A 72089-nucleotide genomic window follows, 5' to 3' on the forward strand; every position below is an offset into this window, starting at 1 on the left:
TGACGTCACGGGCTGATTAGGTAATACAGATATGACGGCCTCTCTCTCAGCTTGAAATTTGGTATGGAAACCTCACTACATGAATACAGTACATATAAGGTAATGGTACTGCCAGGTACTGGCAGCTCCATTATTTAGCCTACTGAATGTTATTGACTTTAAAAATACATACAGTAAGTTAGGCCTCCAGCTGTTTCAAACACAGCAGTCTCGCATAGACAGAGACGCGGCCATCTTTCCACAGACTGACAGGCAGACAGAGATGCCGTGATCTCTTGATATACAGACAGACATGCACCGAGTATCACTGCCGTATCTCGTTGGCTCATTTTTGACAGTTTTTAAGTTAAAAATAATAAAAATACTGTAGCTTTAAAAAAAAAATCCATTGTTCTCACTTGTGACAAGGCCCAAAATGATCCCTGTAAGTGGAGTATTGATCACTATGAGTGAATTATTTAAACAGCATTTGTATCAGAATGATTCACTGTAAGCGGATTCCACTGTATTTATTGTTATTGTTTTGGTGGAATGCCACTGTAGAAAATGGAATGTTGTGGAATGTTTAAAGGCATTTTTCCCACGTTTTACTTTTAGACACCCAACAGATGAAAATAGTCATAGCTTTTGATCTAAGAGAGCTATCTCAGTTATTCAAAATGTTTAGGGGCACGGTGGCGCAATGGTAAGCGCTGTCGCCTCACATCTAGAAGGTCCTGAGTTCAATTCCCACCTGGGACGCTGTGAGTGCTGAAGGAGTGCGTGCCCATCCGAATGTCCTCCAGTGCCCATCGCCCGGGTGGGGTCGTCAAAAGGGCCTTTCTGTGTGGAGTTTGTATGTTGTCCCCATGCCCCCTGGGGGTTTCCTTCATATAGGAACCCCTCACCAAAACATGCAATATCCTGGTGGCAATATGTGGTGCCTCCTCTGGTCAATAGGGATGCCTGTTCAGAGGGAGAGGAACTCGTTGGAATAGCGTGATCCTCCCACGTGCTATGTCCTACCGGTGAAGCTTCCCCTGTCAGGTGAAAGGAAGCGGCTGGCTAACTGCCCCTGTCTCGGAGGAAGCATGGAGCCAGTTTCGGCTCTCCCCAGATCGGCAGAGGGTGGAGCAGCAACCAGGATAAATAAATTAAAATGAGCACTAATGGGCGATAAAAATGGGATAAAAAAGGGTGGTGGGGGGGGGGGGGGTTATACATAGGGGGAGGGAGAGTTTCTAATTTATGGAAACTCTCCCTCCCCACTGTATATATATAAAAAATTTAAATGTTGAATTTTCACCATGTGAATGATTTTTCAAAGGCCACCAGACATCCTACAACTCTAATTGGAGAGCTGTATGCGTGTATGTAAGCAGGAAACTTCCAGGACACCATAATAGTTAATACTTTAGCCAGCATAATACTGTAAAATAAGGAATTGAGTTACTGCAGGAAGTAGTACAGTCAACATTGTCTGTTACATTATCTTACATGATATAAAATATATACCTGATCATTTAGACTGTGGTACAGGCGTGCACAAACAGCAGCAACAAACAGAGACGTGCTTGCTTGGTATAATTCCAGTGATCCTTGCTTTCGTCAATTTTAATGTAGCACTATTTTTTTTAAACCAGGGCATATGATGTATAACGCTGCTGAATGCACACTGTGTGTATAAACCAGGCAGAATAGCTGAATATCCTCGTTGTGGTGAACATGTGGATAGACATAGATAGACTAGTATATGAGGCGTTGAAATGATGGTTGATCAGAGAACGACGTCAGATAAACTTTCATATCAGCCTATCAGATCGAACGTTGAGTCGAATGTGATCAATGTCGAAATGTTTGCCTCTAGTCTCTACTTTACACTGCTACTGCCCACGCAGCAGGCGGAGCTGTTTTGACGTTGAGTGCGCGACAACAACATGCGGCGTTGCCAAGCCAAAACAAAGCAAAGTTGGCTTCATATTATCGGCAAAGATTTAATTATCGGAATAAAAAACAATAAGGTAAAATGTCCCATATCTGCTGATAATTTATCGGGTCCATATCGTACAGTACATCCCTATTCCTAATTAAATGTATTAAATGCAGTCAAACATCACTTGGTAGATACCTTAGTTGGAGCATAGATCACTGCACCATCCTGAACCTGCACGCGTCCTGCAGTCACCATCATGTCCCATCACAGCCAGGTACCTTTAAACAGACGAGCCAGTGTCAGTGTCAGTGGATCTCCCACATCACAAACACTGCGCCCAGCCCGGCGATTTCATGAACGGGCCCGAACAAAATTATTTTCGCTTGTGAAACAAATGTTCAGTGTCAAAATCATAGGCAGCGTGAGGGCATCACGCATGGGACAAAAGCACATAAACAGCTCGACTTGCACTATTATGAGATAAGAAAGGCCACATCTGGCCATGAAATAAAACAATACATTATGATGCATAATATGCTCAAAATCACTGGTATGGCCAAATTGAGATACTTTTCCATTCCTTCTTCACAAAGAAGCAATGCTCACCTCTATTCGATTAAGGCAGCCGTGCAAGTCTCCATGCACTGCACATTCCACAACAAAAGAACATCGCCAGCTCAGATTGTTCATTTGTTTTGTTTTCTCCAGATAGTCCCGTATTCTGGTTTAACACGCTTTCTCTAAATTGGCCCAGTTGGCGTTGTGGGCGCTAGGGGTGGGACAAAATATCGATACTCACGGTATCGCGATATTTCCACTTGCGATACGTTATCGATACACTGGCACCAAGTATCGATATGTTTATTATTATTATTATTATTTTTTTTTTTAATAAACAGGCTAAAATATTATGCTGTGTGTGGTAGTTGAAACATAGTTTCAAGTTGACGTTTATTTATGTTTGTAGTTGAAACAAAAACATAAATACTGTAGGCTACATGAATGGAAATGTTTGCTCATTAATATCTACTTTTAGAAATTATATAGGTAGGTAGGTTATATAGGTTTTCTTGTTTTAATAATAATAATAAAAAGACTTAATGTGTAACTTTTCCTCCGTGGTATCGAAAATGTTATGAGTGAGTGAGTGAACTCTGAGAGAGTTCATGTCAATTCTGCTAATAAATACATAATACCTGCTTCTTGCCTTTTAGGGGTATTTTTTTCTCTTCAGTTACACAGGTATCGTGATGTATCGTCTTCCAATATATCGATTATCGCAGAATCGCTGTATCGTGATAATATCGTTATCGAGGGCCAAGTATCGTGACCATATCGTATCGTGAGCTTCTCAGCGATTCCCACCCCTAGTGGGCGCTGGTAGATGCGTTCCATAACACACAGTCAGAATGTAGGTTATTCTGTTGCACACTGAATGTATTCTGTTACACACTGTTAAAGGATGGCTTTACCGTGGGGAATATGAATATATATTAACTCTCATGCCCCCAAGGTTTTCGAATCCGTTGAAATTTTTTAAATTGGTGGTTAACTCGCAGAGATATCAACAGAAATCCACTCTGTGTGTGGGGGGGGGGGGTGGTGGAGGGGAGGGGCGGGTGCGGGGACTCGAAATACTACATTTCCCACAATGCACTGGGCTCGCGTGGCCTTCATTTCCATGCCCACCCCTCAGGCATTTGGCTGATATCAAACTCCAGTAGGTGGCGGTAATGCACATATATGTTTGCCAACCGCCATAAAACTCAAAGAAGAGGAAGAAGAAGGCTTCGACAATAAAACATATGGAGAAGAAGAAAAAATCGAAAATAAATCGGAAAAAAAAATCCCTCCAAATTGCACCAAATTTAAACGGTAGTATATATGTCTGGAGATGTCTTCATAAAAAAAAATTCATGCATTTTAAGGCATTTTCGTAGGAGTTTGATGTTGTAACTATTTCATGTAAAAATGTGTAAAATCGGGTACATTGCTCAGCGTTGATTTCGTTACTTCAACGCACCTACTACTAGATGTAAAATTTGACGAGCTTTCCAATGCCGCCAGTCCCGTGTCTGGAGGTGCTTCCGTTCCCGAGATATGGTCTCTTGGCAAGGAGCTATGGGAAGCTAATATTAGCTACCATAGGCTAGGCGGTTGAACAAGATGGCTGCCTTTTGCTTTTCTTCGAGACCTCTGAAGGGGCGTGGAGGAGCTCTAGAGGCGGGACCATGGCCAACAACAGTTGTAGTTCATAGGTGCACGACTTCCGCAAGGCGGGGCATGACGCCCCGACGCGTTTTGCGTCAGAGGGTCATGCAAATAATGTGAGAGATGCTTGATAGGTCAGGCAGTGAAGCTCCAATTTCAAAAATTTCAACGGATTCGAAAACCTTAGGGGCGTGAGATTTAATATATATTCATATTCCCCACGGTAAAGCCGTCCTTCAATGCGTTAATTGTAGCAATATAAGTTCATATCAGCTTGTAGCGTACGAATCGGGGGCTGTAACAGAGATCAAAGCGGCTGGATCAGGTGAGCTGGCGCTGCCCAATTACGCACAGGGGGGAGACCACGGCTTCAATGCACAGATGAAATATCATCAAAGTTGCCAATTGATTTGTACTGCCGCCACCCACGGCTCAACGGGCATTTCTGCACTCCTCCAGTTTGCCCATGACATTATTCAGGTGTTTGTTGTTTTTCTTCCTTGGGAAGAACCGTGGTGGGTTCCATAATAACGCATCGCAGTAGCACTCTTCTTCATGCTGTCGTAAATAATAACGCACAAAACACCCCTTGGAGAAGTGTGGGAACGCCGTTCCCCCGCGTTACATTAGCTACACCTATGCCTCTCACCTCTAGACGAGGGGACAGGGAGAGAGCTCTCAACCAGCTAGAGAGTAGATGGATTGGACTCCAGGCCTGAATGACACCATAGATATGGGGCCCTATTCTCCCACAGGCCTTCGGCGCTAAAACGGGCCTTAAACGCAAAAAAACGTGCCTTGCGCCTGTTTTGGGACTATATCAATATGGCTTTACGCTGCCAAATGCGTTTTAGGCCGAATGGGCGTGGCGCAGTCCCAGAATGGGCCAGAGTGGGCGTGTCGGCCTTAAATCTCGGCGTACTGCTATCTTCCCACCTGGCGTAAATTTAGCGCTTTGCGCTTTTGAAAACCAGGCCTATTCAGAGTGCGCCAGTTGCGCGGAGCGCTCCCCTCTGGCTCTCTCCCTCCCCTCTGGCTCTCTCCTCTGTCACCCTTCTCTGTGTCACTCTCTCCCTCTCTCCTCAGTCTGACAGGCACAATACCGACTGTCTCTCCCTGACTCCCTCGCACAGACAGACACAACACACGTCCTATAGGAAATAGCAGTTGTAAGTTTACTGCCTGTGAATGTCCCAGCATGCAATTGGGTACTCCATTTCGCTACTAAATAGCAACCAAATGAGGCGAAATAGATATAAAAGGTCGATCTAAATTAATGTGTAAAGGTAACACAACCTGCAATTGTACACATTTCAATATTGGACCAAATGAAACATCGAAATTAAAACACCACCCTATGTGAAACCTGCAGCAGGGGAGAGAAAACGATATCGTTCTGGACAAACTTTCACCAATATAAAATTAATCTCATCATATAGGGATAGGCTATATTTTTCTAGCTGATGCCTTTAGAACATTCTTTTCACTTCGATCTTGCTATAGTGTAGCGTATTTACATGCTTGCAGTATTTAAACTGCAGTTAGATTGGTTTGAGAAGCATAATAATATGGAATAATAGCCTATAATGGAGACAGACAGACTGGATGAAGGGAGGGAGGGGGGGGGAGGGCAGAGCGCTTGGCTTTCGTCAGGTTTTGCGGGACCACTGGAATTGGAGCTAAAAAGGCAAGCGTGCGATTCGTTTATTGCACTTATCCAATGAGCATGACGGTGCATAATTTTACACTTAAAAGGCGTGGTTGTAATTCTGTAGGCTGCGTCTAGCGCCAAGACCAAGATATCAAGTGCGCTGGTCCACGCCCACTGCGCCAGGCGCTCGGCGTAGAAACTAGGCCGATGCAACGATAGGGGCCATGGTCTCTTTCTTATAGTTAGTCTTTGCCATGTTTATGTTAGTCTTGGAAGACCTTGTATTTCTCATATTGTTTATTGTTCTTGTTACTTATTGTTAATTATGTTTTTCTGTCTTTCTTCCTATGTATTTATACTACCTGCTAGATACTGACCTCTACTGGATTCTTTATATTCAAGTTATACTATAATGCAACATTGTCTAGGTTGAATGTATGCAGTTGCTCAGATCTTCATCTCATCATATTGGTTCAAAGCCATAGCCAATAATCATCATTCCAACTGCTTTATTGTGAAGGGATCAATCTGACCAGGTTAGATGTAAGAGGTAATGAGTTGTTGAAAAGGCCTTACCATCAGACTTGACTAGCTGCCTTGCTGCCCACAGCTTGTAGCGTCCACTCTGCAAAAGAAATCAACACTTAAGTCAAAGTGCCAAAGAAATGAGGTTGACAATTGAGGCTTATGTTTGATCAGGGCTTTGGTGACCAAGTGCCATGTGATAATTAGTCATCCAGGAATATAATGGGTGTTTATATTTCATTTCATCCTCTCAAATGACAAGCCATCACAAACACCTTTCCCTTACTTTCAACATGGTGGGCAATCAGACATTAAAAATGGGCTGAAGTAATTTGTGATAAGGACTGGTGTTTTTGGTAACAAGTATGTGCTGCTCATGGGCCGCGGAGCCTATAGGGCCGGTAGGGCTTGAGCCCGACCTACTTTTAGAGGTGCTAGTGATTTTACGTAGCGAGTGAGTGGTGGAGCGAGAGAGAGCGAGTGGGCGTGTGCGTGCGTCGGTCAATGTCAGTCAGTCAAGAACGAAGGCTGTGAATGAATGAACGGAGAAGTCTAATGTTAGCAAAGTTAGCACGTATAATAATAACTGTAGCCTACTGTAGCCTACAGAAGAAGTCGGTGGCCGTGTAATAAATGCAACATCATCTCAAGGCTACAGGTGTGTCGCGGTGTGCTACTGTTTCTCCCGTCTGCTGTGTATTGTGGGTGGTTGGTCCCGAAGCTAAAAGTAAACTACTTCGGCCCTGGAGGAGAGGAAACCTCCCCTGTGCTTCTCGACTACGGTCTGGGAGCAGAAGCAGGAAAGATCTTCCAACACGTATCATCTGTTGTGTCAGCAATGAACAATAGCCTACACCTGTGGCAAAAACACTCCTGCCAGATGTACACAAACTGTTAAAGTTGTTTTATACAATCCCCGTGTCGTCTGCCAGCGCCGAGAGGTCTTTCTCGTCCCTCCGTCGTTTAAAGACATATGCGATCAACAATGACACAAAAAAGACTTAGGGCCCTATTCTCCCACAAGCCTTCGGCGCTAAAACGGGCCTTAAACGCAAAAAAACGTGCCTTGCGCCTGTTTTGGGACGATATCAATATGGCTTTACGCTGCCAAATGCGCTTTAGGCCGAATGGGCGTGGCGCAGTCCCAGAATTGGCCAAAGTAGGCGTGTCGGCCTTAAATCTCGGCGTACTGATATCTTCGCACCTGCCGTAAATTTAGCGCTTTGCGCCTTTGAAAACCAGGCCTATTCAGTGCGCCAGTGCACTTCTGCCTCTCCCCTGTCACCCTTCTCTGTCTCTCTCTGAAACCAGGCCTATTCAGTGCGCCAGTGCTCTTCTGCCTCTTCTCTGTCACCCTTCTCTCTCTCTCTCTGACTCCCTCGCTTAGACAGGCACAACACACTTCCCATATAGGAAAAATAAGTTGTAAATTGTCTGGCCTGTCCCAGCATGCATTGTGCTTCTCCATTTCGCTACTAAATAGCAACCAAATGAGGCGAAATAGATATAAAAGGTCGATCTAAATTAATGTGTAATGGTAACACAACCTGCAATTGTACACATTTCAATATTGGACCAAATGAAACATCGAAATGAATACACCACCCTATGTGAAACATATATGTCCTCCTGGGCCTATATATATCTGTTGTCATTTTAACGTGATTTAGATAAGTGACAGCGGAACGCGCTGCGGAACGCTTTCTACTGTCATGTGCTATACTGTGATGTCCGCTCCAATAACTTGGCCCTACTTCACATTTAGTTTTACAATAAAAACACATTTATGCAATGACTTTACATAATGTAGGGTATATTTATGTGCATCATTCTACCTGCAGCAGGGGAGAGAAAACGATATCGTTCTGGACAAACTTTCACCAATATAAAATTAATCTCATCATATAGGGATAGGCTATATTTTTCTATCCGATGCATTTAGAACATTCTTTTCACTTTGATCTTGCTATAGTGTAGCGTATTTAAACTGCAGTTATTGGTTTGAGAAGCATAATAATATGGAATAATAGCCTATAATGGAGACAGACAGACTGGATGAAGGGAGGGGGGGGGGGCAGGTTTGGCTTTCATCTGGTTTTGCGGGACCACTGGAATTGGAGCTAAAAAGGCAAGCGTGCGATTTGTTTATTGCAGTTATCCAATGAGCATGATGGTGCATAATTTTACGCTTAAAAGGCGTGGTTGTAATGCTTTAGGCTGCGTGTAGCGCCAGCACGACGATATCAAGTGCGCTGGTCCACGCCCACTGATTTGCGCTGCGCCAGGCGCTCGGCCTAGAAACAGCGCCGATGCAACGATAGGGGCCTTAATAGCCTGATGTGCTGCCATACACACAAGGACTATTTGGACAAAGTGGATGTTTCGGTGATTGCAAGGGAGTTCGTCCAGAGCAACGACAAGAGGACGCAGTTCTTCGGCAGAATGTAAAGAGATGGCCCCTATCGTTGCATCGGCGCAGTTTCTAGGCCGAGCGGCAGGCGCAGATCAAAGCAGTGGGCGTGGAAAGGCGCACTTGATATCGTCGTGCTGGCGCTAGATGCAGCCCAAAGCATTACAACCACGCCTTTTAGGCGTAAAATTATGCACCGTCATGCTCATTGGATAAGTGCAATAAACGAATCGCACGCTTGCCTTTTTAGCTCCAATTCCAGTGATCCCGCAAAACCAAACGAAAGCCAAACGCTCTGCCCCCCCCCCCTCCCTTCATCCAGCCTGTCTGTCTGCATTATAGGCTATTATTCCATATTATTATGCTTCTCAAACCAATCTAACTGCAGTTTCAATACTGCAAGCATGTAAATACGCTACACTATAGCAAGATCAAAGTGAAAATAATGTTCTATGCATCAGCTAGAAAAATATAGCCTATTAGATTGGTGAAAGTTTGTCCAGAAAGATATCATTTTCTCTCGCCTGCTGCAGGAAGGATGATGCACATAAATATACCCTACATTATGTCAAGTCATTGCATAAATGTGTTTTTATTGTAAAACTAAATGTGAAATAGGGCCAAGTTATTGGAGGGACATCACAGTATAGCAGATGCCATTAGAAGCGCGTTCCGAAGCGCGTTCCGCTGTTACTTCTCTAAATCACGTTAACTCGACAAGGGGTATATATAGGCCGAGGAGGACATATATGTTTCACATAGGGTGGTGTTTTCATTTCGAGGTTTTATTTGGTCCAATATTGAAATGTTGACAATGGCAGGCTGTGTTACCATTACACATTAATTTAGAACTACCTTTTATATCTATTTTGGCTCATTTGGTGGCTATTTAGTAGCGAAATGAAGAAACACAATGCATGCTGGGAACTCAGAGAGAGAGAGAGAGAAGGGTGACAGAGAAGAAGCAGTGAAGGCACAGAATAGGCCTGCTTTACAAAAGCGCAAAGCGCTAAATGTAGGCCAGGTCCCAAGATATCACTAGGCTGGTATTTAGCGCCGACACGCCCACTTTGGGACTGCGCCACGCCCATTCGGCCTAAAGCGCATTTGGCAGCCTAAAGCCTATTGCTATCTTGCCGAAACAGGCGCAAGGCACGTTTTTTTGCGGTTAAGGCCCGTAATAGCGCCGATGGCCTGTGGGAGAATAGAGCCCAGAGAGAGAGAGAAAGATATGGTGACTCTGACATTAACAATCTCTTAAAGTTTGCATTTGGCGTGTGTGTGGAGGAGGAGGGAGGGGAGAAAGTATGTGTGTTGACGAGGTGCAGCATCAGCTGGTGCTTTTTTGTGTTTCACTAGTTTGATGTGTATTATTCTATCCCTCCTGTTCGCAAAGTAGTAGTAGCACTATTTAAACCACGAGGCTGAATCAAAGTGATGCTTGATTAATTCATTGATTGATATCGGAATCGGATTGATATAGGCTATAAAAACCACAACTCCGCTCCATTTTAGTACCAGGGACAGCGCCGCACGGTCCTATGCAAATAGCCTAAACTCACCTGTCTCCGATAATAAGCTTCATTTAACTAATGGAGTAAACTTCAAAAACGTTTCATATTGTTGTCTGATGTAGTCTAGTCTAATTTTTGCGGTTGAGCCCGACCTACTTGAACAGCCTTCCGCGGCCCCTGGTGCTGCTTATTATTAACTAGCTGTATTTACTGTCATCCACTTTTGTATCTGCTTGTTCGCCTGCATGCATGAAGCCTAACCTTGTGCTGTGCTGTGATGTGCTTGTGCTTTTATTATGTACTGCTTATTTTTTAATTGCTTGTCTTTTGTTGTGGTTGTTGTTTTTTACTGTTTTTATCCGGCAATCAACACCTTGCACAGGGGAAGGGGACTGCAGTTGAAAATTAGCTACCCAGCTAAAACTGGCACATTTGCAGCAATGTTGATTGATGTGCATTGTCCCTGTACAACTAAACTAATAAACTACTTGTCTATTGTCTTTTTTGTTGCTGATCCGAAAAATCCGTGATCCGTGGCTCAAAATCCGTCACGTGATCCGAACCGTGGGTTTTCTGATCCGTGCCAGCCCTAATTAAAATGATCTTGAATCTTCTTGACCCTCTAACTTTTGTATCATCTTGGATTAAAGCCGGCCATCCACCCTCAACATCCTGGGTTACAGGACGGAAAGCAAAGACACAAGACCCTAGGCCCCTCTGGTCGCTTCTGATTCAAGATAAAAATCAGAGAATTACTTGTTTGAGCTGTGTGTTTGTGAGCACTGGCCCTAGTAGTCAGGGATCCACAGGCCCAAAAGCTCAAGAAAATGGGTTGAACCTGACATGGCATGCTATACTTTTTTTGTGTGTTTTATCTATTCATTTGGACATTAAGGTCCACTGAATGAGAGGTCTGCTCTGCCGGAAACCTCGCGAAAAAAAGTTGTGGCCATTTTTGGATATGAAGCCTTTATTTTTTGACCGAAAAATGTGAAAGAGTTTTTTTTCCTCAAAGTCCTCAGTGGGTTGCGTAGGCTGTCAATAAATTCATCCCAGGTACACAGAACATGTGTGTTGACAACACCAAGTTAAGAAATACACTTACAAAACCTTTGCAAATGATTTATAGCCATTTTCTATTACAAAAAAGCACTCGTTTTTTGAATTTTCTCCATTATTTTCATCTTTACTTTGTTAATAAGCAATTATATCCTGAAATATGACATCAGCCAATGTGTCATTCTTTTCAGCAGATATTATAGTCATTCCACACTAAAGATGATTAAAATCAACCCAAAATCAATGGATCTGTGGTGATTTTATTACCTTTATGCTCGAAATTCCTCGAGACATGTTTTTAGTTTTAACAAAACCCTGTACCCCAAAGACAATACTTGTAACACAAGAATTTCAAAACAACAAAATGATTTTAATCACAAAATGTACACTGCATGACAAGCCAAGAAAACAATTATTGTTATACAGCTTTGGATAGATTGTGACCAGTATCTAGAAAACATAAACATTAGCTGAACAAAATTATTGAACACAACACATTAAAAAAAGAAAGAAAAAAGACTGGCAACAAGGTCTATAATATAACAAAATTAACTTTGCAATGAACAAAATAACTCAATCACTGTCACTGTCTTCAAGTGTGAGAAATAACTCAATCACTGTCACTGTCTTCAAGTGTGAGTTCAATCCTTTTGTTGGGGTCCCCAGTGCAGAGACATGCGATGACACACTTGACATTGGCTCTCACACAAGAGCATCCTTGGGCACACATGCTTTTCTTGCAGTGACAGTATTTGGTGTGTTTGAATTCTGCAGGTTTTGCCTCCTTCAGCATCATGGTTGCCATCAGCTTACCACTGACAAGCTCTCTGCCGAAGTCAGTGGCAACAGGGTAGGTTGGTTGAGACATGTGTGCTCGCTTGCATACAGCCAACTGATGCAGGGCTCGGCGAAGGTGTAACTGGAACGAAGGCATCTTCGGTAGGTGGAAGGCAACACATGTCTCCTTTGATATTGCCTAAGAGATGGGCTCGCAGTGCATCCAAATTACCACTGAAGTCACTCCTCTCATACAGTGACACCATGTACCGCCTAGCCGCTGTCACAACATCTTCTTTAACATCCAGGCTTTCCCCAGGGTTACCGTATCTGCACAGGGGCAGAAGGTCTTCCAGGTGATCAACGTCAGTTTTGTAGGCGTGCTTTTTTCCTCTTCTGTAGAGCTAGCTGTAGAGATAGCTCACTGTGTCACAGCACAAGCTCAAGGTCCTGGGACTAAACACAGCAATGTGTGACTGGATCCTGGACTTTCTGACAGACCGCCGCCAGGTGGTGAGAGTGGGCAACCTCACCTCCTCCCCACTGACCATCAGCATAGGAGTGCCCCAGGGATGCGTCTTTTTCTCTCACTCTCTCTCTCTCTACCTCGCCCCGCTTGCGCTGTGTCAATTTCTCCCCCCTCATCAGGCAAATACGCAAAGACAGAAATACAAAAATAAAACATTTTCAATTGCTTCGGAGTGCTTTTAGACTTGTGCAGAATCGTTTTATTTTGAAAATCCAACTGGAACTCGTATCGGTCTTTATTGCTAGTCGAACACAGGACTGTCTGCAGCCAGCCATTCACCCAGGCTCACTGCCCCCGACTCGGAGTCACAAACAGATGGAAATCATGGAATTAAAATGTGTCAGCAATGGTTTTGTATGCGGGAGACAAAGCTACGGCTTCAGCAGATATGAGTTCTGGCTAGCGTTAGTTGGCTGGCGTGACAATGACATCTTAGTGTCTAATGTTATCATCGCTAACGTTAGCATCTCGCTAACTATAACTATCAAGCAAATTCTGGGAATAATAACGTAACCCAACATGTAATTCAAGATCGCTAAATGTGTTGTTGACAATATGGTTATGTTGTCTGTCAGTAGGGCTGGGTTAAAAAAATTGATTCTCCGATTTGTAATCGATTTTTATTTTAATCGTTTGATATCAATTCATATGTCCAGAGATCGATTTTTTTTTTTTTTTTTTTAATAAACATAGGCTATAATATCATAGGCTGTGTGTGGTAGTTGAAACCTAGTTTCAAGTTGACATTTATTTATGTTTGTAGTTGAAACAAAAACATAAATACTGTAGGCTACATAAATGGAAATGTTTGATCATTAATATCTACTTTTAGAAATTATATAGGCTGAAATCAAATCACTGTGCATAATTGTGAAAGTGTCTTTATTGACAGATGAAAAGGCTGTTATTTACCCTTTGTCACCACCTGGTGAGTAAATATATGTGTAACTAAAACCATTAAAATTGACAACCGGTCCGCAACTTTTTTTCCCATGCATCTACCGGTCCTTGGCGCAAAAAAGGTTGGGAACCCCTGTGTTACATAACTGGACAATCATGTAATTCAGGTTACAGCTCAAAAAACATGTTTTAGTAATACTAACCAAATCGATTGAAATTAATCGAATCGGAATCAAATCAAATTAAATCGGGATTAATCGATTCGGAACCTTGTGAATCGGAATCTAATCGATTCTTGAAATTTGAACCAATACCCAGCCCTATCTGTCAGACCATCTAAGAGCAGCTACTGTATCTACTACGGTTTGGCTATGGAAAGCAATGTTAGGTGATAGCCTCTGCAGTGTTTTTCACTGTCTGCAGTACTAGATTATAATTTCACAATCACACTGTGGGATATGTCACTACTACGCTAATCACAGTAACGTGAACGTTCACAATCACGACCACCAATGCACATAATGTAAGACTCTCCACTTGTAAGCGTACTGAGAGCGTGTGGACGTAGCGCTAGCGCTCTGGATCGTGTGCACCACGCTCATGGGCAACCCTTGAGCTAACAGGTGTTCCCGTTCAGGGACCAAACCACCAACTTCCATCCGGAAGGGGCGGGGTGGAGTATGTCGCCCTTCGCTTGCGACAGGAGGTCCTTCTGGCACGGCAGCGGCCACGGCGGCCCTACCGACAGCGAGATGAGGTCCGCAAACCATATCTGCTGCGGCCACTGGACAGACTGGAGATTGACGCGGGTGCGGCCAAATCTGTCCCAAATCTGCTCCACCACTTGGCGGTGTAGCTGCCACCCCGTCTGCCGGGGGTTGCCCCGCGACAGCAAGTCCGCCCCGAAGTTCAGTCGGCCGGGCAAGTGCGCCGCTGACAAGGAGCGCAGGCGGGAGTGTTCCCAGAGGTGTATCTCCGCCGCTACTTGGTTCAAGGTTCCTGACCGTACACCACCCTGCTTGTTCAAGTAGGCGATGGCGGCTATGTTGTCCGAGCGAATCAAGACGTGGTGCCCACATATCCGATGCCGGAAGTGGCGTAGAGCCAGGCGAACAGCTTCCAGCTCTAGCACATTTATATGTGAAGCTCCTGGGCTTCCCTCCGGCAGTTTGCCAAGAGGCCATCGCACACCGAGCCCCAACCCCACAGGGAGGCGTCGGTGCGAATGACACCGTTGGATCAGGGAGGCACTAGAGATCCGGAAGCGTGCCCACACGACTGTAAACCGGGACGAGGGGGCCTACATGCTCTCGCATACCTGGGATGCAGTCCTCCATAAAATACCGGCCAGCGGGGGACATGGTCATCCCACCTATGTAGGTGGGATGGCCAAACCCACATAAACCATCCATATATACGTCACAGCAACATCACGTGACGTCTCTGAAGAAGACTGCAGGAAGCAAAGCAGTCGAAACTGTCAGGTATGACAAAAACAAAATAACGTATTTTCATATGAAATATCTAATACTGAAAACCTGAGGTATTTCCTGTGCCTCTCCACCACGGACACGTGAAATAAGGCATCCTTCAGATCTACTGAGGTGAAGTGGTCCCCCGCCCGCAAAGCATTGAAGAGGCGGGGCAGGGTAAGCATTAGGGGTGGAAATCACCAGATGCCCACGATACAATACTAAAACGATACTTGAGTCACGATACGATAGTATTGCGATATTGCGATATGCTAGTATTGCGATATATTGAATATTGCGATATTTCGATATATTGCGATTTCTTACTTTTTCAACTGCAAATGATGTCCCCAAAGGAAAACTTTGTCAACATCTGGTTTATATGAGATCAATTTTCCAGTCTGTTCATCTGACTTCAACCATTTTATTGCAGCAACATTGTCAAGTAGACAGACCAACAACTTTCATAAAGTCATGTCATAGTTGCATGCACCTGACAAACTGAACTGTTTGTTACAGTCTACTTACAGTCCACCTTAACTGGATGTGTGTGTGGACTACTGTACTTAGGTAGTTTTTGAACAATGCAACTTCACTTCACTTGTACAAAACATCTTGTGCAGCCCATTCAGTAACTAGGGAATTTGTAAATTACTGTTATGACAAAACTGTTACTGTTAAAACAACAAAATGAAAATATGCTACCGTTTGTTTACTGCTGGCCTTGGAACTAAAGTTTATAGCAGCAAAATTGTCAACTTGACAGATACTACTAGACACTAGACTCAAGACAGACTGACAAACCCTGTCATAAAATCCTGTCAGTTGCATGCACCTGACAAACTTCAGTCCAATGTAAGACTTAACTGAATGCAACCATGTGTGACTACTGACTACTAGTGAAGTAGGCTAGCCAGTAGGACTGTGAATCTTCACTGGCTTCACGATTCGATTCGATTACGATTCAAAGGGCTACGATTCGATTTGATTACGATTATCGATTCGATTACGATGCATCTTAAATCGATGCATCACTTTTTTCCGCAATACATGATTTATTTTTTCTCACTTTCTTTTGTCTCACTGTGTGGCTACTTTTAAAATAAAAGTGCATTTGGAATTGCATTGTATTATGATCCATAATTAAAATAAACAACTGCATGTACTTCCATTATATTTTATTTGATTATTCTTTTTTTTTCTTTTTTTTTTAATAATCGATTTTTGACATTTGTGAATCGATGCAGAATCGTGCACGTCCGCATCGCGATGCATCTTATAATCGATAATTTTTGACACCCCTACTAGGCAGGCTACTATTATGTATTTTAAACAATGCAACATCACTTCTACAAAAAAATGTTAGTCCCTTCAGCAACTGGGGAATTAGTGAAAATAAAATAAAAGTGTACTTTGGAAATAAATCAAATGTGCTAATGTGCAAATGTAGACATAGTTGAAAGTGTCAGTTGCATGCACCTCCTGACAAACTGAACAACTTAACTGAATGCAAACATGTGTGGACTACTGTAGGCTATTATTAGGTATTTTGAACAATGCAACTTCACTTGTACACAAATACAATTGTAGTGAAAATAAAATAAATTGTACTCTTAACTCATTGAGTGCCAGCCACTTTTGGAGAACGGACGCTCCCAGTGCCAGAGTTTCAGAGCTTTTTTCAGTGATTTCTCGAGGCCCACAGAATATTGTGTGATATTACTATGTAAACAATGAACACGCAAAAAGAACGATGAGACTCTTTTCTATCATCAGCAAAAACAGGTTTATTGATATCATTTTCCGTTCTTTAGTTATCAGCCGGAGAAGATAGCTTGATTTAACAAAAAAGAGCAGTTTTTTTCTAGAACCTATGATAATGGCCCTTTTGTGAAATTAAACATTTCAAACACATCACTGACTCTGAAGCTAATTTTCTGATGTAGTCACACCTCAAAAATAATTTCCTTCAATAAAACAGTGAAAGCCAGGGAATTTTGTTTGGCAGAATAATATTTTTAGCTGCAACCAGCAGCGCTGGCCCCTGCGTGCGCTGCTGGTTGCAGCTTCTTGCTGATCTTGATTTGCTGCTGGTGGGCATTGGATATTCTGGCTTGCGTTTGCCAACCCTGTCCTGCTGCCTGGGTCTGTCTGGGTCAGTGTTGTGTGCTGCTCTGCGTGCCCCCCCCCCCCCCCCCCCCCCCCCGCCCCGCCCCGCCTCAACTGCACACTCCTCCTGTATGGGAGGTGACTCTCTGCTGAGTTTGCTCTGCACTGTGAAGGGTGCGCGACATCCAGCTTTTTCCGCGTGTGTTTGTCACCGGCTACTACTGTATGCTCAGTTGAGAATAATAACGGCTGATCATGCGAATGGGCTGTCGCAGGGGACATGGAGGAGCTCAATTGTGGGAGCAGATTGGCTGCTGCCTGCTGCAGGCACATCTAACGTTAAAACGCTTCATGCATATCGATGCATACGGATGCGATGCGATTTCCGTTTCCCCAACGACTTATTCTCTGTTTTTCTCTGCCTTTCTGTTAACCTGGAGAGCACTGTCGCCACCTAAGGGTTCTGTAAAATAGGTTATAGACCTCCAATAGCTACAATAGTTGTACAGGAGCTGCGGAAGGCTTTGATCGACGTCCCACCGTCAAAAAACGCATTGGACGTCGAAAGACGTCCGTGGCACTCTACGTCACTATTTAATTGGACGTCGAAAGACGTCCATGGCACTCAATGAGTTAAGATAAATAACATTTGCGACTATTTGCTGCTGGCCTTGGAAGTAAAAGAAAATGTTCAAAAACATTTGGACAGTGACGGAATGTCAGCTTTCTTGCTCAGAAAGGTGAGCTGATCAACGTGCTCTGAGGTCAGAGTGCTCCTTTGTGCTGTGACGATGTCTCCAGCTGTTGAGAAGACTCTTTCAGCTGAGACACTAGTACCTGGGATACAAAGGTCTCTTTTTGCTAGCTTGGCCAGGAAAGGAAAGCCATGCTCATGTGATCTCCACCAGCATAGTGGGTCTTCTGCGAGTGCCAGTGGTGCGCCATCCTGGTATCTTCACACCTCCTCCTCAGCGATGGCAGCCAACGATTTTGGTGGGGCTGGTGCTCCATCTCCTCCAGCATCACTATAAGACTGGCCAAGCAAGTCTGCTAGTGTTTTCCCACATGATGTCTTCTTGGCGGGTGGGGGTCCAGGATCCTCCTCCTCCTCAGTGTCACCAGCTTCCTCTTCCTCCTCCTGATGTTCCTGGACGTCGTCTTCTGGCTCAGAGTGTGTCTCCTCCCTCATTTCTTCCTGTATAACACCCACACAGATGGAGAGGGAGAGGGACAGAGAGGGAGAGAATGAAATAAGTTGCTTATCTTTGGTAAAGCAAGGCGGTGGTAGCTAACTAATAATATAGTGAATTTGTCTTTACATTTTAAATAAATCTTTGCCAACAGGTCTACAATATTAGTAGAGCCATGCCATTTAAGTGTGTTAGAATACATTCTACTATTATTATTAGTTTACCTGAAGGGTGACAGCCTCAGCAACAACTCTGGCATATGTTTCCTGTCTCTCCCATGCTGACAGGAACGGCAGGGCTTTGAACCGGGGGTCAAGGCTGGATGCTGTGTAGAGGGGCCTCTTCTCTGCTGCAGTGGCATATCTCTTCTGCAGATCTTCTCTGATGCTGTGTAGAGGGGCCTCTTCTCTGCTGCAGTGGCATATCTCTTCTGCAGATCTTCTCTGATGCTGTGTAGAGGGGCCTCTTCTCTGCTGCAGTGGCATATCTCTTCTGCAGATCTTCTCTGATGCTGTGTAGAGGGGCCTCTTCTCTGCTGCAGTGGCATATCTCTTCTGCAGATCTTCTCCGATGCTGTGTAGAGGGGCCTCTTCTCTGCTGCAGTGGCATATCTCTTCTGCAGATCTTCTCCGATGCTGTGTAGAGGGGCCTCTTCTCTGCTGCAGTGGCATATCTCTTCTGCAGATCTTCTCCGATGCTGTGTAGAGGGGCCTCTTCTCTGCTGCAGTGGCATATCTCTTCTGCAGATCTTCTCTGATGCTGTGTAGAGGGGCCTCTTCTCTGCTGCAGTGGCATATCTCTTCTGCAGATCTTCAATGATGCTGTGTAGAGGGGCCTCTTCTCTGCTGCAGTGGCATATCTCTTCTGCAGATCTTCTCTGATGCTGTGTAGAGGGGCCTCTTCTCTGCTGCAGTGGCATATCTCTTCTGCAGATCTTCTCTGATGCTGTGTAGAGGGGCCTCTTCTCTGCTGCAGTGGCATATCTCTTCTGCAGATCTTCACTGATGCTCTTTTTGATGTCTCTGACCATCGCTGTGTCGCCAACCTTGTCCTGTGTCTCATCCAACAGCTGTGCGAGCAGGGGTGCTACGAGTGACAGACATCACTTTGGTCACCACTTGCATCGACTTCAAGGCCCGGACAATTTATTCTGCATTCCCAACATCCGTCTCATTCAGGGTGAAGATATCTGTGTTGCTCTTTCTCACTAGGGGAGACAACAGGGCTGCACAAATAGCATGCTGTTGTTCAAGGAACCGCAGGAGCATTTCGTAAGCACTATTCCACCTTGTGCTGACATCAGTCTTCAGCTTGTGGCTGGGGAGCTGTAGCATTTTCTGTTTTTGTTGCAGAGTGTGGTTTGCCAGCGTGCTTCTGTTGAAAAAGCCAGTTATGCGCCTAACTCTTCCCATGAGCCTGGCTACTTTTGGCAGAGCTAGCGCACATTGTGAGCTGAGCGCGTGAGCGAAACACTTCACATGCAAGTATCCCGCTAACGCGATCGCAACGCTCATGTTGGAAGTGTTGCCGGTGACAACCACCAGGTTTTTGTTGGCAATCTCCCACATTTGTGCTGCATGTTGCAGGAGCTCTGCAATGTTTGGGCCATTGTGACTTTGGTGTAATGCTCTGGTTTGGAGAACGAAAGACAGCAGTTGGCAGTCCTCGTCGAGATAGTGAGCTGTTATAGTCGCATATGAATCCACTGCACGCGACGTCCACGCGTCACAAGTTAAGGCAACCCGTTCTGCTGTACTCAGAGATTCCTGCACTTTCATCTTCACTTCTCTGTTGAGATTGGGTACGGCTGTGTCTGTGAAAAAACAACGCGACGGAGTCACATACCGGGGATCCAGGGTCTTGAGCATGTAAGAAAAGCCCTTGTTTTCCACAACGCTATAGGGCCGCTGGTCTTTGCATATGAAGTAGGTGATGGCCTGTGTTATTTTCTTGGCTCGTTTTGAATTAGCAGGTAGCTTTGTCAAGTGAAGTGAATCCAGTCTTGGCTGGTCTTTCGGTGGCACTGGTGGTTTCCCGTCACCGGCTAATTCCTGGTGGTAGCGTGTCAGGTGAGCCCTCATGTTCGTCGTATTCCCAGAGTACTTTATCTTCATACGACACTCTTTGCAAACGGCATGTGACATATCAATTTCGCTCGTCTTTCCATCCTTGAGGAAAAATCCAAAATGATTCCATATTTGAGATCTAAACGCGGACGGTGCCTTTTTAATTTGTTTCTCCGACGACTCCATCTTGTTTTGACCAACTTCCCGTTGCACGCTCTCGTCTCGCGATGGCGCTGAACGTGACCATGCACATGACACTGCTGACCTCAAACACTCAGCACCATCTAGTGGGCTGAAAAAGCAATTGATTCTATTATTCTAGTACTGTAATAGCAAACAGTTTATTTGCACATTATATAATAAAATATCGATACTTGGCGTCCAAATATCGATACAATGTCGTCACGCAAAATATCGCGATACTATGGTGTATCGATTTTTCCCCCCCACCCCTAGTAAGCATGTGGAAATTAAGCTTCCTCAGCGTCTTGTTCAGAATCCGGAGGTCCAATATGGGCCGCATGGAGCCGTCCTTCTTGGGCATGGCGAAATATCTGTTGTAATACCCATTTCCACATTTCCCCGCCTCCGGTACCAGGCGTATCGCTCCCTTGGCCAGGAGGGTAGAGACCTCCTCCTGAAGCATGGCCGTGGACGTGGAGCCCTCGTCCCTGTTGGGCACAGGGATCCCATCGAAGGCGGGTGGGGGCCCCGCGAACTGCAGCGCATAGCCTCTCCGAATGGTGCGAAGCAACCACGGGGTAAGGGCGCATAGCCGCTTCCAAGTAGAGATCCTGCTGGATAACGACGGTCTCGCGTAGGACGATGGGCGTGGCATTTGTGCTAGGGCCATTGGCTAGGTCCAAGGAGATCGCCGGGGCGTGACCCGGTGTTGGGGCGGGGGGTGGGGTGGGTGGTGGAGAACATGGTGGGAGCGGAGTGGGCAGAGCGAAGCTTGCACGCTGCGCGACCCGGGCTGTAACAGACACGGGCCATAGCGGGGCATACGCTACCTGAGAGCTCCAGACTCGCGTCGGGCAAAAAGTACAGACTGCGGTGTAGGGATGGGAATTTCTTGCATTTTCCTTAACCGTTAGTTGCGCACCTTAACAATCAGTTAATCGGTTAATTGTTAACCCGAAAAAAAAATCACGTCTCGTCTTTCTCTCAGTTCAAGTTCTATTTAACCTCACAGTCACACAATAGCTGCATATTATTCATGTGACATTCATGGCATGAATCACAAACGAAAATTATAGCTGCTGCGCAGCAATGGGTCGTGGCCGGGCAGGTCTCAAGTCTTTTAGCTATAGTCCAAATCGCGTCTCAAGTCTTTAGTCACAAGTCCAAGTCAAGTCTCTTATGGATGAGTTTTCTGTCATCTGCTGCATGCAATCCAATCTGCTTAGATTAGAACACTGCCATTCATGACAGGGCTGGGGCAGAAGGCAGCAGGTTAAGTACACGGCAGTTGAACACATCACCCACCCAGTCCTACTCAGCCAGGAAGGGTCGTGGCCGGGCAAGTCTCAAGGCTTTGATGATAGACCATACGGTTCAGAAGTTATGGACCAGAATGTAAAGAGGGCTGTTATAGCTCCACCATCTGCTCAATTTGTGTAATTCTTTCGTGTAGAATAAAAGGCCCCTCTGTGCACCTCCCTACCAAGTTTCGTAGCTGTAGCTGTTATGGTTTCTGAATTACAGCTAATTTACTGCAAGATTTTTCGAAACCCCATGCAAGTCAATGGGGAAAAAAAATATTATGACATCACAATTGCTCGAGTGACATCAGTGATGGCATCACAATTGCTTGACTGACTGATGACATCACAAATACAACCTAATTGCCAAATGTAACAAGATTTTTCGAAACCCCATGCAAGTCAATGGGGGAAAAAAATATTATGACATCACAATTGCTCGAGTGACATTAGTGATGGCATCACAATTGCTTGACTGACTGATGACATCACAAATACAACCTAATTGCCAAAGGTAATTAAGGTAATTAGGCTATACACGGGGCCAGAATTCAACGTTTTGATGCACTGTGGGCTCAATTTTTGACCGATCGAAAATCTGGTTTGATACTTTTGTGTAGAACAGTCTAACGATGCAGATACTGAAGTTTGGTGTCGTTTGAAGAAAAAATGTGGGAGGAGTAGGGTTTAATCGTTTTTGCAGTTTTTGCAGTTTTGCGGTCTTTAAACTTCATAATTGGCCATAGGTTGCATTGTACAAAAGTTTCCCCTCATTTAGGCGCACATTTCGGTGAAAGTTGCAAAGCCGTAGCACGTATGCCTGATTTTTTATGAATTTTTTAAGTTTTAAACTTTAGACGGTCGCTGTAGTGCCACCGTTAGGACTATTGGCCCCAAATTTGTGTCAAAGACGTTTGGCATGGGACTGGACCTTTGTGCAAAGTTTGGTTAGTTTTCATCCATGGGAAGTCGAACTTCCCGGGAGGATGAAGAATACAGGCAAATACAAGAAGTGGCCTGGCGCTTCGCTGGCCCGGCCACTAATAATAATAAAACAATAATTAGTCTAAAAACAATAAGGCTCACCTCCTTTGAACAGCCGCCTGTCCTTAATAGTCATTTCAACAAAGGGGGACCTGATCGCCTGGTTCAATGAACTTGATGAAATCCCTCTCCGTCCACCACGCTTCTTTTCCACCATGAAGCAAGGCTTCTGTGTTATTGTCTCTGCACGCACGATAGACCAGAACTGCGTTCTGGTCTTCAAGCGCCCAGCTCCAAGGCCGCGCCCCTTTTTAGGGGAAACCCACCATAGTAAACGACGGTACAAGAAGCCGAAACCACTTCAAACAAACTATTTAAAACGGTTTAATTTGATAGAGATATGCCGAAGAGTTGCTGTGTTGTTATAGTTTCACTAACAATAAAAAAAACAAAAAACTGGTCCGCGATAGGGTAGGCGTGACACCGTCAATGTGGACGATGCATGTAACCTGGTGGAAACTGGATACAGCGTTCATATAAGGCAAGTACCTCGTGTCGATGTATCTTGCGCATTCTATGGCCGGCCGAGTTGAAATATATTGTCATGTCATGGTGTCTTTGGGTCATTTATAAAGGAAATGCATTCTGGTATTTTTCTATAGATGTTTTGGGTACTGCTATTTTACATTGAAGTCAACGCGAGTGGCTTGTGTTATCCCCTAAAAAGGGGCGCGGCCTTCAAGTTTTGCAAATTACCCGGATGTGCTGTTCTGGTCTATGCCTGCTCCAATCGCCTAGTATTCATATTTAGCTATAACTTTTATGACTGACAGCGTCCACAATCAGCATCCAGCGATAATGGAACGTAACGTGACGTTCAGCGATGCTCGTCGGGGAATCTCTGGAGTTGAATTTTGAGAACGGCGTCGCAGTATTTACACATTTACTTTTAGAGTGTAAACCTTCTATGCTGTTGCTAGCGCGAGCTTGCGGCTAATTTTAGCATCTGTTTTGTTTTCATGTTGTTTGCTCAATTCACTTCCTACTTCCTCATGCATGCGTGACGACCTTCTCACGTGACCACTCCTGTTGCGCTAGCTGAGTGAGGTATGCCCTCTGGTGGACTGGTATAATTAACACACTGTGAGCTATGAAGACTGAATTAACAATGTTGTCTGTCAAAGTTAATTAATTTTAATCGGTCACGTTTTTTAATCGGTTAATCATTAACACCCCTACTGCGGTGAGCGCGCCCCCTAGCTAGCCGGGCGGCTTTCACCGGCCGGGGGTACTTCCCCCCCTCCCACAAGGGAGGCAGGCTAAGTGCGGCCTGCAGAGTCCTGCACGGGTCCAATTTTGCAAACCCGTGCCCCCCCAGACCCGTCAATATAAGAACCGTGCCCGCCCCGTTACCCGTAATCAATGAATCACACAGCCTAGAAACACAGTAGCTCACTTTGAACCAAACTGCCACCATTTCACACAGGAGGCTAATAATTAGCAGTCTCTAGCTGAGGGTGTATTCACACCTATCTCGTTTGGAGCAGTTGTTCCGAAACAGAGAGCATTTTCCCCCTTGGTGCGGTTCGTTTGGGGGAGTGTGAACACAGCAATCGCACTCGGATGCGGGACAAAACAAGCGGACCGAGATCGCCAAGAAAGGGTGGTCTCGGTCCGCTTTAAACAAACTCTGTTGTGGTTCGTTTGTGGTGAGAACGTGATCCGACCTCGATCCGACACAACTGCAGTAAACACTGCACATTTTTGGATAAACCAGCTGCCGTAGTCAACTGCGCTGTGCGTAATGGCCTGAAGAACGAGCATTTTTATCGTTTAAAAACAAGATCCTGTTTTGGCGATTGTGAAACTAGCGTTTGTGTTAGCAGAGTGGGTTAATGCAGCAGATCAACTTATCTGGTCTCCATATATAAATAAAAACAAGTCGTGGTAATCAGAGCCAGCCTTCTTTGTGATAAGATTGTCTGGTTCAATCAGACAATCAATGATTGCATGTCTCCCTCGAAATGTATGTAGGCTATTATTAAATTATTTATTAATATTTTATTCCTGACAGGACAGATGTTCATATGCGTAATCGTCTGAAGTCTCCGTGATAGTAATAGCAGACGTTGCGAGGGTCTTTGATCTTCTATCTCCAAATTCCCGATAGATAGGCTACCCTAAATAGGCAATCTCCCGATCCCTCCCTCTTTCTTTGTCTCTCTCCTCGCATGGCGCACGCCCGACATAGCCTAATGTAGGTCTAACAAAACCCATTCTTATAATCATTATAGAAAATCTCTGGGAATTATTTTTTCCATCCTGGGAGGCTATTAGCCTATCAGAGTGTCTGCTGGCCAATCCAGGAAGTTTGGCAATACTATTTGGACCGTTTGATTTGTGTGGATAATAAAATAGAATAAAATAAGTGAATTTAGCCTGTACTCTGTGGTACCCCGTAATTAGCCTAATTACAGATTTTATTACCCTGTAGTTACAGTCTAAATTCACTCCTTGTACCCCGTAGTTACACTATAAGTACAGTGTGGTACCCAGTAATTAGCCAATAAGTACAGATCTTGTTACGCTGTAGTTACAGGCTAAATTCACTTCTTGTACCCCGTAGTTACACTATAAGTATAGGGGTTGTACCCTGTACTTTTCCTGTAGTACAGAATTGGTCCCCTGCTTTAGAATACAGCCTGCGCACCTGTAGTTACACTCTGGTTACTATGTAAGTGCGGGGGTATTGACACAGCTTCAGAATACAGCCCGCACCCCTGTAGTTACACTGTAGTTACTATGTAAGTGTGGGTGAATTGACACAGCTTCAGAATACAGCCCGCGACCCCGTAGTTACCCTGTAAGTACAGGTGTGGTACCCCGTAATTATCCTATAAGTACAGATCTTGTTACCCTGTAGTTACAGGCTAAATTCACTTCTTGTACCCCGTAGTTACACTATAAGTATAGGGGTTGTACCCTGTACTTTTCCTGTAGTACAGAATTGGTCCCCTGCTTTAGAATACAGCCCGCACCCCTGTAGTTACACTGTAGTTACTATGTAAGTGTGGGTGAATTGACACAGCTTCAGAATACAGCCCGCGACCCCGTAGTTACCCTGTAAGTACAGGTGTGGTACCCCGTAATTATCCTATAAGTACAGATCTTGTTACCCTGTAGTTACAGTCTAAATTCACTTCCCCGTAGTTACACTACCCTGTAGTTACAGGCTAAATTCAATCAATCAATCAATCAATTTTTATTTAAAGTGCAAAATCACCATGAAGCATGGTCCCAGTACACTTTACACTTAACAAAGAGCATAGGACAAAGTACAACAAACAAATAATGCTCTAAGAAATTAATGTTAAAAGGATGTTTACAAACAAAACAAACACAAGTGAGGGCCACATTAAAAAAAATCAAGTTAAAAGGGGTGTTTGAATACAAATAAAGTAAATAAATGAATAAAAACTAGTAAAACAGTAAAACAGCCACATTAAAAAAAAACATCCCAAACAAAAGGGGTGTTTTAAAATGTGACAAACCAACCATAGTTCTAGGGAAGGCCGTAGTGCAGAGAAAAAAGGTGTGTTTTCAGTCTTGATTTAAAAATGTCAACTGAACTAGATTCCCTAACATATAGTGGAAGTTTGTTCCACAGATAGGGGGCGCGGTAAGCAAAAGCTCTCGAACCAACCCTTTTCTTAACCCCGGGAATGGCAAGAAGACCAGCATGGAGAGAGCGAAGGGGGCGTGCCGGTACATAAGGTGTAAGGAGTTCTAATAGATACGGTGGTGCAAAGCCATGCAAGGCCTTATGGGCCCTATTCTCCCACAAGCCTTCGGCGCTAAAACGGGCCTTAAACGCAAAAAAAACGTGCCTTGCGCCTGTTTTGGGACGATATCAATATGGCTTTAGGCTGCCAAATGCGCTTTAGGCCGAATGGGCGTGGCGCAGTCCCAGAATGGGCCAAAGTGGGCGTGTCGGCGCTAAATACCGGCGTATTGCTATCTTCCGACCTGGCGTTAATTTAGCGCCTTTGAAAAGCAGGCCTATTTAGTGGGGCAGTTGCGCGGAGCGCTCCCCTCTGGCTCTCTCCCTCCCCTCTGGCTCTCTCCTCTTTCACCCTTCTCTGTGTCACCTCTCTCCCTCTCTCCTCAGTCTGACAGGCACAATACCGACTGTCTCTGACTCCCTCGCTCAGAGTCCCAAAAAATAAGCTGTAACTTCACTGCAATGTGAATGTCCCAAGATGCATTGTGTTTCTCCATTTCGCTACTAAATAGCAACCAAATGAGCCGAAAACCTATATTAAGGGAGGATCTAAATAATGTGTAATGGTAAGACAACCTCCAATTGTAGAACATTTCAATATTGGACCAAATAAAACATCGAAATGAAAACACCACCCTATTTGAAACATATATGTCCTACTGGGGCTATAAATATCCCTTGTCGATTTAACGTGATTTAGATAAGTGACAGCGGAACGCGCTTCGGAAGCTTCTACTGTCATCTGCTATACTGTGATGTCCGCTCCAATAACTTGGCCCTACTCCACATTTAGTTTTACAATAAAAACACATTTATGCAATGACTTTACATAATGTAGGCTATATTTATGTGCATCATCCTTCCTGCAGCAGGCGAGAGAAAATGATATCTTTCTGGACAAACTTTCACCAATCTAATAGGCTATATTTTTCTAGCTGATGCGTTTAGAACATTATTTTCACTTTGATCTTGCTATAGTGTAGCGTATTTACATGCTTGCAGTATTGAAACTGCAGTTAGATTGGTTTGAGAAGCATAATAAAATGGAATAATAGCCTATAATGCAGACAGACAGACTGGATGAAGGGAGGGGGGGGATGCAGAGCGTTTGGCTTTCGTCTGGTTTTGCGGGATCACTGGAATTGGAGCTAAAAAGGCAAGCGTGCGATTCGTTTATTGCAGTTATCCAATGAGCATGACGGTGCATAATTTTACGCTTAAAAGGCGTGGTTGTAATGGTTGAGGCTGCGTCTAGCGCCAGCACGACGATATAAAGTGCGCTGGTCCACGCCCACTGATTTGAGCTGCGCCAGGCGCTCGGCCTAGAAACAGCGCCGATGCAACGATAGGGACCTATATGTTAAAAGAAGAACCTTAAAATCAGCTCTAGCATATACTGGTAACCAGTGAAGCGAGGCGAGAATGGGAGTGATATGATTCAATTTTCTAGTCTTAGTCAAAATTCTAGCTGCAGCATTTTGTACCAGCTGAAGACTTCTTGTAGCACAACTAGGGAGGCCAGAGAGAAGGACATTACAATAATCAAGTCTAGAGGAAACTAATGCATGAATTACAGTTTCAGCGTCGCGCAGAGATAAAATAGAGCGGATTTTTGCAACATTACGAAGGTGAAAAAATGATGTCTTGGTAATAGCTGCTATAAGAGACTGGAACGATAACTTAGAATCAAAAATAACTCCGAGATTTTTAACAGTAGGATTTTCAGGGACAATACAGCCATCAATATTTACACACAGATTCTGAAACAATTTCTCATGTTTAGTAGATCTAATAACTAATAACTCTGTTTTAGAAGCATTTAATAACAAGAAATTTGAACCCATCCAGTTCTTTATCTCTGACAGACATGCTTCTAAATTTCTGAGTTGAGAGAGATCATTTGGCTTTATGGGTACATATAGCTGGGTATCGTCAGCATAGCAGTGAAAGTTGACACCATATTTGCAAATAATCTCACCAAGGGGAAGCAAATAGATAAAAAAGAGAATAGGACCAAGGACAGATCCCTGGGGTACACCAGACATTACTTGGGAAAGAACAAGGCATTGTTGTAACTAACACGTTGGGTTCTATTTGACAGATAAGAGTGAAACCATGAAAGCACCGTCCCCCTGATACCAATGTGCTTCTCCAGTCGGTTTAAAAGTATGCTGTGGTCCACAGTGTCAAATGCCGCACTTAAGTCAAGGAGCAGCAGCAAGGATGACATGTCAGAATCAGCAGTGATTAGTAGATCACTGACTACTCTGGCCAAGGCAGTTTCTGTGGAATGACGAGACCGAAAGCCAGATTGAAACTTCTCAAAAAGGTTATTATTGGATAGGTAGGCTATGAGTTGATCAGCGACAACTTTTTCAAGTAGTTTTGACATGAAAGGAAGGTTGGAAATAGGTCTATAGTTGTCCAGAATTTGCGGGTCACTGTTGGGTTTTTTAAGCAAGGGTTTAATAATGGCAGTTTTAAAAGCAAGTGGGACAGAGCCCACAGAAAGTGATTTATTCACAATGTTAAGAATTGGACTTTTTAGAGCAGGAAGAAGTTCCTTGAAAAGGTTGGAAGGTATAGGGTCTAGCATACAGGTTGTAGGTTTCGAGGCAGTTACCAGACTGGTAAAGGCCTCAGGGGAAACCATTTTAAACTCTGATAGAGTGCAGGTGGTGCCAATCACAGCGCCTGAAACATTCAAAATGTTGCACAATGAGCCAGCGATTTTATTTCTAATTAAATCAATCTTATTTGTAAAGAAATTCAGGAAATCATCAGCATTGAAACAAGAGCTGTTAGCAAAATCTAGACTAGAAGTAAGGTGCATAAATTCCATTGCTCTGGTATCTGAACAGTCATTCACATGCAAGTTAAAATCCCCAAGTAAAATTACACTGTCATATTTAACACATTCACTGCCAGCCATTTTTTTTACTGTAGGTAGCTTCTGCCAGAGGGTTTTTTTGAGGATTCTGGCTCATTTTACAAGAGCCGAGGATTCTTTTCTGCTTGGACTTTGTGAACACAAAGTTCACAAAAGTACTAATAGAATGTGTGCTTTCTCTGTCTAAAAGAGTTAGTTTGTAGAGTTAGTAGTTATGTAGATATTAGCCGTTGAGTACAGCATGGTTTCAGAGATTTTCAGAGAGTTTTGAGATAAATGGATTTTTAGAACCACCTCACGTGCCTGTGATTATGGGTGCCCTTGGGCAAGTGTGTATACTGTATTGTGTTTGTGTGTGTGTGTGTGTGTGTGTGTGTGTGTGTGTGTGTGTGTGTGTCCTTCAAACTCCTCCCTCCGTAGGTGTGGCTTTGCAGTGTTTTGTCACAGGCGAGTTTCTGTTGCCTCACAGATCCCAAAAAAAGAGAGGGGAATCGCAGGAGCGGGGAAGAGGAGAGGAGAGGCGAGGGGGGGACACGGGAGAGAAATTCCTTTGCGATCCCCTTCTTCCAATCTTACTCCGCTCTGCTGCTGCTGCTGCTGCTCGTCTGTGCTGCTGCTGCTGCTGGCGGCGCGGCCGCTCTCGGGCGAGTCTGGATGACTGTAAAACGGGCTCGTTCGTTTCTTGGGGTGTCGGTTGAGAGCTTTGATGAAGCTTTTGCGATTCTGGTCTTATTTATGCTCAAAGGTACTCGAGTGTGTGTGTGTGTGTGTGTGTGTGTGTGTGTGTGTGTGTGCGTGCGCGCGCGCGTGCGTGTGTGTGTGTGTGTGTGTGTGTGAAATCGAAAGCGTTTTCGCCAAGCCATTTCCTTGAGAATGGCTTCCTCCCGCGGCTGTTTTTGCTCGGCTTTCTCGTCTGGAGAGCACTGTCGCCACTTAGTTGGTCGGTAAAATAGATTATACACATTCAATACCTCCAATATTGGTATAGGAGACGTAAAAGGGTTTGATCGATGTCCCACCGTCAAAAAAAAAAAAAAAAATTTTAAGACGAGATATCTCGTCTTTGGCAGTCAACCGTTGGATTTTGTAAGACGAGATATCTCGTCATTGGCAGTGAACGTGTTAAGAAGAGCCATTGATAGTAATTCAGAGAACTCGAGTAAAAAATTTGGATTGTGCTTTGGGGGTCTATAAATGGTTAAAGTAAGAATGTGCTGTTGCGTTCTAATAACCATGGCAAGATATTCAAAAGTTGAGAAATCTCCAAAAGTGCATTCACTGCAGGTAAACTGGTTAGAGAAAATGGCTGCTATTCCACCACCTCTCTTGTTTTGTCTAGCAGAGAATAAAAAGCTGTAGCCTGGGGGAGAGGCCTCTACAAGCGTGGCAGAAGCTGTGGACGAGAGCCAGCATTCAGTAAGAAATAAAAAGTGTAGACCAAAATCTAAAATAAAATCATTAATATAAAAACACTTGCTAGAAAGCGATCTAATATTCAGTAGTGCAAACTTAAAATAATCTGAGGGGCATGTGGAAGGTGTAAGATCAGGCTTACTTGTGCTGATTTGCACAATGTTTCCTAATCTTGAGAAACCAGTAGGGTTTGAAAAATTATTTTTGCTAGGTGGTCTGTTATTGATTATAACTGAGATGGTAGAGAGACTCTCTGGATTGATACAGGATTTGTTTGAAACTGAGGAGTGTTCAGCAGGACCCTGGGAGGGATGCTCATAAATGCGGATGGGGGTGATATCTATAGTGGGGTCATGCTGAGGTCTGTATCAATCAGAATTGAAAGCAATGTGTTGAATGAGGTTATTTGTGAGAGTTTTAACACCATTGATATTTGGGTGCAGGCCATCCAGTTTAAAAAGTTCTGGTCTGGACCAGAAGTAATCGAAATGGCTAATAAAGCCACACCCAGTTGCAGTACAGAAGGTTTTTAACCATTCATGGAGACCAAAAAGACGACTGAAACGTTCAGAATTATGAGAGAGTGTAGGAATGGGGCCGGAAAAAACACAGGTTTTACCAAGGCTCTGGATTGTAATTGCAAGTGACTCAAGCTTTTCACGGAGTATAACTGCTTGTTTGTTGATGACGTCGTTGGTACCCACATGAATAATGAGTGTGTGAGCTGAGGGATGTTGATCACAAAGGACTGGTGTGAGTTCAATAATGTCATTAACTTTACCACCAGAAAGGCAGTAGGTGATGGCGCCTGGAAGTTCAACAGATCTAATTATGGAATCGCCAATAACAAGGATTTCAGGTTGGCTGTTTTTACAACCCCCACTGAAAACGGCAAGTTTAGGATGGAGAGATGGTTGCATTAACAGGTTGCTATTAGCGTTATTGGGAGCAGCTGGGAGCAGAGAGGCAGAGGCAGAGGCATTGGTTGTGACGTCACCACTAGCCATAGCAGAGTCCAGTGGTGTGTGGAACAGGTGGGTCACGGGCTGGAGGCTCAGAGGAGAGCACACAGAGTTGGAACTTGGGTTGGTGGGAGATGGAGGGGACGCGAATCGAGAACGTTTTCCATGTGATATTGGAGGGGTCGTCTGGTGAATACGACGCTTCCTCGTTGCCTTGGAGTGGACCCGGATCGGGGGAGGCTGATTCGGGGAAAGCTGCGAGTTAATGCACGCGTTAGTAGTATTAGCGCTAGCCGCTAGCTCAGTTAGCTGCACAAGTGGAGTATAGAAATTTGATAGTGGGATAGAATCATCGTCGTCGCTGGGGGAAAACAACGGGAGAGAGAGCCTTCTCCCCTTCTTCACCACATCTGCCCAGGATGGGCCAGAAGTGGGACCTCCAGCCGGACTCCCAGGGTCGGAGGTAGCGTCCCTTTGCAGACCAGCCAGGCGGATGGCGAGTACGGATTGCAGCTGGAGAACATCATGGAGGAGTGACTCAATTGATTGGATTTCGGACCTCACGCAGGATAACTCCGATTCAGCTAAGGTAAGTGGAGGCATGCTGTGGATAGAGAAAATAAATGCCAGTACACAGAACTACGGGCAGTAGGCAATGTTGTTGTTGGTGTAGCAGACTACTAGCAGGAAGCTAGCAGCTGTTAGCAACTAGCTTAACGGCTCAGCTACGGCACTTACTCGCGAGGGCTCCGTTAGGAGCCCACTGCGATGATCAGGTCTAGTAGTGGTATTTGTGCACAGATGTAGAACTTCATAGGTTTAAAACATACCGGCACGGGCCCAGAACTGGGCCCGCTGCAGAGGTTAGGTGTCGCAGTAGAGTGCTGATGGTAGATGAAACCGGGGGGATGTTGATCCGACGTAATCATCCAGTCCCGGGCTTGTGTGTTGACGTGAGCTAGCTCTTGGTAGCTTGGCCCAGTTAGCTTAGCTCGGTCTCTGATATGGGGTTGAGTCCGCTGCCCTACCTGGGGCAGTAGGCCTGGGCTGAGGGCAAGCCCCGCCACAGCCCAAGGCAGACACTATACAGGTTTAGAGTGTTCAAGGCTCTGGAAGATTCAGAGATTTCCTTGCTCTGGTAGGATAGGTCCTGCCCGGGAGCAGAGATGGGAAAAGTACTGACATTCTGTACTTGAGTAGAAGTACAGTTACTTGTGTAAAAAACTACTCTGGTAAAAGTAGAAGTACTGATTCAATTATTTTACTCAAGTAAAAGTAAAAAAGTACAGGCTCTGAAATGTACCCAACGAGTAAAAGTAAAAGTATTCTTACCGTATCTTTCTGAATGACTGAACCTCACATCATAGAATATAATCTGAGGATAAAAGATCCCCTACAAATGTTTTACACATCTTAAAACTCTACTTTAAATAGTGTGATATGGTTTTTCCACACAATCCCCCCCCCCCCATTAAAATCATATCTAGTCCTCCCTCATTAATATTTCCATGATATATGAATGTGCAAATAGTTAGACAAGTTTAACTGCTGGATACAAGGTGTCCCTTACAAAGTGCAGTATCACAATACTCGAGACTGATATGATACTGATACCTAATGGATAAGGAACTGAATGTCCACAGGTTGATCACATTCACAAATTCAAGGTTTATTATTAAGACAGAACTGTCTCTGGTGTTAGAACACCACCATATTCCATATTAGCTGAATGTTGACAGTGCACAAACTGAATGTATGTGTTAGAACAACACCATAAGGGGCCATGCACGCAGGGAGCGGTTATTTAAAAAAGAACGTTTGGAAAAGACGGATTATTGGCAACTCTGGAAGCAGCGAGATGAAAACCCTCCTCTCCTGGGAGAAGACTCGAGGTGGGAGGAGTGAAGAGGAGCAGGGCGCTTTTCCTGTTCAACTTTCCTCAGCTTTCAGCGCCCAGAGCGCTGCAGTAAAAAAAAACACCACCAGCTTTTAAACGCGATTATATGCTTCTTGAAAGAGATGCGCGCTAAGCGCGTACTTATAGAGAATTAATTGCAAAAAGACGAGCGCTAATAAGTGCTGGCTGTCTGCACGGCCCCTATGTCTGCGTGTGTCTCCCCTCAGAGAAAATCCGTGTTTCTCTTCTTTGTGCTTCTTTGTCCACGCACCGGAGGAGTGCCAAGTCATACTATTGGCGGAGCTGGAATGAGCTTTTATCTATTACTTCTGCTCCGTTCTCCCGTTTCTACTCGTTTTTAAATTACATTCTCGTGCATTTAAACAAAAGTAACGAACCTGTTTTGAAAATGTACACAAGTAAAAGTACAGATACTTGTCTTAAAATGTAACGAGTAAAAGTAAAAAGTCATCAGAAAATTAAATACTCAAGTAAAGTACAGATACTCGAAAAATCTACTTAACACATTGAGTGCCAGCCATGTTTTCAATCCTGTAGGTAACTTGTGCCAGGGGTGTTTTTGACGATTCTGGCTCATTTTACAACAGCCGAGGATTATTTTCTGTTAAGAATTCATGAACACCAATCATCTAAAAATAACTAATAGAATGTGTGCTTTCTCTGTCTAAAAGAGTTAGTTTGCAGAGTTAGTAGTTATGTAGATATTAGCCATTGAGTACAGCATGGTTTCAGCGTCTGGAAATTTATTCAGAGATAAATGGCTTTTTGTGAAACAGTCACTTTAACCATTCATTTTTGGCATCAGTAAGACCGTCAGACATTCTAAACAATAGTTTTGAACAGTAATTTCCTCCATAACAACAGGAAACACCCCTCTCATTCAAACTCCTCCCTCCGTGTGTCTTCTCCTCCTTCCTCCTGGCTCTAACAGCGGGCGTGTCAGAAGCGCGTTGCTGCTGCCTGCCTGCCTGTCTGCGTGCCTGCCTGCCTGCTTGCCTGCGTGCGGACGCTCCTTGTGCGAGTCAAGATGGGCCGGGGAATGCGTGGGCGATGGGCAGATGTTGATTCTGGCCTTTCTGAGGTGTTTCAAAGTGTGTTTCACCTATAATCTATTTTGCAAATCGCTCTCCGCTCTCTGTGTGCTGCTGCCTGCGCGCGGCCGCTCTCGGGCAAGACGAGTCTGAAATGGATTACTGTAAAATCGCCTCGCCATTTCCTTGAATGGCTTGCTCCCGCGGCAGTTTTTTCTTTGATTTCGGTCGTCTGGGGGAGCACTGTCAACACTTAGTGGGTCGGTAAAATAGATTATACACATTCTCTTGCTCCAATAGTGATCTCGAAGATGTAAAAGTTGTTGATTGATGTCCCACCGTCAAAAAAAAAAAATGTTTATGTAAGACGAGTAAACTCGGCTCTGGCACTCAAGCGTTGGATTATGTAAGACGAATTATCTCGGCTATGGCACTTAACGTGTTAAGTACAGTAACGAAGTATTTGTACTTCGTTACCTCCCATCTCTGCCCGGGAGAAACCCGTTGAATCAGCTAGCTCCGGCTCGCTAGCGTAGTCAGTAATTGGCGGCTGAGTCAAAGAATATAAAATCTAAAAATGTGATCACTAAAACAGCACGCCCGATTTGGGTATCTGGTACAACACAACAGGATGGTTAAAAATGAAGCGTAAAATTGTTGCTTAAAACCAGATTAAAAGCTGAGCTAAATTCACTTCTTGCACCCCGTAGTTACACTATAAGTACAGGTGTGGTCCCCCTTAATTAGCCTATAAGTACAGATCTTGTTACCCTCTAGTTACAGGCTAAATTCACTTCTTGTACCTCGTAGTTACACTATAAGTACAGTGTGGTACCCCGTAATTATCCTATAAGTACAGATCTTGTTACTCTGTAGTTACAGTCTAAATTCACTTCTTGTACCCCGTAGTTACACTATAAGATCTTGTTACCCTGTAGTTACAGGCATTACCCAACTTTTATGTTCAGGCAAGTAAAACAACCTGGTTATGTTTAGACAAGTAAAACAACTTTGGTTATGTTTAAGCAAATAAAACAACTTTGTTATGTTTAGACAAATAAAACAACTTGGTTATGTTTAAGCAAATAAAACAACTTGGTTATGTTCAGGCAAATAAAACAACTTGGTTATGTTTAGGCAAGTAAAACAACTTTGGTTATGTTTGTATGTATGTATATGTAAGGGATAAATGGCCTAAGTCAATGCAATATTTGCCTATGTCACTTTTGGTTATGATGCAATAGTTTTCAGATTTGTGACTGTTGCATTACTTTACACAAGACGGTAATGTTAGCAGAGTTTCTGACCAGGTGGTAAATCAATTTCAATCAGGAGAGACTAGAGACCAAAGGATGAATAAAGTGATATTTATTACAATAAAGTGAATAATTTACTACAGAAAGAATGATGAGAATAAAGTATTGTTATTAGTCTTTGGCGGTTAGACACCACAGGGAGATCTTGAGAGAGCTGCATCAGCCCAGATCAGCATCCAGATATATCCCCCTGCAGTGTCTAGATACTGGTGGTGCTGGTGATCTTCCTTCTGAGACTCATCATGATGAGACTCTTCCGACTGAAATTGGATAGGTCTGCGATGACCGGGAGGAGAAGGGGAGGAGGAGGGTGCGAGCCTGACAGCAGCGGTGTTTGAGAGGCTGAATGAGACAGAAAAAAGCATATTTAAGGAACCCGCCTCCAAGCAATTGGCTTACGACAGGGTTGAGGAGCAATGTGATAGGCTTACACTGGAGGTGTGTGGGGTGAGAGGTGATGAGAGCAGTGATGTGACACTATGCTATTGGTTAACAAAGACTGGGCGGCAACCAGCTGATTGATCATTGAAACCCGGAAATTGACAGCTTATTATGATCTTGTGAGTAGATTGAAGAGTGGAGATATAAAGTGAATTAAGGAAGTGTAAAAGATATTATAGTCTTCCTGGCTTGAACTTACGTTGAGAACTACATTTCAATCAGGAGAGACTAGAGACCAAAGGATGAATAAAGTGATATTTATTACAATAAAGTCAATAATTTACTACAGAAAGAATGATGAGAATAAAGTATTGTTATTAGTCTTTGGTGAGCCTGATCTGGTCAGCCCAGATCAGCATCCAGATATATCCCCAAAAGATAGGCGAAAGCCCAGAAAACACAGCACTATGAATTTCCCAAATGGAAATGAACTTACCAGTAAGAGACGAACAGGCAGTAATATCTTACCAGGAAGGCGTGATCACTGAGGGATTAAACATAATTAAGCATGGCAGAACTTATATCATTGATTAGAGGCAGCAGAATTTCATGAATGAAAAGGAGAGCACCCTGAAATTAGCATTAGGAGCATAACCAGCAATGCTAGTCTGTTAGAACTGACCTGCATGATTAAAGTCAGCAATGACCCAAGACAGTAACGACTTGCTTGATGCTCATAGCCAGTAGTGCTTAAGTCAGCAAAGCCCTGCACTAGTATGGCCAGCACTGGCTTAAAGGGCTGCATAAAGTCAGCAATGACTTACATAATTGAGGTCAGCAATGACCAAGGTCAGCTATGACCAACATGCATGAACATGTCAGCCTTGACATGGGGTCAGCACTGACCAGCATGATAGAGTTTTAAGGTCAGCAATGACCAGCATGACTATGTCAGCCTTGACATAGGGTCAGCAATGACCAGCATGATAGAGTTTAAGGTCAGCAATGACCACTGACCAGCATGATAGAGTTTCAGGTCAGCAATGACCAGCATGATTATGTCAGCCTTGACAAAGGGTCAGCAATGACCAGCATGATAGAGTTTAAGGTCAGCAATGACCACTGACCAGCATGATAGTTTCAGGTCAGCAATGACCAGCATGATTATGTCAGCCTTGACAAAGGGTCAGCAATGACCAGCATGATAGAGTTTAAGGTCAGCAATGACCAGCATGAACATGTCAGCCTTGACATGGGGTCAGCACTGACCGGCATGATAGAGTTTAAGGTCAGCAATGACCAGCATGAATATGTCAGCCTTGACATGGGGCAGCACTGAGCTTAATCAGCTGTGGATGGAAGTCAGCATTGACATGCACTGATAGCATTACAGCTATGTGGCTATAAATTTAGGATGAAAGGACAGCAAGACCTGCAGAGTTAGCACGACAATTATCACAGCCCAATAAATATCCCCAAAATATGTTAAATTGTTGTGTGTGTTTTTTTTTCCCCCTTCCATTATCAGAATCTATATTTATTATTAATAAATAATGACATAGCGGAAGAAGCTGAACACTTGACTAGTTATAATAGACCACCACCACCAGTCATATGCAATGCTTACTGCAGCTTTTAATACTTTAGGAATGTTTGTGCACTTATGATTGCATGGCATTAAAAAGCACCTACTGTAGCAGGCATAATGCTAAACTGACCAATGGCCCATTTGCTGAAGGGAAGCTGACGATTCCCCCGGCAAGGCTGCGGAATTTGCAGAACATAGGCAGGTTTATTATTAATATATTATTATTATTAAGCTATGACCTGAAAGTTAAAGATTAGAGAAGGCATCCGTTAATGAAAAACAAAAGAGCACCCATGAGGCTAATAGCCAATCTGGCCTGATTAGTTACCAAGATAAGCTTTGCAAGCATTAGATCAGAGCATTTAGATTATGAGTTTAAGCTGCCGAGACTGAAGGTCAGCAATGACCTGCACAGTTAGCCAGCAGTGGCCCAAAGGTCAGCAATGAACCTTGCCATGTGAAGCAACATCATAGTGTGAATTCCCTTAAAAGTGACACCATGACACGACGATAGAACTGAAAGCAAATTAAATTAATAGAAGACCTGCAAAAAGCTGTGATTCTCTTAAAAGTGACACCATGACATGACAATTGTATGATAGAACTGAAAGCAAAGGAAATTAATAGACCTGCAACCAAGCTGTGAATTCCCTTAAAAGTGACACCATGACACGACAATTGAATGATAGAACTGAAAGCAAATGAAATTAATAGAAGACCTGCAACAAAGCTGTTGAATCTGAAGACAAAAATGAGTACAATGTTATATCCGCAAAAGCACTGCTGATGAATCTGAGAACAAACGGGATGAGTACCAAGTTGAAAGTGCCAAATCATAACATGAAGCCGTACATAAACAAAACCCAACATGAATGTGCCAAATCCCAACTGCTTATCTGTGGATAAACAAGATGAGTTAAATGCTGAGTGAGCTGAAACATGCTGATGAAGCTGCTGATAAACATAACCGATACCAGCCACAAATTTAGCCAGCAGTTACGTACATGTTGGCGTTATGAGTTTAACCAAAGATGGAAAAATGAGGCTGAAGCTGTAATAGACAAAACAATGCTCAACAACCAAGCTGAAGACTGCCGGAATGAATGTGCTGCTTCACAACTTTAACGCGGCTGCTGAAAGCTTAGGACAAATGTAATTATTAGAATGCTGTATGAAAATGCAAAATTGTGAGTGCCGTGACTGACTAGCTTAACATAGCATATCTTATATTGTACAATGCTGAAATGAACAAGAGCACAATGATCAAGAGCAAAGCAATAGGTTGCATGTAAAATTCACTTGACATGATGCAAGGGGGATTTGAGAATGACTCATGTATGTTGACAACTATAGAATTATTATAGCCTGCTTAGAAGTTGCAGCATCAGCAGACGAATTAGCCAGCAATGACTAATAGCCTGCAATGATCTGAGAAATTATTATGATTGCAGCCAGCAATGGCCAACTGGTCAGCAATGACCTAAACAGATATTCATTTAGCCTGCAATAGTCAATCAGCAATGACGGGGCAGCAAAGTTCCTTTTATAAAATGTGATTGAATTTCATTGAATTCCAGAAAACTATCTTCATAATGCAAATAGCTTTAGGCCAGTGAACTTGCAAAATCCAAGCCTATGAAAAACTCGGAGCTGAAAATGATGCAACTGCTGCTTATTCATTTGCTTTTAAATATATACTGAAAGCCAGGCAAGTGTGTTTTTGGATTGAAGGTTGAAGAGAGCGTTCACCCAGATTACTGATTCGGCCTGCTTGCTGAAAAGGAAAGAACACAATTTAAGTAAAGAATAAACCATACAAACTATTTGATGTGGCATATGAGGATTACATGCATGAATGCCAGCTGCTGAAGCTGGTTTATGAATGAATTGAGTGAAAAGAGCCTCTACAATGATGCACATCATCATGAAGCCATTAGCATGTGAGCTTCCCAATGTGAATTAACACCAGCTGCTGGCTGCAGACAAGAATATGAAGGCAAGAGACGGCACTCTTTATGCTTTAAACAACTGCCCTGGTGCCATTTTGGCTTGAACCAATGGGGCAACACTAGGATGATCATAGCGACATGGCATCCACTCAGAGGTGGTCTTCTATGAACCAAAATGGCAGATTGCTGATGTTGCAATTGAATGACACTTCTTACAGATTTCTGGCAAAACGGCATTCTGCCTCGCTTGAAACAAGGAAACAGGCAGAGCAGCTTCTCCTCTTTGACTGTTCAGACCCGAATCCGTCCGGAGCATGTTATAAATATAGTCACGTTATAAACAACTAACCAACGCTGGTGGCCCTTATGGAAACAATGATGCTCGAAATGGTTAAAAGTTATACAATTTGGTCATTCAGTGGCATTTTACCGCCATGAAAAGTAATGTTAGCTGCTAGCATTAGCCACAGTAGCCGACTACCCATACTGCATTACATTATCCAAACACCCGAACGGCTCACGTTGCTTTTAATGCATAAAACAAAGCCGATATACAATGATTCACATTGAAGAACACCACGTGTAAAACCACCGTAACGTAACGATGTACCAAAAAATCCATTCAATTGAGGCCCCACAAAAAGCAGGTTTGAACCCATAGAGGGCACCTTGTGAAAATGATAAAGATTGTAGAATATCTAGCAGTTTGGTCTCAGATGTGAAATTCTGGGCAGAATTCTAAACAAAACCACCCCATAAACCATATATATATATATATACAGTATATATATATATATATTGGTTAAAGCTGGAACAATGTTTTGGGGTTAGTTAGAAACATTAATGACATGATAAACTGCTGAGGCAAGATAACGCACAAATTTAGAATGCAAATTTGGAATGCAAAATGAAAATTGCAAATGTGACTCATGGAGAATGTAGCCTATGAGCTGCTTGCTGCAAGGAAATATATTTAAGTTAGAATTTGACCATACAAACGATTACATTTATGATGCTATGAGAATTACAGGACTCATGTCTTGCGTAGGTTTAATAATGTGATTGAATGAGATACTGAATAAACCCAATCAACGTGTGAGCTTCCATGCTGCATGTGACTTCCATGCTGCATGAATGAAGCCTGCTGCTGAGGCATGTGCCTGGCAAATGCTGAATACTACCCGACCAGAAAAACGCTTGAAACGGAGCATGAACTACATCTCCCAGCATGCTTGGTGCTGGTATGGAACACTCCGGGTGATGACATCACGTTGCGCCTTCAACGTTACCCGGAAATGCCAGCTGCACTGTTATGGTAGCTAGCCTAGGTAAACCCAGCCCCCACGTGATCTGCTCTCACAGTTCCCAGTCACTAGGGTCTAGAGGTCGAGCCATTCAAATCGATTTCTGGGGCGATTGAAAGACCCGCGCAGACCCGCAGCCAATGAGTGACGGCGTGACTGCCAACATCAGTCCTGCCGTGATCGGCCAATCAGAGAGTGCGTCTTTGTCAATGACGTGTAACAGCTGCAGCGTCTTAGCACTACCTAGCCATTAGCTTTTTGTCTTTCCAAAGCATAGCTCCCGAGCTAGCTACTAGCTGGCTAGCTATATGGCTATGCAACTACGTTGAGGAAATTCAAGTGAAAACAGCTGTTAATGTTAATGTGGGAATCATGGTGTTGCAGATCGGTGGGGAGAATGATAAAGATGAGGATTTACATGGACGCTGTGAGCTTGTGTATGCAAATCCAGAGAACTTGATGAAAACAAAGTGGCTAAATATCCTGGCATCGGGTACACGAAAATTAACGTTATTAAATGCTCTAACGTTAACGGTAATTCTCATGTGTATTGTTTATTTAGCCTACTCAATCTCTCAGCCCATTTTGAGGCTGAACCAAATGACCAGTCCGGCTGCAATGATTGATTTGTGAGGTTAATGGCAGCCAACAGAACTTCATATTGTTTCCATACTGTACTGTCCTACTGTTCATACTCAAATTGTACTTTTTTGAATGGAACCGAATAAAAATGTTTTTGTTTGATACTCTATTCTGTTGTATTGTCATGTGAGAATGAAAACAGCTATAGTAATAGTACTTCAAAACAGTGGTTCTCAAAATGTTTCCACATAAGGATTCTTAAACTGAATAACGTGATGCTAGACCTGTGCTTGTTTATTTAGCACACGTAATAGTATAGATCCCCGTTATGAGGTCTGTTGATCAAAAATAACACCTATATCGAAATCGGATTTTAGCGGACCATACAAGCCGGGGCTTCAGAGCTGATCACCTGGACACATTTTACGGCAAAATTATCTGATAAACTTGTCTGTGCAGCTCTGTGGTGATCAGCTAATGTCTTCATAGCATTGTGATTATGATTTAATGCATTATGGAAGATAAACGCTGGTTTAACATAATTAAAATAATTCCCTACCAAACATGTAAAGTGAGGCTTCTGGGCAGTAGACCATTTGGGCATAACATTATGTAATGTGACATGAGATCACCACATTTCAATAAATATAACGTTTTTGCACATTTGAATGCTGCTGGTCGTTTGTTTAATGCTGTATATTATATTGGATATTTAAAGCTGATACACAACACAATTGTGTTGAGGTAATTCCGCAAAGCTCAGTTAAAAATATAACATGTAACACTTGACACAATCAAATGTAACTTTTTCACAGCAATACTGTACAGTCCAGTGGTACGGTGGGCTAATTGTTTGAATTATATCGAAATATATTTGCATGGTGTAGCATGTAATGCAGATACTGTAGCTGGATACTCTGACACAGAAAGGCAGACAAGCTAGCAGCAGGGATATTGTCACACTGATTCCAGATAAACTCGTCTGTCTAGCCAGCTACACAATATTACTGTAGCCTACATAATACCACAAGCTAAATGCAGCATATGCCAATGTAAGGCTGGGTAGCATTAGCTAACGTCATCCAGGCTATACAGTAATAGGCTATTATAAAGTTATGAAACGCTGATTCAAACGTTACAATAATAAGACACAATAGGAGCCAGTTACCCTACTGTAGCTAGAGAGAGTAATTTCAGACCACCAGATATCATCATATTTAATTTCAATAAATATAAAGCATTGATTGATTGAAGCAGACTGTTGGTCGGTTAAGTTTCTCTGTCATGTCCTCTGCTCCAATCTTCGGTTCGTAGTTTTAGGTGACGGGCCGAAGGCTGCTATCTGCTTTAGTTTTTGAGATGATCGAAAGATCAAAGTGAAAAGAATGTTCTAAATGCATCAGCTAGAAAAATATAGCCTATCCCTATATGATGAGATAAATTAGATTGGTGAAAGTTTGTCCAGAAAGATATCGTTTTCTCTCTCCTGCTGCAGGTAGGATGATGCACATAAATATAGCCTACATTATGTAAAGTCATTGCATAAATGTGTTTTTATTGTAAAACTAAAATGTGAAGTAGAGCCAATTTATTGGAGCGGACATCACAGTAGAAGTTACGCTGTCACTTACCTAAATCACGTTACATATATGTTTCACATAGGGTGGTGTTTTCATTTCGATGTTTTATTTGGTCCAATATTGAAATGTTCTAAAATTGCAGGTTGTGTTACCATTACACAAAATTGAGATCTACCTTCATATCTATTTCGGCTCATTTTGGTTGATATTTAGTAGCGAAATGGAGTAGCACAATGCATGCTGGGAGGAAGTGAACAACAACAAACCATAACAAACGCATCACAGAATGAAGCCTAAGCTGGTAAGTCTGTTAAGATAATGTTTAGCGAATATAATTCATAATCGTTTTAATAATAATAATAATAATAATTCTAGCCAATGAAGACAAAACCCAAGACTGTGTTACAGTAGGCTAAGTGTATCTTGTCCTATAATTGACCAGACTAGACAGAGGTTGAAGTACAAGAGATAACATTTATTACAAAAGTTTACATCATCTGCAGATCACCACTTACTCGTGTCAATATTTTACCCTAAAATGTTTTAGCATTGATTTTAAAAGAATTGCAAAGAATAACAGTTTTATGTTCTCCTGTAGGATGTGTTTTAGAGAGCTTGATTCTTCGCTCCGTTTCCATTTCTGGAGAGTATTCAATGTTTCCTCTGCTCTTGTAATGAAATTGGAACACGTTTGGCAAATCCGACATGATTTGCTCTCCTGTTGGTGTAGTTTTACACCAACCCTCTCCAGGCATAGAAATACCCCCTTCTCGAGTGGTTTGCAGCTGCCCAACTTGCCTTTAGAACGAAGGTTTCTCTTACACAACCTGCAAAAATCGTTCACATTGGTGGTAGCCATCGCGCTGCTGTTGTGGTCGCTAGCAGTAGCCTAGTGAATGAAAGTGTAGTTAGCTCGCGTGCTAACAACAAAGGTCGCAGAGTGATGACGCCATCTGTTGCACTGCGCATGTGCTCTGTTCACTAAGCTGGTTGGATGATGGTTGGGTGATGGAGTGGTCTATCGGGGGGGGGGGGGGGGGGGGCACAACAACCGCTAGAAATCGATTACCATAGGTGGGGGACCAGACCCTTGTGACTGTAAGCAGGGTGAGCCTGAGAGCAGGTCACTGGGGGCTGGGTTTACCCAGGCTAGTATGTAGCATGAACAGCATTGTTCAGAATTAACCACCTAGTCATCACATTAATGACAGATAAACAGCAAAATCTGAAACGTAATGCACGTGTTACGGTGCAATGCAAAGGAACAATGATCCACATCATACTGCATTTAACACATTCACTGCCAACAGTTTTTTTTTACTGTAGGTAGCTTCTGCCAAGGTTTTTTTTTGAGGATTCTGGCTCATCTTTCAAGACCCGAGGATTATTTTCTGCTAGGATTTTGTGAACACAAAATATCTCAAAAGAACTAATAGAATGTGTGCTTTCTCTGTCTAAAAGAGTTAGTTTGTAGAGTTAGTAGTTATGTAGATATTAGCCGTTGAGTACAGCATGGTTTCAGAGTCTGAGACAGAAAGCTGAGATAATCGCAGTTTTGTGAAATTCAATCAAACAGTCAATTTAACCATTTATTTTTGGCATCAGACATCTAAACAATATAGTTCTGAACAGTAATTTTCTCCATAACAGCACCCGCACCCCCTCTCCTTCAAACTCCTCCCTCCGTGGGCGTGTCTCTGGTGGCTTTCAGCAGCGTTTGTCACAAGCGAGTTTCTGTTGCCTGTCTGAGCAGCCTCCCTCCCTGGCGGCCCCCTCGTCGGCGAGTCTGGATGGGGCTCCGTTTCTTGGGTTTTCGGTTGAGAGCTTTGATGAAGCTTTGTGCGATTCTAGGCTTTATGCTGCGTGTTTCAAAGTGTGTTTTGCATCTATTTTTGGAACCCCCCACCGTTGTGCGCCACCGTTGTGCACCACCGCGAAAGCGTTTTCGCCTACAGTATGAGAATGAGGCTCGTTCGTTTCTGGGTTTTCGGTTGTGAGCTCAGCTGGAATGAAGCTGCGTGCGATTCTGGGCTTTCTGCTGGTGTTTCAAAGTGTGTTGCACCCATAATCTATTATGCAAATTTGCAATCCCCCACCGCCAGCTCCCAGCGCGAAAGCGAAAGCGTTTTCGCCTACAGTATGAGAATGGCTTCCTCACGCTTTTCCCTGCAGTTTTGGCTCGGCTTTCAATAGTCTGGAGAGCACTGCCGCCACTTAGTGGGTCGGTGGAATGGGTTGTACATGTTCGGTGGCTCCCATATTTATATAGGAGATGTAGGGGGCTTTGATCAACGTCCCACCGTCAAATTTTTTTTTTTTTTTTTTTTGACGAGATATCTCGTCCACGGCAGTCAACCGTTGGATTTTGTTTGACGAGATATCTCGTCCACGGCAGTGAACGTGTTAACATGTGCCTTGTGAATGCTGAAGTAAAGCAATGAACTACATTTCCCAGCATGCTTGGTGCTGCTCTGAAAGTCTCTGGGTAATCACGTCACCTTCAACATTACCCGGAAATGCAAGCTGCATTGTTTTGATAAGAAATTCGTGTGAAAAGTTGGAATACCTTGCTCTGCTTGAGGGAACTTTGCATCTGGCAATCCTGGATTAGACAAAGCAAGGAGTTTGAAGGACTGCTACTGCCGACTGGATTTTCAGTGACCAGGAGGAATCTCCCTGCTTTAGTGCTGAGTGAAATGCAGCAACCACGTCGGGGCCAAGAGAAGCATGTCATTGAATCATGCATCCAGGGGCGTATCTACGGGTGGGCCTGGGTAGGCACAGGCCCACCCACTTCTTGCCCTGGCCCACCCCAATTTTTTTTTTTTTTTTTTTTTTTTTTTGGTTGTTTTCTAGAGGCAAACTTGCTGCTGCATTGCTAGCCAATGGTTTTGTTACTTTTGTAAAAACGCAGGGCACATCATCTCCAGAGTCTAATGCATGACAACTTCATGACATCTAGGAATTTTGTTCTCTCTGTGGATAAATAAACCAGAGGGCGTCTTGTTCAAACTTGAAGCAGCCTCAGTGTTGTTATTTTTTAAACTCACAGCAGTATATGGATCAGTGGTTCTAATTTCTGTATAAAAAAATACAGTATACACACAAGTATAAGCATTCATGTATGCAACATTTGGCACCTATATGTAACCTTTTAAGGTTGAGATAATTGTATTATCATTATATGGTCCAAATATTTCAGTAAAGCACTTGAAACACTTGAAATATTCTTGCTTGGGTGGTATCATTCTACTTGAAATGATGGTCAAATGCATTATTTTTAGTAAAATAACACGTCGGGCATCTGCGCCGGGCATCTGCACCCCTTCCTATCCAGGCCCACCCAATTTGATCCAGGCCCACCTATAATTCAATTTCTGCATACGCCCCTGCATGCATCGCCCGAGAATTAGAGTGGCTACAAACATTAACAACAGCGCGACCAGCAACGCTTGATTACGTCATTTGCAGACTGCAACGATTTAGCAGGTAAGCCTGCCTTGCAGCATGATAACATTTAGCAAAGCTGAACTGAGCAGAACACATTGCCTTGATATGAAGCAGCGGTGTGAAGCGACATATAGTAGTAGTATTCACTACAGGATCGAACAGATCCTCAGAATCGCTCATGGTGAGTTCAACCAATGCAAAATACACCGACAGCAAAATATATGTAGCGAGCAATCGCCATACAACCTGATGCGAGCCTGACAGAAGCGGTGTTTGAGAGGCTGAATGAGACAGAAAAAGCATATTTAAGGAACCCGCCTCCAAGCAATTGGCTTACGACAGGGTTGAGGAGCAATGTGGCTTACACTGGAGGTGTGTGGGGTGAGAGGTGATGAGAGCAGTGATGTGACACTATGCTATTGGTTAACAAAGACTGGGCGGCAACCAGCTGATTGATCATTGAAACCCGGAAATTGACAGCTTATTATGATCTTGTGAGTAGATTGAAGAGTGGAGATATAAAGTGAATTAAGGAAGTGTAAAAGATATTATAGTCTTCCTGGCTTGAACTTACGTTGAGAACTACATTAACAAGCAGCTAACGTTATCTGGTCAAAACCACATTACAGCAGCTACAAGCAGCAAGGTCCCTCCATGAACCGAAAACACAGCCCCGACTCTAGTTTTCCCCCGATGTCGGTCACATTGCTGCTGTCTGGCCAGACGGGCTTCACTAGATAAATATGTATTTATTTTTGTGTGTGTACTTTTTGCTGGAGTCTGTGTTGTTTGCTTTTGCTGGCAGCTAGCGATGAACGTAACGTTAGCCACTTCCTGTTAACCGTCTTCTTCGTTGGTATTTCCGCCAGAGCCATGAGGACAAGAAGCAAGCTCGTGAACGTGCAGAATGTCACATCCGCCCAATTTCCTGGGAAAGTATAACCCGTGAGAAGCATGATAATCCTGCAATATCTTTGCAATGGATGAACGCAGAGAGACGCGGCTGGGCTCGTTTTTTAAGTTAAGGAACGGCGCATTCACTCATTGGTAATAGAAAACACTTTGTGAACGTTTATTTTCCGACCAAACGTACGGATAGTACCTTTAAAATACAAGAGCAGATAACAGTACAGAGTTTGCAGCAGAACAACAACGAGGAACATCATGTCAGTCATACGCCTGCCTAAACAGGTGGGTTTTGAAAAGGGAAATGGAGTCAATGTTCCTGATGTCAGGGGGGGAGACCGGGTGGGAATAGTGATGTGTAGGACGTCAGAGAGGTATGGAGGAGCGAGGTTATGGATGGCCTTAAATGTATGGAGGAGGATCTTATAGTCAATGCGGTGTTTGATGGGAAGCCAGTGGAGTTGATGTAGAACGGGGGTGATGTGACTGATGGATGGTGTTCTGGTGATGATACGGGCAGTTGAAACTTATGGAGGAGTTTGTGGGGGAGACCAAAAAGAAGGGAATTGCAGTAATCCAGGCGGGAAGTAACAAGAGAGTGAACCAGGGTTGCGGCGCTGTTGGGAGTGAGTGAAGGGCGGAGGCGGTTGATGTTGCGAAGGTAGAAGTAGGCGGACGACACCCAGACTCTTAACCTGAGGGGAGGGGGGAACCGAGGAGTTGTCTATGGTGAGGGTGAAACTGGGATGTTTGGTGAGGGTGGACTTGGAGCCAATGAGGACTACCTCAGTTTTATTGTTTATTGTCTGTTGAGTTTGAGAAAACTGGAAGAGAACCAGGATTTGATTTCCTGCAATAGGCACAGAGGGAGTGATATAATTGTCTGGGTAGACGTGACCTCCCTGATTTCTAAGTTAAAACAGCCCCGAAATCTGGTGGGGATGCAATTCTCGGCGGGGATGCGGAAATGTTCACGGCACGTCCCGCAGGCGCAAATTAGAGCCGTGCCAAATCATCTGCGGCCCCAAAATGCCAGCGCAAACGGGATTTGTGCGATGATAGGGCCCGTTGTTTTTAAACGATAAAAATCCTCGTTCTTCAGGCCATAGACACAGCACAGCTGACCACGGCAGCTGGTTTATCAAAACGTTTGCACTGTTTACTGCAGTTGTGTCGGATCGAGGTCGGATCACGTTCTCACCACAAACAAACCGCACCAGAGTTTGTTTAAAGCGGACCGAGACCACCCTTTCTTGGGGATCTCGGTCCACTTGTTTTGTCCCGCATCCGAGTGCGATTGCTGTGTTCACACTCCCCCAAACGAACCGCACCAAGGGGGAAAATGCTCTCTGTTTCGGAACAACTGCTCCAAACGAGATAGGTGTGAATACACCCTTAGATATTTATACTACAGCTACAGTAAGAATAATAGAATGTTATGAAGGTAAGTTGAGAATTGTTGTAAAACAAGATATCAACATTCTATCAGCTGTTTGAACATAAACTGCCCTATCTTCGCAACGGCGGTAATTTTGCGTTAGCGCCCGTTTTGCGCTGGAATAGCGCCGTGCAAAGCCCTAATTGTGGGCATGTCGGGCCGCTGCGCCTCACGTCATCTCAGCGCTACTCATCTTGGCACTGAACCATCTAGTCGTGAGCACGGTGTCCGGTGACAATTTGCACACAAGATGAGTAAGTCCACGCTGACAAAGTAGCCAACTCATGTGTATACGAGGGATCAGTGTTGTAAACGAAGCTGGGGCGAACTTATAATGGGACCCTATTGAGCCAGCCTAGTTAGCAGGCTCGTGCTTGTTGTATTTGTTTATCCGTGATTGATTGAGTTTGACACTGTGCATGTTTGTTTATAGTGGTTTCAGATACATTTGACTTTTATCTAGCATTTATTAGCGATTTGTATTGATTTATATTTGGAATAGAAGCATTATCCATAACCTGCCACCAGGGCGGCAGTATGACTGGGGTTAATGTTAAGAGGGCTACAAATTCGTAGAAGAAGAGTGCTTTTCCCATGAAGAAGAGACAACGTTAACTCAGACTACTGACTGAATGAATGAGTTATGCCCTTTCACACTGTTCAATGATATATACTGTATAAACATCCTTGTTCAACTCAAAGTTGTCTTCTATGATTGTAGCGAACCTGAATACAACAAGACCAAAAAGTTCTAGCGGGAGTGGGTGTGTGGTGACTGCCTCGGCCAAAAAGGAGTTAGGTCAATCAGCGCTCGATTGCTCTTCCTCCTTCCTCCTCTTCCTCCTTGAGGACCCGGATGGCGCACACACATGTTGAAATTTTTGAACACAAGATTCTGAAAATTTTGAATTTAATTTTGAAATAGGAATGTGGAAACTGAATAATTTCAAAGCAAATAAATTCAGTTTAAAATTATGCTATTCAGATTCAGTTTTTCAACTCACATTAAAAAATAAAAATTTCAAAATAAAAAACAGCAATTCAATTTCAAAATGAAAAAATTCGAATTCAAATAGAGCAATTCAAATTCAAATAGAGCAAAAAATTTCGAATTCAAAAAGAGCAATTCAAGCAATTCAAATTCAAAATTCAAAATTTCGAATTCAAGTTGAGCAATTCGAATTCAATTTGAGGTGGCACATAAATCAGCCCATATAACCCTGTCTATACACTACTGTGTAATATTTACTAGTAATTCTGTTTCAGATTTTATAATAATATGAAAATATAAATGTAATATATACACATCATACAATAACATGTATAATTATATACATATTAATATACACACACATTCATATATTTATCTAAATATATGACTACAATACTCATTATATACGCATATTTACACACACACACACACACACACACACACACACACACACACACACACACACACACGGAAAAGCAACAAGAAAGTAACCCCAAAAAATAAAAATAAAATAAGCAGTACCCTTATAACACCTAGTGATACCCAACACCTCCCTCATCCCTATAACTTGTGAAGATTGTGTCTTTGTACCTACTTTTAAACTGTTTTATGTTTGGACATTGTTTTAACTCCACAGTGCACCTGTTCCATATTCTCACCCCGCTGACTGAAACACAAAAACTTTTCCTGGTTGTTCGAATAAATTGAATATTAAAATTAAATTTCCCTCTCAAATTATAATCCCCCTCGTGCATGCTGAATAATGACTGTATATTTACTGGTAATAGATTATTTTTAGCTTTGAACATAATTTGAGCTGTTTGGTATTTGACAATGTCTGTAAATTTCAGTAGTTTTGACAGTAGAAATAATGAGTTTGTGTGTTGCTGGTAACCAACGCTGTGAATGGTTCGTATTGCTCTTTTTTGTAAAATGATTAGTGGCTGTAGTGAAGTTGTGAAGTTGTTGCCCCAAACCTCAGCACAGTACTGTAAGTAAGGTAAAACTAGTGCACAGTATAGCATGTGGAGTGATTTGTGATCCAAAACCTTCTTTGCTCTGTATATTATTGCAATGCTTCTTGAGACTTTAGTTTGTACATGTTTGATATGTGGTTTCCAGCTGATTCTGTCATCTCATACATAGTACATACATACATACATACATACATACATACATACATACATACATACATAAATAAATAAATACAAATACAAAATGCAGTTTGCAATCAGATTCTCTCTCTCTCTCGCTCTGTGTGTGTGTGTGTGTGTGTGTGTGTGTGTGTGTGTGTGTGTGTGTGTGTGTGTGTGCATGTGTGCATGTGCGTGCGTGTGTTCAGACCTCAACCATGGGCGTTGGGGCAGTGAGGAGGAGTCCAGGCTGAAGCAGGCTCTGAAGGCCCACATGGAGGGTCTGGCATGGTCCTCTGGTTCCTCAGGTGGTTCTTGGGTGTCCAAGACTCAGCTGTCTGAGAACCTGCCCTGGAAGCAGATCAGCCAGCAGGTCCAGACCAGATCCTTGTCCCAGTGCCGGAGTAGATGGTGAGTAGGCTGTGATCAACATCATTTAAGTCTATTGTTACAGATTGTGGGCGGGGCCACAGACTGCAAAAGACAGATCATGGATATTTAGATATTTTAGTATTGCCTTTCATACTGTAATGTTACGTCATTTTAATGAGTTAACATAGCTAGCCGGCAAGCACTAATCAGCTAGCATCAGGCCAGGCCAAAAGTAGAGGGGCTAACAACAGAGATGGAGTTAGACACTGGTGCGTCAGTTTCATGTTTTTTCAATTCTAGTTTTCGTTTTTGCGTTAGTTTTCGTTAACTATAATAACCTTGGGACACTGGTACAGGTCACTTTTATGACTACTGCTCTTATTTATTTCACTCTTGTTTTCTTTCCTACTGTTTGTAGGGTGTCTTTTTATTGTTGTATGTATCTTTTTATATAAACCCTGAGTCTGGATTAAAGTTTGATTGATTGATTGATTGATTGATTGATTGATTGATTGAATGCAAAATTCAGGCACATTCCCATGCGCCATACCCACATTTTCCTGCTGAAAATCTATACAGGTGAAGTGATCTCCCCAGTGGGTGTCATGAAAGTCAGTGCAGATAAACAAACAAAGAGCACAACTCCCCCTTCTATGTGGTGAAAGATGATGATGCACCACCCCTGTTTGGTCATAAGTGGCTGAGGAAAGTGAGACTGAACTGGAGAGCGATAAAAACGTCAGATACATACATAACATGGGGAAGGCACGTTCGAAACAGTGCTACGCAGGCATGCCGATATTCAAAGATGAACTGGGAACACTGAAGGGCTTTGACAGCCCGAGTTAATATTCTATTAGCCATCGCCCTTTTAGGCTTCCACTTTATGACTGAAGTTTTTCTTCTCCTTTGGTGCCACCAACTATAGGCCCCTTACACACATTTCCCCTTTAGGTCCGCAAGTGGGGTATAACCCCGGGGTGCGCCTACTGCTCTTTTCCCAAAATGTCTTCACGAGCACAGACACACACGAGAAGACTGAGCAAAGATGAGCAGCGTACAGCACCACAATGAGACCGGCGGCAGTCCACCAGGCAGCGGACCAGAAGCGCCTCCACCATCGCTTTTGCCGCGGCTATCCGCCCCTGCCCGGAATGCAAGTCGGCTTACATCAGTCCGGATGATTTGCACTACAAGTGCTTTCGCCTGCCTAGGTCCCAGGCTCGCAGGTCTGGCGCTCAGCTCTGCTGACATCGCCTGCCCGTACTGCCGGGACTTGCCGCGAGCGGAGCTGGTAGAATGGGTGGAGTTCTTCGAGGACATCGAGGAGGAACTCCCTGGGTGGGCGAGCGATGCTTCCACGGCGGTACCGTGCCACCCAGCTCATCCAAGACCAATGCAAGCCAAGCAATCAAAGCAAGCCTTCTGATTGGTCGCGCTGGAGGGGCCCCCTGCCTCCCTCAGCGTCTATTAGCCTCGCCCACTCCTCATTGGACTCAACCTTTCCGTCCAATCATAGCGGCCTCACCATAAAAGCAGCACTCTCGCCCCACAGTTCAAACAACAGAGGAGAGAAGCATTCCCACAGGGGACGGTGCTTCCCCGCCCTTTCTGTACGGCCCCCACGCACACAGCAGTGGCACGGTGGGCCAAGGAATGGCTGTTAAAACAAACCAAAAACACAGACCCATACAGAGTGCGTTCTCTCTCAGAATGCAGCTTAATATGGAGACAGATTTCCCGAGGTCAGAAGTGAGTTATGGAAATAATCACAGAGGGGTACAGTACTCTCTTCAGTTCAAGGAGCCCTGCTTCAGGGGTGTGTTAGAAACAGTGGTTTACTCCCCAGAAGGGAAGTCAGCCGTAGACAGGGAATTGCAATACCTTCTGAGGAAGGAAGCAATTTCTCCAGCCCCCCCGGAGGAAGCACGGAGCGGTTTTTACTCTCGCTACTTCCTCACGAGCAAAAAGTATGCCCTGTCCTGGATCTCTCCTATTTCAACAGATCCATTTTAAAACAAACGTTTCACATGTTGAGAATCAGAAGTCTGATGACATGTATAAAACAGGGCGATGTATAGAGTCATTTCCATGTTGCCAGACACTATTGACAGCCAGCAAAACAAGCAATTTGATTAGCGAACGTGCATTGACGATGCGGTGCACGATTGCCCTGTGTAGTACACTGTGTAGTTGTTTGAGCACATTGCTCCAGCTGGAAACAAGGCTATCTCAGTGAGTAATCGACCAATTTGAAAAAAATGTGTCACGATGAGTTTATTAGACACATACAGTGTGGAAAATAGGGTCCAGGTTGAAAAAAAACTGAATTATCCTTTAACCTTCTGACAATGTGGCCCCCTGAGTTGAATAGCCCTGTTGTATGCCTTGCTTGACTATATGTGTAAGTTGTCTGTCTTGGGGGTAATTGGTTACTCACTGCGTCCAGCTAATTCTCCCGACGTCTGATGCTAGCTGGCCCGGACCTTGAAACGGCGCTTTGGGCGTCCCCTCGCGTCATCTTCCAGGCTTTGGGATTTGGCCAGCTAGATGCTGTTGTGCTGTAAAGTTCATAGGGGTGTTGGGAAGTGGACCCCGTGCATAGTGGTGGGTGTAGTGGTGTGTCGTCCTATTGGCTGTTGTCTCTGGTTAGATTTATGTCTGAGTTTTTCAGGTAGCCCTTTGCTACCCACCTCTGTGCATGCAACCAGTTGTGGCAATCAGCACCACACCACTTCCAGGTATGTGTGCCTCTCTGTAGTCTCACGCCACCAGGAAACCCAGCTACAGTATATAGGGAGGCAAGAGTTAAAGCATCTCACGTGTATGTCAGCTTCACCTACTGTTCTCTCCGCCTACACCTAGACCTCAACAACATAGATCCTAAAAATGAGCCATAGCAGTCTCATTTTTAAGCAGCGCAGCCGCTTGTACAAGTGACATGTGTCCGTTGGTAACATGGGATTTGGACGGGATGTCAGTATGAGCATGGGATCTATAGCCTTGCAGCCTAGCCTATTATTATTGTTGTTATTCATTGTGTTCTTAATGATCTCACTTATTGTGTGTGTGTGTGTGTGTGTGTGTGTGTGTGTGTGTGTGTGTGTGTGTGTGTGTGTGTGTGTGTGTGTGTGTGTGTGTGTGTGTGTGTGTGTGTGTGTGTGTGTGTGGTGGGGGGGTCTGTCTGTATCTCTGCCTGTCTGTCCTTCTTTCTTTCTCTCTGACTGTCTGTCTCTCTGACTGTCTCTCTGCCTGTCTATCTCTCTGATTGTCTGTCTGGCTTTCTCTCTGTCTGTATGTATGTCTGTCTGTCTCTGTCGGTCTGTCTGTCAGGCTCTCTGTCAGTCTGTCCATCCCTCTCTCTGTCTATCTGTCTGTCTCTCTGACTGACTGTCTGCCTGTCCTTCCAGGATTACCATCTTGAAATACAAGATGGCACCAGGTCAGCATTTGGCTTTCAAACGAGAGCCAGAGGATGTTCAGGCCAAAATCCACCTAATCAACAAGTAAGTTCACCTCAGATAATGTATAAATCCACCTCACACTGACCTCAGAGCAGATCTAAATCACCTCACACTGACCTCAGAGCAGATCTAAATCACCTCACACTGACCTCAGAGCAGATCTAAATCACCTCACACTGACCTCAGAGCAGATCTAAATTACCTCACACTGACATCAGAGCAGATTGATTTGATTTGATTCGGCAATAGAAAAAACAATAATACAAAATACATCATAGCTTTAAAAATTGACAAGGATGGCACAATAAAGTCTCAGACTTATTTCATAATGTGGTCCTTGCAGGGCCGAGGTCAGGATGAAATGACTTAGGGGGCGGTTCTAACTGGGGAGGGGGCTGATTTTTTTTTGTTCTCGATTTATTTTTTATTTTTATATGATATTTTTATATCGTAAAACATAGGTTACATACACGCTATGCCTATTTCTGGACTTTTTAACCATAATAACCTCTGAAAAGCACAATAACAACACAAGAAAGACTACTATTCAAAATCAAATAAAACATTTATTTCACAGCAGCAGCTTAAGGCATTAATAGAGCTGAGCTTTGCATAACGTGAAATGCGGGACCTGTCTGGAGCACTCTGAACATATATGTCTATATGAAAAGTCATAGAATAAACAATTGCTGCAAAAATTGACAAAAAACTAAACAAAATAATAGCCAGTCAGTGCCAGGTTCATTAAATTAAAGAAATAAAGTGATCAGATGCGTTGTCTTGGGTGCAGCTGATTTCTCTGTGTGTGTGTGTGTGTGTGTGTGTGTGTGTTTTAATCACGTCATGATCACTACAACATGCAGTGAGGTTCAAATTTAATAAATAGCTACATCTCTGACACCTTGTGACAACCAAAGCACAGCAAATAGCGCTTCCCTGCCAATTCTGAAACAACAGAGCTATGTTTATATGGGGTAGCCTACATCAACTTAAACTGATCAAATTTGATGAAGACTGCAGAAACAGCCTGTCTGTCCGTCCAGCATAAGGTGACCAGATGTCCTCGATTTTCGGGGACAGTCCCCGGTTTTGGTGACCTGTCCCCGGCTGGAGCTGTCCCCGAAAATGTCCCTGATTTTCTACTGGCGTCTGCGGCCGATATTACTCGAGCTCTAGCGGGCTCATTCTTACATCTAGAGTGAAGATACTTATAGGGTATGAAACTGTAAGACCTGCACTAGGGTTGGCACGATGGACGATGGCATCGACCATCGTGATTGGCCGACCCCCCATCGACCTCTGAGCCTTCTACATCGGATCGTCGTGATTAATTATCTGTTCTAATTAAATTTGTGCCGTTTTAATAATAAAACATACCAAGTCAACTTACCGTGACGCGTGGGGGACGCGCCGGCAGCATTAAACGAGCGCCCCCAGTTCAGACTCAGAGAAGCCTCCCCTCCTCCTCCTCCGCTCTAATGCTTCTCTACACTGGGTATGCTTGTTTAATGTCGCCGGGGCGTCCCCCGCGCACGAGAAGTCAGTTATTTTGTTCAAGATTCAAGATTCAAGATTTTTATTGTCACTCCATGGTACAAGTATCACGTGTGAAATTATTCTACTGTGGACTCCGTTTACAACATAGTACAAATGTAACAGGGCATATGAGTGCAAAAACAACAAGAGACACAACAATCAATAAGGCAGTATAGTGATAAGACAAGTCAGAGACAGTGGCATATTCACTGCACATAGGTGCACATGTCATGTGCATACTTTAGCCGTGCTTAAACATTTAAAATTTGGCGTATTTGACATACAGGTGCAAATAGCATATTCCTTATTAAACATACAATTAAACTCGGCGTTTTAAATTTGGCGTCTTTGACATACAGGTGCAAATAGCATATTCCTTATTAAACATACAATTTAAACATTAGACATACGTAATGGTAGCAGCTACGGTACGGTACAGTACGGCTACTGCACTATTTGTGTATGTTAAGGAGTCTCGTGGCCTGCGGGAAGAAACTGTTCCTCAAGCGATTTGTGCGTGCTTTTGGAACCCTGTATCTTCTCCCTGAGGGTAACAGGGAGAACAGGCTGTTGTGGGGGTGGTTTGTGTCTTTGATGATCTTCAGGGACCTCCTGAGGCACCGCTGTTTATACAGTTCATGCAGATCTGGCAACTCACATCCTGTTACGTGCTGGGCCGCGCGTCTCACTCTCCGTAGCGCCCTGCGGTCCATGGTGGTACAGTTCCCGTACCAGGTGGTGAAGCAGCCAGTCAGCAGGCTTTCAATGGTGCCTCTGTAGAAGTCCGTAAGGATTTCTGGCCTTAGCCCAAATTTCTTCAGGCGCCTGAGTCCGTGTATTCGCTGTTGGGCCTTTTTGACAACAGTGGCGGTGTGGCCGGCCCAAGTCAGGTCCTGGTGGATGTTGACTCCCAGGTACTTGAAGCTGTCCACCCTTTCCACCACTGTGCCGTTGATGGTGATTGGGGGGTGTGTGCCCCCCCCCCCCTCCTGTAGTCTACAATGATCTCCTTGGTCTTGGAGACGTTCAGAGAGAGGTGGTTGTCCTGGCACCATTGTTCCAGGGCCCCTACCTCCTCTCTGTAGGCCGTCTCGTCGCCCCCCGAGATCAGCCCCACGACCGCTGTGTCGTCTGCAAACTTCATGATGGTGTTCGAAGTTTGAGTCGCCACGCAGTCATGGGTGTAGAGGTCGTACCAGAAGGGGCTGTTTTTTTTAGTTTTTGTTGATACCTGGGTACGAGTAGAATGGAGGCGTGGTCCGATTTGCCGAAGGGGGGGCGGGGGACGGCCTTGTAGCCATGGCGGATATTTGAGTAACATTGGTCCAGTGTGTTTCTGCCTCGGGTGGGGAAGTGAATGTGCTGGTGGAGCGTGGGCATTCTTCCTCTCAGGTTTGCCCTGTTAAAGTCCCCAGTCACCACCAGGGCCATTTCCGGTTGTTTTGTCTCCTGTGCGCTGATTGCCCGTTGCAACTCTTTCAGTGCGACAGTGACGTTCGCTTGTGGAGGAACGTATACACCCATGATGGTGACTGTCGTGAATTCCCTGGGACTCCAGAACGGCACGCATTGTAACATTACATACTCAAGATCTGCTGAGCAGTATTTCCCAATGTCGGTAATGTTTACACACCAGTTTTCGCTAATCATTAGACAAACGCCGCCGCCTTTCTTTTTCCCGGATCGTTCATCTCTATCTCCTCTGAATACACTGAATCCTGGTAGAGTGATAGAATGATCCGTTGTATCAGGAGTGAGCCAGGTTTCAGTCAGACATAGAACGTTACATCGCGCTATGTCTTTTTGGAATTGTGCTCGCGCTCTTAATTCACATAGCTTATTCTCCAAAGATTGGACATTTGCCAGTAGAACGCTGGGTAACGGTGGCTTGTTGGCGCGCCTTCTTAGGCGGGCGAGTATTCCACCTCTCCTACCTCTTTTCCGTTGGTATTTTATAAGTTCAGGAAATTCCGTGAGGTCGGGAGCTTGCCAGTTACTGTTGGGATAAATTTGTGCGTTCCTGAATTGGATCAGCGCATTCCTGTCGTATTTTTGCCCGACGCTGGTGTCTGCGTCTTTGTTCTCCTCCATTGTGGGGAGCGGATGGCTGCAGCGAACAGCCGTCTGTGTAGTTTCTTGCAAAGAAAAGTGTGAAGACGCTACTATATACACTATTTAAAAACACTGTTATATACACTAGGTATTTACAAAGCGAATCGAAGCAACAAAATTAAAACAAAACGCGTTTACACTAGAATAAAAAGCCTATTCGTCTAAGAAGTTACGGAGCTCTCAGCGGATCGCCCTCTCCCGGCGCCTCTATACCAATCTTTTTGTGAAAACTTTTAAGAGAAAGAAGAAACCTCACGTTCTTTCCTGTTTTCAACCCACAGTGAGTACAAGTCTTCAAATGTGAATTTAACTCTCCTGTTTCAAAAGTGAAAGTTGAAGTTGATTGATACAACACTAGCAATATTGAACAGCGCAGGCTAACGTTAACGTTACAGTCAGATCCTGACCAACAACGTGTGTGTGTTGAATTTAACTAGCTGGCAGAAAAGTGACAGAATTACTGGCGGATATAACGTTAGATTCGCGTGGGCTTTTGAACCTAATAAGAGAGGGTTGAGGAGACTGGAGAGAGTTGAGAGAGAAATCGAGCAGCAGTAGCAGCTAGGCTACTGCTAGCTGTTACAGCAGTACTGCTTGAAGAGCCAGAGCCAGGCGAATCTAACGTTACAGTATATCAGCCAGTAATCCAGTCGGTTTTCTGCCAGCTAGTTAAATTCAACACACACACGTTGTTGGTGAGTAATGTTAACGTTAGTTTTGCGCCGTTCAAATTGCTATAGTGACAGCCGATGCCCACTTCAGTCGCGTGGCTCTGTGCTGTAGCACAGAGCAGTATTCAAGCCCGCTGGTATCATGTAGAGCTCAGGCTCAGCTGTCCTGTTAACGTGAACGCATTACAGCAACGCAGCGACTTAATAAATAATTAATTATTCCCCCAACCCCCACCCCAATGATGATGGCATCGTGCAAAACGATGTTTCACTGTAAAATAATCACGATGGATAAATTCCTGACATCGCACAACCCTAACCTGCATCATCTATTGGGACCAACAATGTCATGCTACCTTGTCGGGATGGGGGCGAAATAATGAATTTTGAAAAACCGGCATGGTCAATTTCAAAGGGGACCCTTGACCTCTCAGCTCAAGATATCTGAGTGAGAATGGATTCTATGAGTCCCCACGAGTCTCCCCTTTACAGACGTGCCCACTGGCAAACCACTCAAGCAGAAAGGTTGCAGGAGGCTTACGGGCGGGTTAAAAGCATATCACAGCATCACGTATATGTAGCCCATTGATCCAGACATCCAACAAGTGTGTACATGTTTTGCTGCAGCTCTTTCAGGAAATCTTGAACAATGAAGAAGAACTGAGGCTACACCGAAAATACTTTTGGAGATCTTAGGCTATTCATAAAACATTTGACGCTGTAGGACGGCCAGGTCTAATACTGCTGGAGAGAACACATTGACATTTTGTAAAGGGGCACAGTGAAGTGTGGGGGGGGGGGGGGAATCATCCCCTTTCTTATTTCATAGGTAATAACAGCAGATATTTTAATAATATATTTGATTGCCGGACTGGAAATGTCCCCGATTTTCATTTGAGAAATCTGGTCACCTTAGTCCAGCATTAACCCATGTGAAAATATCACAACACATCCTGCTCTGCGCCTCTGCTAGGTGTTTATACTTTTTACGAGCGACAGCATCCAAGATCAGCGTTGAGCGATACTGGAACGGACGTCACGTTCAGCGATGCCCGTTGGCCTATGATAAATCGCTGGACTTTAAACTGCCCTTAAGATTGACTAAAGCATGCATATTCTCTGTTTTCGACTAGTTTTAAGGAAAACAGCATACTTAAGTGAGCCAATCATATGTTATGGCTGATTGGCTTAACCAATCAGGTGTCTGGGAGTTGAACCTGAGGGCTGTCCACTCTGTGGGCAGTGCTTGTGTATTTTCCCTTAACTAGACCAGCTCAGTGGCCTTGTGGTTGGAGTGTCCGCCCTGAGACTGGGAGGTTGTGAGTTCGATCCCCGGCCGAGTCATACCAAAGACTATAAAAATGGGACCCATTTCCTCCCTGCTTGGCACTCAGCATCAGAGGGTTGGAATTGGGGGGTTAGATCAGTGGTTCCGAACCTTTTTTGTGTTATGTACCGCTTGAGCTGTTTTACCATGCCAATAGTACCCCTCACTCATGCATGTCGATAATTCTCCTAAATTTGTTATATTAAACTTTTAGATTACCTCTCTAACACATCTCATTATTAAAATAATTTTAATGACTCATCTTTAATACAATTCTGACAGTTTTCAATTGGAAAAAGTAATCAGTTTTTATCATTTTGGAAATACATTGTAATCCCCAATCTTTCCAAGTACCCCCTGCAAGCTGCTGAAGTACCCCTAGGGGTACATGTACCCCTGGTTGGGAATCACTGGGTTAGATCACCATATGATTCCCGAGCGCGGCGCTGTTGCTGCTCACCGCTCCCCCAGGGGATGGGTCAAATGCGGAGAACAAATTTCGCACACTCAGGTGTTTGACAATCAGTGGGACTTTACCTTTACCTTTACTTTAGTGGCTTCGATGTATCTCCTGGCAACACCGTAAACAAATGGCTGGCTTGACCCCCTACTGTTTGCGGCCTGTGTGCCCAGGACCTCTGTCTCTGCCACAAAGGTCTTTTTACTGTCCTCAGGCACATTCTTGGGCTTTGCCCTGGGGGGAGCAAAGGGTGTCTGTCTTTTCACACAGAGGTGTGATCTCAGTGGGACAGACAAACAGAGCCCTAGCTCCCTTTTATTTATATAGGAATGTAGAAATTGATTTGCTTTATTATGTTTTCAACATCTTTAGAGTGACAAATTACATTTTATCCATCATTTATTACATCAGCCTTGCATTCTCTGGATTTATCATTTTAACCCAGAAGAGCCAATAGTAATAATAATGATATTGATAATGATAATAATGTTCCTGCTGTGTTTCAGGTTGTACAGTATGGATGTGGACGATGCAGCACTGATCGACTGGGACGAGGTGGCCCAAGCTGTTGGGTGAGGTCAAAGGTCAAATACTACGTGCTATTAGGACTACAGCAGTGATTCTTTACTTAGTCCACATTAGCACCATGGACCTAGCCTGATGTCCAGCCCCTATAAATCAGTTTTCAGCACTCTGCAATTTATATGCCGATTGATAAGGGTCTGGAAGTAAGCCTACCCACCACTGATTCAGTGACGTATTTTCTCGCCCCAACTGATTGGTTGCTGTTAGAGGCTAATCATCAAACTCTTTGACCAATCGCAGTAGTCAAGCAGGATGACGCCAACTCACACCAACAAAGTTCACTTTGTGTGTGTGTATGTGTGTGTGAAGACAGCAGTGTCTTATATGTTGTAGGCCTACATCCTTTTTTTCAATGACAATAAGAAGAGGATCTGGCAGTCGCATTTCTGTATTCACAGGGGAGCGAGCAGGTAAATTAAGCTTTTACCAAAGCCGGTGGGAAGCATCGCCAATACATCTTCACCTCTTAAAAAGGCTTTTAAACACAGTTTGTTTCTGTTTTGCCATGGCCATTTTTTTAAGGACTGATGAAATCGCTAAATCTAGCTTGCTATCATCCAACCGATGCCCGGTGCTGCTGCCATGTTGGTCAGGGTTGCTAGGTCTGTGTGACAAAACTAGCCCAATGGCCAATCAAAACTACCCCTAAATTCCCTCAGTCGGCAGCACTGTGTACTTTAGATGCTGAAAAAGCCTAGAATCAAATGGTCATGGTTTGGTTTATGCAGTGGATCAGGATGATGTGTCCAAAAGCCATGGCTTCAATCAGAACCAACAACAAGGGGCGGAAAAGAGTACAGAAAAAATCTACTCAAGTAGAAGTACTGTTACTTTGAAGAAAGTTTACTTAAAGCCCCATTCAGTAAGTTTTCCCAGTTTTACTGTTGGAGAAACTGCGCCCTCTGCGTGCATTAGTATCGATAACGATATCGCCGTTCAAAGTCAACAAAACACAGCGCCAGAAGCTCTATGTGACATCGGGTACTCACCACGTGATGAAATAATAATCCATAGTTCCGTGAAACATCATTTTCGTAGCAAATCCGAATCGAGTTACTTCCTTGTTTTCATGAACACAGCTCTTCCGCTGTACAGCACATGCGCGCATGCTTTCCTTTTTTCTTTTTTCTTGCTACGGGACGTGGCAGACAAACTGCTTAGTCCCAGTGCTGGCCAATGGAGGGCGGTGTGGGATAAATAAAGACGAGGGTCTCCCTATTCCAAGTCAATCTACCATGTCCTGTGACTAAAAAGCTGTTATATTTCAGTAAAAAATGTCAAAAATCTTACTGATTGGGGCTTTAACTCATTGAGTGCCAGCCACTTTTGGAGAACGGACACTCCCAGTGCCAGAGTTTCAGAGCGTTTTCAGTGATTTCTCGAGGCCCACAGAATATTGTGTGATATTACTATGTAAACACCGAACACGTACAAAGAACGATGAGACTCTCTTCTATCACCTGCAAAAAAAAGTTTATTGATCCCATTTTCTGTTCTTTAGTTATGAGCCGGAGAAGATAGGCTGTTTTGAGCAAAAAGACACTTTTCAAATTAGAAGCTGAGTTATTCCGCCTTTTGTGAAATGCAGCATTTCAAGCACATTCACTGAGTCTGAAGATAATATTTTATGATGTAGTGACGTGGTGTAGTTGTGTGGTGGCCTGCGTGCCCCACCCCCCTCTCCCCCCCTCAGCTGCAAACTCCTCCCCACACTACACAGCCTCACGCACCCAGTCTATTTTCGGAGTGCTCCGTTTGTGTGCGCTGGGCGGCTCCCAGCGCAACAAGGAAATGCCAACCCGGACTGCAGGGAAAGGTTTGGCCCTTCGGCGTCGGGTGCTGCCTTTCTGGCGGCTAATCGTGTGAAGAAACTATGCAGACAGACAGACAGAGGCAGAGGAGCTCAGTTGTGTGCGCGGATTGACTGCGGTTCGCAGACAACGTCAGCTGCAGACAGAGCAATCTATATGGCTCTGGCTGCAGCATGCATCGGTTTCTCTTTGATCACGGCTTTTTCCTCCTGTTTTCCGGACCTTTCTGTAATCTGGAGAGCAATGTCGCCACCTACTGGGTCGGTAAAATAGGTTATAGACCTCCAATAGCTACAATATTTGTACAGGAGATGTATCGGGCATTGATCCATGTCCCACCGTCAAAAAACGCAATTGACGACAATTGTCGTCTTTGGCACTCTACGTTAGTATTCGAATTGACGACAACTGTCGTCATTGGCACTCAATGAGTTAAAGAGCATGGAGCAGGTTAGAGACCCAAATCAGTCAATGTGTAGGGGAATTATGTAGGAACTAGATTTTCACATTAAGACACTTACATATACACTCTGGGGTCGTTTCACTTTTTGTGCTTTTATTTTGAAATCTTGGACTCCAAAGCTGTGACATAGGCAGCATAATGGGCAGTCCTGGGAAGTCTGGCTCTGGCTGGACGCTGGTGGCAGGCATCAGCACTCAGCACCCCAACCCCCCCCCCCCCCCCCCCAATCACAATGCAATATGGACTGCTCCAGCTTTTTGAGCACCAGACACACCTTTTTCCTCATTCATTCAAAGCACCATTATGTATGTCAGAATCAAAATCCGCGTTGGATATTATTAGTCTGTTCCCAAATGACTGTCTAAAGTTACCACTTTTATTCACATCAGTAGGCTAATTTCTTTGAAGAGCGGTTTCTGCCTCCACATATCTACAGCAGCTCAATTCACCCTCTCAATAAACGCAATAAAACCGGCATGTCTTTTTTGCGAGTGGAAGTAATGTGTAATCTATCTCAGCCTAAATTTCCAAAATCCGTAGGCTAGACCATTTAGCCTCAATTAATAATAATGATCTCATGATGTGTTTGGTACCACTGATGGAATAATTCCTATAGGCTAATAGGCTATCAATAAAAAAATAATGATAATACAATTAAAAAAGGCTGAATCGACACGGTACGTGCGGGCATAGATTTCATTGATAAAAAATAGCCTATTTTGTGGTCACATATACTGTAGGCTATTGGCAGCAGAGTCGCATATCTCCATATCATACAAGGACTATGCTGGAAATTATATGAAGTTCAATCACATCATCAGGCCAAAAGCAACAGAGTTGCAGCTGCAAAATGCAGGAGTAGCCTGATATGAATAATCTCTGTGCAGGCGATCCCATATTAAATTGCTTAGATGTAGTAGGCTATTCTGGCATGTATGACCGTCCAACCCAACAGCCTCAGCTCTGTTGCGCACACGGCACCGTGCGCTTTGGAGACGTTTATGTAACCTTTTTACGCCGGTTTAGTGATATTTCTCTACTCACCATTCAGCTGCAATCGATCGGCGGGATCAAACAACGTATCTAGCCTACTTGAGAGCACAAAAATGAATAGATAAAAACATATTCCAAAGTGGTAAGTAGGGCTTAATTTAAATGTAGCCTGCAAGTGCAACAATGCCAACCAGCCAAGCTCGCTGTCAAACAATTTGTCTGAAACACCCATGTGCATCGCCAGTGGGAAACAATTCAGAATTCTACCTTCAGTTACATTTTGCATAGCCACCTCTATTGCAAACTCAATCTTAGCTTCAACACCACATAATTTAAACACTTAGTCTACAGTCTACTACACACTGCAACAGGTTTAGCACAATATCATGTAAGGTTCTTGAAATTAACAGAATCTTGTGATCTGCATTTGTATCATTGTTTGCAGTTTATTAGAATATGAATGTACCGATTATTTATGGAGGATATTTGTATAGAAACCTGCTAGGTGTAGGGTTCCTTCCTACACATTTTGAATTAAAAATGTTTTTTTCCAGACTTATTTGTTTTGAAGATTTTGACTGGTGTTCAATATGATTTAGGCAGACATTTTGCCCCTGCTAACTAATATCACTGTATAGATGAAGATGTTCTTCACAGCCATCACAATATGTGAAATGATTAGTAGGGTTCCATATTATACATGTATAATAGTAGAGCATGCTGACTGTGGCTGGATCAGAGCAGCCCTCTAACTGAACATTATTCTACTGTACATCAATGCAAACTGGAGTCTCAGGTCTACACAACTTCAAGGCTAGAATTATGTGTAGCCTATCGAACTTGAACCACAACATTTTACATTTGCAAAAAAAATAATATTTCCAAGCTATTCAAGACCTGAAAATGATCAAATTAATTCTCAATACTTGTATATGGTATGTAGGCCTGCACAATATGAGGAAAATATGCGATGTGCGATAACATTGTTCAATATAGCGATGACGATACGACTTGCAATAAATAAACAAATATTAAAGTATGCATATTAGCTATACAGTTCCTATGTCTTTCTGCTTTAATAATGCTAACATAGACCCCAAACATTGAATAGCCTATGCCCACTGAATAAAGAAATTAAATACACACTGACTCAGTCTCTAGCTGAAACTACACACAGCGTGTTTGGGCTTTGGCAGAGGGGCGGAGCGCACTGTTCCAAGGTGTACGCTGGATTTACAACACAAGACAAAATGATCAGATGCTGAGTGGGAATGCATGACGCATCATGTAAATAAAACCACTTTTGTTATTCATTGCGTTTCAGGCAGTCTTTGCGATGTGTTTATTGCGCATGTTCATATTGCGATGACGATGAAAATACGATTAATTGTGCAGCCCTAATGGTATGGGGTATTTTACTTATATTCTTCCTCTGGTGCAGGGTTGGTCCATTTCACGCTGGACCAACCCCCCAGGGGAGCGTTAGCTCCTCAGTCCTGTTCACCCTGTACACCAACGAATGCAAATGCAGCACTGCCAACAACCACATGATCAAGTTCTCGGACGACACCGCCATCCTGGGCCTCATGTCTGACACATCAGACGCACTGGACTACCAACAGGAGATCCAGAACTTTGTCCAGTGGTGTGGCAGACACTTCCTCATTCTGAACACCAAGAAAACTGAGGAGATGGTATTTGACCCCAAATCCATTGGAGACCACTCACCAGTGGTCATTCATGGCCAGAACATAGCCCAGGTTGACTCCTATAGATACCTGGGCATACACATTGACAATAAACTGACTTGGAGCGTTCAGGTGGAGAGTGTATGCAGCAGGGTCCAACAGCGGCTGCACTTCCTTCGCAGGCTGAGGGTGTTTGGCGTGAGCCAGAAGGTGCTGCTGCTCTTCTACCATGCCATAATAGAGAGCATCCTGCGGTACGGCATTTCAGCCTGGTTCGGCAACCTCAGTGTGCAGCTGAAAGCCCAAATCACGCAGCTGACACAGAGGGCCATGAAAATCATGGGTGTCAGACAGCACCCCTCACTCCAGGCTGTCTTTGAAAAAACAATCATCCAACAGGCTCTAAAAATCTGCTCTGATCCTACCCATGTGCTCCACCACGAGTACCAGCTCCTCCCCTCTGGCAGGCGCTACAGGGTCCCCAAATGCAGGCTAAATCGTTTTAAGAACTCTTTTGTCCCCCTGTCCATCAAAGCCCTAAACAGTAGCTGAAGGCGTTTTTAACCTGTGTACTGTTTTTACTGCTATTTTAAATTCTATTCGTTTTTACCTATTCTACTAAATACAGAAGGCTATAATGTTGTGCAATCTGGGCAATGTGCAATTCTGTTTTTAGCAAATATATCTTTTAATCTCTTTTATGCATTGGATTGTACTTTTTGGGCAGTGTGCAATTTTGCTAACTGCAATAGTCCTGTTGTATGTGCTGTATGTATTGTCTGTATGTACGTGTTGCCTGCCAAACAGCAGCCATAAGGTGTATGTCCAAGACAAATTTCCTTCGGGACAATAAAAGTCTATCCATCCTATCCTATTCACTCAACATCAACATATTCATTTACAGACATCTTATCATTTTTATCCAACTGTGCCAACTGTGCAACGGAGAATGAGTTTGTCTGCATGCAATAGCCTACATGATTCAGATGTAACGTCACATGGTTTAGAACATTATCCTCCTCCAACAACAACAACACAATCTTTGGAGGCAATCTCTGTTTATTATGTTGCAATAAATTATGAAGCAATCAAATAATATTCTCCGGTCATGAAAATCTACCATTGCACTGACAGATAAATGTTCAAATTCCCCAGCATAGTAAATTGTATTGTATCTCTCAAATCTAGCCTCAACTCATCAGCAATATGTAGGCTACTTAACATTACATCTCAAGAGAGCATACGAGCCATGCACATGCAGATTAACGTTACACACTTTAAACGTTATTTTCACAAAGCCTTTCATGACAGCATCATTGTGCCTGTTGGTCCATGGTGCTCGGCGCTCGGTCGGGTTCAGCAGATCAGTCCGGTGTCATGTCATCAGTCCAGTTCCTTGAGGAAACGAACAGCGGTACCATGTGGTTAATCACGTTACACATTCAGTTGCAGTTACTGTATCTAACGGTGCCAACTTCCAAGCCTTAGCTAACTCCCTAATGTTAGCGTATTACGCTACACAGCAGGCCTGTGTTAGCTAAGGCCATCTACCGGTTAAAACAGCCTTTTACCCTGCAGCTGCTGTCAAGCCGTGTCTGGAGCTTTTTCCCCCAAAATGTTTGTAAAGATGCCAAATTATTCACATACACCACTGGTTACCCGCCTCAACTGGTGACAGAAGTGAATTTAGTTATGAAATAGCGTGTGAAAAATGTAAAAACCTACCGTGCTCCGTAATGGAGGTGAAGGAGAAGTTGTTTATCCAGTGCCTCTCTGAGGGAAAGGGGAGGGGGAAGCCAGACGTGCACGCGGGAGCCACTCCCTACTCTGACGTGTCAGGCTTTCCATTAACAAAATAAAAGCCGGTTAGTTTATTCTCAAAAAACAAGGTGTTTTTCCTGATATTTTTTTCCACATGTGTTTTGAGAAAAAAAAATCCTGCATTAACTTTTCAAATGGACCTAGGAACAAAGTTAAGTATACATTTAGTAAAGGAATTACCCTGCTCCATGCTCTTTAAGTAGAATTAAAAATACTGGTTTAAAAATCTACTTGGTCAGAAGTAAAAAGTAGCTTATTTAAAATGTACTCAGAGTAAAAGTTACTTAGTTACTTTTCTTTTGGGGTGGGGGGGGTATATAATCTCTCACACACAATAAAAAGGTACAGAGACAAAGCTCAAATTAGGTTATTTTTTCAAGTTCATCGTCAACTTCAACTAAATCCGAGTTTCAGTCCAGACAAGTGTTTTCTAGTCACGCATTAGTCACGTCCGTCCTGACTTCAGTAGAGTACAACTTAAGTCAGTGGTGGTTCTCTCTAGAGAGTTAGGGCTAATGTACACCGCCTCCGGAACAGATGCGGTATGGCTGCGAACAGACCCACACTCATGTAATCTGTCAGATGGATGCGGGATCTGACAAAAATAGATCCGGCAGTTTTACCGGATCCGCAACGCAGCCGTAAGGGACTGTCCGTTATTTATGAGAGGGGGGGGTATGGTGCAGAAAGGGGGAGGAATATCAAATATTTTTTTGAGTACTGGGGAGGGACTTGTGTTTTTTATTTTGGCTTTAGGGAGGGTTATACAACTTTCATTTTTTGTATTTGTGTATATTTTTAAATGCGTTTTTTCATTCCAAAATTCGTGTTTACTCCCCTATTTATATCTATGGTTTATCTGTATGGTGACTGGACTCCGCTCCAGACCGCTCGCCGCTTGATACAGATTTCACCCGCTCGCACTCACCGCTCCGCTCAAAAGAATAAAAGAGATAAAAAGGCCAGGGTGTTTTAATTTGCGTTTAAACGCCTGGGCAATGGGCATTGCTCACTACAAATAACATGAGCTCAGCAGAGTCGACTGCATGCTCGTTTCTCTTCCTTCTCTCTCCCAGCAGCTGCAAGAAAATAGTGGGCGTGCACATGAAGTATAGTCTTATTGGAGGCTGGAGCGGACATCACAGTGCATCAGTGTCACTCATCCAAATAACGTTAAATCTGCAAGGGATATATATAGCACCTGGATTACATACATGTTTCACATAGGGTTGTGTTTTGATTTTTATTGTTTTATTTTGTCCAATATTGAAATGTTCTACAATTGCATGTTGTGCTAACATAAACATTATTTATATCTACCACTTAGCCTATTTAGGCTGATTTGGTTGCTATTTCTTGTCAATGTATTACCCTCAATGCATGCTGGGAGATTTCACATGTGGCTCAATTAGCCACGCACCGATCATTGTGTTGCGAACATGTTGTGGACTGAGCGGTACTGAGCGGGTGATGGCTTTATAACTAGGAGATGAGGCCGTTATTGGGCTGGGTACTAAACCTTATATGCCCCCCGCATCGGAAAAGGTCATATTTTCTTCAGTAGGCTACTACCTTTGGTGTGAATATGATAAAGTGTGGTAATTTATGGTGGAGGGAGGGTCATGCATTTATCTCCAGTCACTCAGGGAGGGACATGGAAAAATATTTATAGATCTGGGGAGGGTGAAGGAAAAAAACGAAAACAAAGTCGCCCCTGCACCATACCCCCCCCTCTCATAAATAACGGACTGTCCCTAACACATCTGGTGTACATTGCCTATTAGCCTGGCAACCTGTGTTTTATATGGACAAACTTACACCCTTTTCCCCTCTCAGTAAAATGACTCCTAGCTGCGTCCAGATGAGTTTCCACAAACTGAAGGTCACCAAAGTTCCCAACTGGACCACTTTATCCTACTGCGGTCAGTATCGAGTTTCTCCCTGCATGCCTGTCTACCTGTCTGTCTGCCTGTCTCTCTGCCTGCCTGTCTGTCTGTCTAACTCTCTGTCTGTCTGTCTACCTGTCTGTCTGCCTACCTACCTGTCTGCCTGTCTGTCTGCCTGCCTGCCTGTCTGCCTACCTGTCTGTCTGTCTGTCTCTCTGCCTGCCTGTCTGTCTGTCTAACTCGCTGTCTGTCTGCCTGCCTGCCTGTCTGTCTACTAGGGCTGCCCTCGACCAAAGATTATCCTGGTCGACCAGAAATCGACCACAGCTCCGACCAATCGATTGGTCGAAACGGGGTCTAAAAAAGATTTTCATTTTTTGCAGTGTATTGTTTTTTCTTATTTTGTGCAGTGTACTGACTACTGAGTGCACTATACCCGATAGCTGATAATTATAAATAAAAGCTATTTGCAGCGTTGTAACGTTACCGGAATGGACAGACTGATCAGCCTGCCATGCAACACCTGGCCACCTGCTCAGTTCAGAGAAAGCCTGTGCGATGGTTATGTAACGTTAGCACACGTGGCATGGTTAATTAGTTGGTAGAAACAACAGCTAGATAGCTTTTGCGATTTATTCCAGTAACATCTTATAACAGCCTGTCTAACATTACCGGAGTTGGAGTGTGAGTGAGTGTGAGTGAAAGCGGCTGGACGTCCAGTCTCACTGATGACTCAATCTCATTTCATAAAGTGCGTACTGCGCTCGTTAACAGCTTGTTAACAGCTGATGGTGGCTGCATGCGTCCATTGTTTGCGTTGATAGCTGAGCCATTTAATTGTTATTTCTGGGTTGCTCTCCTTTCTGCTGACTGTGGTTGTCTCTCTCTAGCCTGGATCACTTCCTGTGTGCTTCTAGAAAAGGTCCGTGTTGCAACTTGCTTCCGGGCACGTTACTTCATTCCGGATCGCTTTTATTTGTATGAAATTGAATTTCTCCTATGAAATTATTAACACCAGCGATTGCTCGACCAACGTGAATCTTGTCGACCAAGAGCACGTCAACCAAACAATCGAGCTGGAGGGGGCAGCCCTACTGTTTACCTGTCTGTCTGCCTGTCTGTCTGTCTACCTGTCTGTCTGTCTGTTTGTCTGTCTGAATCATCCTCTCCTCTACCTCCTGTAGAGATCCTTGACTTCCTGCAGAAGAAGTGTGTTCCTCAGCTGAAGGTGGAGCTGGAGAGGCTCAGAATGGCCACTCAGGAGATATACTTCATATCTGACATCTTCTCTGAGGAGGAAGATTTCAGGGAGGTGGACAACAGCAAGCTGACCAGGGACCAATTACGACGCAGACCGGAACAGCTGTGATTGGCTGCTTCAGTCAACTGTCATCTGTCACTGGTAATTTAAAAACCAACAGTTATTACAGTAACAGCTGTTTGACCATGGGACACTATCACATTGACATTTTGTAGTGGTCAATGTCATTGGCA

This window comes from Poromitra crassiceps (genome assembly GCF_964638095.1).
Source record: "Poromitra crassiceps genome assembly, chromosome: 5".
Taxonomy (NCBI): domain Eukaryota; kingdom Metazoa; phylum Chordata; class Actinopteri; order Beryciformes; family Melamphaidae; genus Poromitra; species Poromitra crassiceps.